General features: G+C 44.7%; 2 long non-coding RNA genes across 3 annotated transcripts; one reads left to right on the top strand and one right to left on the bottom strand.

The window, feature by feature from the left end:
* Nucleotides 1-32,709: 32,709 nt before the first annotated feature.
* Nucleotides 32,710-66,281, bottom strand: LOC135407149 (uncharacterized). The gene is made up of 3 exons (XR_010426729.1): nucleotides 65,676-66,281; nucleotides 36,591-36,732; nucleotides 32,710-35,500 (listed from the first exon to the last, which is right to left on the bottom strand). It is a non-coding gene; the product is annotated as an uncharacterized LOC135407149 (long non-coding RNA).
* On the top strand, nucleotides 52,237-64,483 carry LOC135407140 (uncharacterized). Of its 2 annotated transcripts, none has more exons than XR_010426725.1 (6): nucleotides 52,237-52,398; nucleotides 59,939-60,108; nucleotides 60,810-60,931; nucleotides 61,021-61,541; nucleotides 62,375-62,714; nucleotides 64,252-64,483. It is a non-coding gene; the product is annotated as an uncharacterized LOC135407140 (long non-coding RNA). The 2 variants fall into 2 exon arrangements; XR_010426724.1 differs by having other exon boundaries at nucleotides 64,198-64,483.
* Nucleotides 66,282-72,089: the final 5,808 nt, after the last annotated feature.

Genomic DNA, 72,089 nt, shown 5'->3' with positions numbered 1-72,089 from the left:
CTGTGAGCACCACGTGATCAGTTGTGTCTCGGTGCAGCTGCACGAGCCATCAGGAGTTCGACCCTACACAAACAAACACTTGCCTCATCACTGCTCACACGGGCCCAGCTGTTGGCAGGCCAAGGATGCTCCACTGCCAGGCTCAGGGCAGACCTCCAGCCTTCACCCTGAGTGAACACACCTCTGAGGGAGCATCTGTGGGAAAGGGAGAGGGAGGGAAAGGGATGTAACAGTGTGCTGAGGGTAGTGCCTTGCTGTGCAGGCTTTCCACAGAAGAGAATGGTGGCATGTTTCTGCAGGGATTTAGTTTGGCCCATGTGACATCCTGCCCAGGCAACTTTTTCTTACCATCAGCAGGAATTCAGGATTACAAGTGATCCCCACTGCTGGCTGGGCTGAGGTGGATATGAGAGCCCTGTGGCTATGAGGGGAGAAGGCTGCTCTACATCTCCTGCTTATCAGCCTCATCCCTAGTAAAGGGCATGGACAAATTAGTCAACTTTAAGGGCTATTCTAATTTATAGCAGCAAAGAATAGGCCTCTGGGAGCCATTATACCAGGCAAGGGTAATTGGAGAGCTAACACCCTTTAGCTACATGTCCTTCTCTGAACACTCTGTACAGGGAAACTGCTAAGAAGCAGTGAAATGGCACCAGTTTGGATGAAATCCCTGCTGGGCATGGTAGCATTACATTCCTTAGCTGGTGCTGGCATTGCCCCCTGGCATAGTTTGGGTCTGTTCTAAGGCTGCTGATCACCTACGCCTCTCTCCTGTTACACAAAGTACTTTCTTGTGAAGAATCGTGGCTTCAGCTCACTTTATACATAACCACCTGGCTCCTGAGTTTCCCACAGCCACTCCTGCTCTTGGTGCTTGCAGTTGCTGACTTAGGCTCTTGTGTTTGATCTCAAGCACCTCTTCCACTGTTTTGCAATGGTCTCAGCCCTACGGAACATAAATTGACCAGAGTACATCACCCCATCTACCCACTCTGTTCCCAGGATAAAGTTGCAGGAAAAGTGTGCAAGGGAAGGGATTATAGAACACATGAAGAGCTTTTCCAAGGCTTTATGGTGGAAGCTGATCACTATTTGAAGGGTAAATGCTTGCTAACTTAGCCACACCTTTGCTTCGGGTACTATTGCAACAACTGGCAGTTTTACCTGTCCCTGTAAACCTGATGCCTGATTCAATACATGCCAGTAACTATTTTCTAGCCAAAGTCAGCTCAGTGTCCAGCCAATTGAATATGTGATGCTCAAAAGTATCAGAATACAGCGCATCATACAGAAGTAAATGCTGTGATATGAAATACGTTGACTTGGATAATTTTTTACAACTATAGGCATTTCCATGCATCTGTTTTAAGAAGCACAAAGACCAGGTTATACTAGAAACATGGTAGCTTAAATCTAAAGTAAATTTCACTGGAATTGATTTCCACTGATACCAGAGAGAAGAAGGTAGGAATTATACTCTTATTCCAGATTTATACCAGAAGAACTAACCGAAGAATATACAATTTTCTTCCAGTAATAGCTAATGATTAAATAAAGCAAAAATGAAATTTGACAAGCAGCTGGTTTGATAAAATTTATAGGCACAGAATCAGATCCTATGCCTCTTTCAATTTACATAGTCATTCAGACCAACACTAAGTGACTTTAACTCTCTACAGTTCTAAGCCAAGGGTGTCTCCCACCCAGCACAGTAAAAGTAAAAATAATTGTATATGCATGGGGCAGTATAGAACCAGGTTCCGTAGAAATACATTGAATACTTCCTTGTGAAAATTTACATCCATGAAAAGTTCTTATGTTTCCGTCATGGCAGTGTGCAAAAATGAAAGCTCTTAGAGTTACTCTGGAAAAAATGAACTGTAAAAAAGGGGTATTTTGGAAAATCATTTCACCACAATAATTTTTTGGGTATAAGACCATATGTTCAGCTTCTGTAAACTGACTTTAACCCAAAAAACATTCGAGAATATGAAAGGGTGGCACCGTAGTGTATTTTTTAATGCTCCTAAAGTAAAGGATAACTTGGCTTCTAATATTCCTGGTAAGAACCTCGACGGGAGATTCTGAAGAGGCACGAGATTATGCCACTGCAAAATTCTGGCACACAAAAAGGAGGCGACCATGATCCCTGGGAAAAGCAGAGCTCTGTGTTCTCATGTCTAGAAAGCGTGCAAGCAGGAGCAAAATAAATGAAGAGTGGGCTTGCCACTTCAGACCAAGCAGCGTTAAAAGCGAGAAGGACCAAGAAGCTGGCTCAGACACCATAGTCAGGTGTACATCTGACAGGGAGACTTCAGTAGGCCTGTATACTAGAAAATTTTGCCATCTGTGTTTGCTCTGAATAGACAGGACAGCTAACTTGTCAGGAAGGGGGAAGGATAAGTGGCGAGAAGGTCTGCAACAGGCAGCAGGCACACAACATAAAGCAGCACAATGCTGCTTTCTACACTACATCACCTGGTTTCTAGCACTGTAACTATCCTAATTCATCCAACAGTCTGATTACAAGCAAAAGTATTAACTGAAAAGTATACACAAGTTACTGAAAAAGAAGATGGAGCAGGACATACAGGATCTTACCTCGTTTGTGGCTGATCTTATACACCTTCACTAACTTCAAGGCAGTTTAACACACTTTTATTGTGGAGAAATACTTTGCACTTGCCATAGAATTGAAATACAAATGTAGGACTAAACATAACCTAAATGAAACACTGCAAATTAACATGCAGCTTTCCCATGGAGATAGGCCTTCAAGAGTCCCCTGAAATACAAGTTTAACTTTTATCCCTTTATTACTTCTAGGAGCCTTTTTTGCTTGTAATTCTTCCATAATGAGACATATATATTGCAGTGAATTGCATTATACATCACATTACATCACACGTACCTAAAAAAAAAAGAATATAAATTAAAAGGTAGAAAATAAAAAAATGAAGTAATTAATTAAAACTAGAAAGTACAATAACCTTATGATCTTTTATCTATGGCACTGAAGTCTCAGCCTAGGGTCCCCAAGCCCCTGGCGTGACTGTCCTGCATTTCTCTTAATATTTAAACCACGTGCTTGTTGACCTACAGCCTTCATGTTTTAGTTTACTGCCAGAGGAAATGGCAAGAATGACACAGTGGTCACACTGAAAGCAATGGCTGAAGCTTGGTATCCACAGAGCTGTGCAACGAGAGAACATTTAATTATATTGCCATGGAAGTTCAGTTTTCTTCAATTTGTGCCAAACACCACCCAGAGGCACAGAGCATGACGTCTTCCTGAGGACCACTCTCTGATATTAAGTAAAAGAAGGGAAATGCAGGGAAACAAACTGACCGTGATGTTCAAAGAGAAGATGGAAAAAAAGCACATCCTCCTTTATGTTATGCTTTTCTTGATTCAGAAGGGACCAGTCCATCCTCCCCCAGGATCATCTTTGTGATGAGTGAACAGGTGCCAAGATGTTCTTCATCCAGTTGTGGAATATGCACACCACGATGAGCCTTTTGGGGGACAGCTATAGGCAGCATTAAGCTCCTTTTTCCACTTAAAAGGGCTGGGATAGGGCAACTTGTCATCCTACTACATATACCACTTCAATTCTGTTAAAAGCAATAGGAAAAATCCAGTTAAGAAGCCCAGTTTCCCTAGGAAACAGCTTGAGATCATTTTATCAGACATGTTCTGGGAAGCTGTTACTCCAGACTATCAGGAAACTTATAAAGAAAAACACTTAAATAGTGGGCCAACTGTCCACAGCACAACTATTTTACATACCTTTGAACTCAAAAGCACAATTTGAACTAGTCATTACTGAATTAGTTTACAATATAAACAAACAGGCTTCGCCTTAGAGTTAAGCAGGGGTAACTTCCACAGCAGTGCTGCATTAAAACTCATTTCTGTCTCTGCTAAAAGAAACTGAACTGCCTGAAACAAGCATCTCCCAGCCCCATTGCAGACACAGCCTTCACCTACTGTCCTGTGTTCAGAGGCCCTGTGAAGACAAAGTGTCTTATGCAAACAAAACCCTAACTCTCCTGACAGTCAGATGAAATACCAGACAGAACAGAAAACAAAACAAAGCCAACACTCTGCCAGCTTTTTCTGAAGTTTTCTCTTGCTTCTGCTACCACACTGAGGCAGGTGCTAATGTGTGCGACCGCCCGCTGCTGAGCCTGGATTTAAGCCATAAACTGTAGCTTAAATGCTCTGAATAGTCCTGTGACTGGTGGAGTTTGAACTTTCCCTAACACAACAGAGGTCTCCTGAGTACCTGATCTGGCTGCACAGTACAGCCTGGAGACAGGACCTGGGAAGCCAGGTGAGGGCAATTGTGCTTCTGAGGTGGGGGCAGTATCAAGGGAAAAGGCACCAGCCTGGGCAAATCCCTCTCTGCAGCAGACCAGATATTATGCTGGAGTTGCCACAGTGTGCCAGCTCTGGAAGCTGATGCTAAGCCTGTCATCAAGTCTTCTGGATTCTTTTAAATGAGCTATTAACAAGTTTGCCTAGAGGAAAGAGATGTGGCCACAACTTGAAGAGGTGGTCACCCTGCTGGTGAGCTGCCCATCAGCTCCCACAACCCACACTCACTGTCACAGAGCGTTGTAGCCTGCACTTACACATCAGGAACCTTGTGACAACCCCTCAAGATGGCCCAGCCAGCACCAAGGCAGGTTGATACCTCGGGCCATGTCCTTCAGTCCTGCCCTGCATTTTCTGACAAGGCTCTGGATATTCTAGTCAGACATCCCCCTGTCTAAATTATGCCAGGAAAAGAACCATGAGTATGACACAGGTTGGTAATGGAAAAAAACCCATCAGACAAAAGCTGGGGAAGGTTTTGTTGGAGTTTACTTAATAAAAGGAGAAGTTGGTTATCACAAGGAATAAAATATCATGTGAATAAAAAGAACTCATTTCAGCTGTCTGTTCAAACTTTTCTATGCACCTTTTCCTCTGTAAAAACCTTGAAATACGCCTGCCTCCATTTACAATGCACAATGTTGCAGTTTACATCCAGTCCTCTGAGGCACTTGGATGTTACTGGGTATTGCCAGGCAACTAGGGCTCTCAGTGACATAAAAGAAATTGGGGATCTTCAGTAGAAGATAATTAGTATCTAGATGGATGCTCTGAGAACCTGATTCAAAGAGTGTTGCGTGACTTTTCTCTACTTACACACCTGTACCCCTTGGAAGAGTGACACCTAAGTGCCTGCTAACTTTCCTGGTAAAAGCATTAACATTTTTTTTTTGTGATCAGGCCCCTTCTGACACAAGCTGCAAGTCAAACAGAGAATTTCAAGAGTGAAAGCAAAGAATCCATACAAAGCTCTGTCTTTAGCCTGAAACAGCAATGAGCTCATGTCCTGATAAAAGGCTAAACACTGAGCAGAGCTAGCAAGATCAGAGGATTTCCTCACAACACAGTCTCAGCCAGCTTCTATATTTTGCTTCGTTTCACACTGCAGTAAAAACATCCACTAAGCAGGAATAGAACAACTTGCTTCGGTGTCAGGCACCAGCCCACCCCCCTGCCAGCTGGCAGGGCAGCTTGTGAGGCCCTGCCCTGCCCTGTTTGCATGTTATATAGGCCCCCAGCACCCTGGGAGGGTAGAAGTCAAGCAGCATGGCCAGTCCAGCCAGCGGCAGGTGTCAGCCACTCCTTTCACTCATACATGCAGAGATGATTTGAGTCACCACCCTCCCAAGCAAGCCAGACAGAAAAAAATTACCAAACCCAGGTTTTCTGATGAGGCTGAGATGTTGCACAGAGTTTCAGCATTAGAGCAGCATTTGGCAGTGGGAAAGGGTTTCCCTGGCAATAAGGTGGGGAGGAAGCATAGTGGCACTAGGTTCAAGGGAGGACAGAAGAGTGTGCTTTTTGTCTGAGAAGTCATCCTCTTCCTCTTTGTATCTATGCCAGGAGATCCTTCCCGCAAAGGGTTTTTGAGCACCACATGTGAACTCTTTTCCTCATGCAAGCAAGCCAGGACAGGTCTGGCATGAGTGGGATGGAGGTTTTCGGGCCACACCTAGCACACAGAAACTTGTGTTGGAGCCAGCTGTGGCAAGTGCCAATAAAATCTGCAATCAGAGGCCACTTTCACACTAAATGTGTCCAGGTTGACTTTCCTTTCAAAACAATAGAGGATGAGGCTGCGAGGTAGGTAAACAGGTCAATTTTTACAGGACATTTTAGAGCACAGGCCTGTCTTTTGTTGATGTGAGACAGCCCAGGACAGGGAGAAACTCCCTGACGGACAAGGTGCAGCCCAGAGGATGACCAAACATGCCCTCCCCACCAAAGAGCAGCATTTGGGATAAGGACTGAGGGGGAGGGTGCACACCCTGTGTGCACTGCATCCATCTCTTTTACTTGCTAATGACTGAAACTGGTGGCAGAATCCTATCCCTGATACAATCACATGACTCAGGCTGGAAATGGCTGTTGCAAGAGAGCTGGGTGAAACACTGTGACTCCACTGTTTACTCACTAGAAGCTACAAGTTTCAGGTTGGCCACCAAAATTAGATCTCTAATTTACCCAGATCTTTAGGGAAAATAAACATCCATCATAGCACCATAGCCAGACAATTCAAAATAAAATCCAAACCTGAAAGTCCTCCAAAGCCTGGATTATGAAAATAGGCAAAAGCAACATTCGTATCCCCAGAGAGATACAACTGTGTAGTGAAAAGAAGAATTTGGCCACATTCTGTGCTTTCACAGATCTGTCAATATTTATTTGTTGTGACTTGCACTCTCATGACTCTAAGCACAGTAGAAACTGTTCACTGAACATGTCTAAAATCAATTGACCTTGACTTCAATCCTGGATGAGAATTAAGCAAACTGCATATTTTTAAATTGCAGGTTTCACTGGTATTAAGTTGTATGCAAAAAAAAATCTAAATGTAATTTGATAATAAAAAGTTTATTTTATGCTTTTTCTTAGAAACTTGATCAACAGTTTTCTCTCCAAAACAACAAACTTGCTGTCAAGCAAAGGCCAGGCATTGAAAATTAAATCCAGAGAAATAATTTTTTCAGGAAATTGTAAGCAACAGGAAACAAACTGTTGTAAGACAAGCACAACTGTAGACTTAAATAGAACTTTCACTATCAACTAAGGCTTTAGTAAATGCTCTGTAACACTTATGGCTTTGATTCTTATTCCACAGACTTTAAGGTGAATTGCCATTCTACTGGAAAACAGTCCCATGTAAACCCAATTAATAGTAAACAATCGTGAGATTTCTTATGGGTTGCATGCAGAACAAAATGCCCTATTTGAGATTCTTCTCTGTATTTCTTCTTTGTTATTTGTTCACCCTCTTCTAATTTTGCAGCAGCCAGAAAGCAAGATCCCTTCACTGCATGAGGGAAGGACTCAATGGCTGTTAATCTGATTTGATGCTACTGTTCATGCATGCTTTGCTATGGCAAGGAACTGGTACTGAGGGCTTCAGAGAGGTCTGTGGGCAAAAGTGCTGTGAGTATTCTGCAAAAGTCTTCCCTGAACCGCATCTGACAGGACAAGTTAGCTTGTGAAAACCCTCACAGGTTTTTTCTTGGTCAAAGTACCACCACTCCTATGTTTCTACTCTGCACCACTTTGCTGGGCAATAGTGTTTTTCCAACACTGCCTTAACAGGGAGGCAGAGACACATGCTCAGTGTTCAGGGAGAGCTGGGAGCCCCACTCCTCTCTGGAGGAGCCAATGGCAAGCTCAGCGTGCTGCTGCTGACCCAGCCTGCCTGGATGCTGAACTGCTGTGCCACAGAGAGAATTCTAATTTGTTCTAACAGGATGGGCGTACGTGGGGCCGCGTCCCCAGCCGGTGTAAATCACAGTAGCCCTCCTGAAATCAATGCAATTATGCCAATTTTCATAGATTCATAGATTTTTCTAGTCAGGAGGGAGCATTGTGATTTACATGTTGGCTATAGCTGTGATCTATGTTGCAAATGAGGATTTATACCAGCTGGGAGGATCCAGCCCTCCAATGCATTTCAGGAAGTCTAATCTTTTAGTCAGATAAATTCTATGGAGCAGCTGCTTTGCTGCAGAAATTTTTTTAGCCCTGCAGGAGAATAGCAGAGCCCTGCAGATTCACGTGCAGTGGGAAGGGCTAAATAGCCCTTACATACACCTTTATGAAAGGCTGAGGGAGGTAAAAAAGAAACAGTACAAAGTACTGTCTGGAGCAGAGGACTGGTTTAGGGAACAACAGAGCTGTTGGTCAAGGAGGGAATGACAGCTAGATGAAAGGCACCTAGGTGTGTTGTTTTACAAGGGGCTACAAATCAGAAGAGCCTTCAGTACACTGACTGCCTCACATAGGATTTGCACTAATCATTTAGGGGGGGTTACTGATTAATAGGTTCATACCACTTATCCCATTTTTTCCTATTTACCCCTTCCTATCAGGCAGGGTCGATACTTGAAGGTTAAGTTAACACTCATTTGGGGAACACTGCACTGAGATTTGAACTAATGTTTTCCAGTGCCTTTTCCTTTCACCACGACAGCTATGAAAACCTTGTTTTCGTATTGCCAAAGCATCCCTACGTGCTGCTTTGTGAGACAACATAAATCTGGGGAAAAGGACCTGGCAAGCCAGTGATCTCTGCACAGCAGCCTGACAGCACTCAAGGACTGGCAGTGGTATCCTGAAGCACAGGATTAGTATGGGAGGGGAAAATGAGGAGGCCTTGAGGAACCTTTTAGAAGCTCCATCCTTCCTCAAAGAAAGAAAAGAATTAAAAGTGATGGGTCCAGCCCACTCGGGGTAACTGGCACTGGTTGGGTTTGGCTTTACTGAGAAAACATGTCAAAGCAATGAATCTAGAGCCACTCAAATAAGCTGTGGTCATTTTTTTTTTTTTGTCTCACAGAACAAAATGGGCCTGGCTTGAAAAGAGTAGTCCCTCTTGCACTGCCCAGAAGATGTTTATATCATGAAGTCTTCATAGGGAGGAAGAGAGTTAGCTCAGTCTACCTGCAGCCAGATGAAGAGCATCAGAGCGCTGGTTGACTCTCTTACTATGCCAGTCTCTCAGCTTAATCTTCTCACCCATCTCAAACCAATGTAAACGACACAAAAGTTCTGTAGGCTTAAGTAGGGCGGGGAAATTTGTGAGGTCTTAGTGAGAGAAAGGGCATGTGGGTTGATGTGAGTAAGCCTGGCTTCAGGTACACTGATGACAACTGGAAATTTTTGAGGACTTCTCATGTTCATTAAGGCTGCATTTTTGGGATGTTGCAGCTGGATCTGGGATTTCCTGTGCTTAATTTCAGTAAATAAATTGGTTCCCCAAGTAGGCAGAGACATTTAACTTAAGCATTCCTAGAAGCTGAGATAAAACAGCTCTTTCCATTTCTGCACAGTAAATATGGAATGCAGGCTAAAATTTCTCAAGTCATGCAAAATATATTGAACTGCCTTTAAATCTGGGCCACAAACACGGCAGTTGGAGAACGAGGCCCAGACTCTCCCATATTTCCTAACCCAGACTTAAATGCAGAGCAGAACATACAAAATCTCTCTGGAACTGCACCAAGAATATGAACACAGAGTGCTTCTCTTTCCGTGATTAATTCAATTCACAATGCTTAAAGAAGAGTCTATAAACACACACACAGGCAGCAACAGTCTACCAAATTATGCAAAGCGTTTGCTTCATTTTTAGTTTTGCAATCAACCCCCAATTTGATTAGCGGCACACTGACACTCACCTGGGAAATTTTTTAAAACTGACTTTTGCTGCTCTGTATGCATGTTTCAGGCATCCTCCATCAATGCAGCAGCAACCTCCCAAGGCCCCAGTGGGGGAGTAAAAACAATGTGGTAGCAGGGAAAGGCACTGCTCCTCTTGGTGTTCTGGTTTACATGTGCATTAAATCCCACTTGACTTCTTTGCCAGGTCGGCTTGGACGGAAGGAGCAGAGAGGGGACAATTAGCACTCATCCCCTCTACACACACATACCCTCTTGGGAAAAGCATCTCAGTCTCTGGAAACTCTTTTGTTCTTTCCTTGATTACAGACTGATGCTGAAGGATTTTCAAGCAAGACACAGGAACTGCTACTCCAACTAGTTATTTCCTATAACACATTGATTTCTGATCACTGTGTAATTTCTCCCAATGTCACTGTTAACAATTATATTTTAAATGCCAACCCAAAACATGAGGCAATGGTGCAGAGAATCCAAAGAAAAGCATTGCAAGCTCAGAAAGCAGGCACATGCTCAGCACACTGGCCTCCCTTGGAAGAAGGAGAAAGTGATGAAACAATAAGAAAGGTAATTGGAGACTTTCTGCTCTTTCTATGAAGTGTATTTCCATGGGGATTGTGACTTGACTGCATGGTGGAATGGAGAGTGGCACCTTCAGGGTGAGAGAGGAGGGACTCTCAAAGACAGTATGGAAAGTGGCTGAAAATAATTTAAATTGCTTTAAAATGCATTAAGAAGACAGGTATTATTCACAAATTTGTTACTATGACTTGATCACTGGAAGTTCTCAGAATCAAAACCTGAGCTCAGAACACAGACTGATCCAAAATACAAGCACCTTGGCCTCAGAAGGTTTTGCAGTGCACTCAAAATTGAGGGAAAAATTAATTTTTCTCCTTAGAAGCAGAGGCAACAGAAAAATCTGTGTGTCTGTTTTGGGGGGGGGGGTAATGTGTTTGTGGAACATCACCATTTTTAAAACAAATTAACTTAAAAAAATTATATGGAATTGTTTCTACAGAACCAAAAATTCTGTACTTCTGCAATACTGAGTCAATATAAACATGGAATATATAGAAGAGATATGTAAATACCATAACAAATGTTGCAATGGAAAAATCCAGATCTAAATGAGGAAATCAGAATGAAACTTTTTCACTTGCATAAATGAAACTATTTGACATTATCACAGTGAAATGAGAAGGTCAAAAGATAATTGTCTCTCATTTTCTCATTTTAAATTTTGATATACTTCCAAAAAATAATTGCTTTTTGACAAAAACACTTTCACCAACAGCAGACCACTCCACTGATTCTTTTTTTTCATTCTGCTCTCCTAAAAGCTTCCCACAACAATGTCATATAAGGCAAATCTTTGCCTTCTTCTTCTGCACCTGGGCACTTCCCTGGGATCTACTCCTTGTCTTGAATTCCTAGTCTGCCTCTGTAACACTAACTCTTCCCTGCTCATCTGTTTCAAGTCAGAAAAGAACCCCATACAACTGAAGTCATCAGCCTACCAGGGATTATGATAGATCTCATATTTTCTAATCTAAAAATTTGACTGCAGCAGTTAAAACTAAAGCTAGTGGATGCAACCCACTGGTGCTCTGCCTGGCAATGATAGCACAGGCAGAGCTTCCACAGCTTCTGGGATTTACCAAACTTCCCACACTGGAGAGATGACAAGGAAGTCTCCACAACAATCTGAGCTCATTACAATCCCTGAAGCTACTTATGCAACCTTTACCCTGAAAGCTGAAGGAAGCACATGAACCCAGAAGCTGGAGCTGTAGAAAACACAGCTAATAAAAAATGGACCTGACAATACTCACAACCTACAGGTGCTGTTTAATCTTTGGGTTGCTTGGCATATATGGTGAGAAGGACTCAAAGGGCAGAGGAAGCTTGCAAGCTGAAATAGGTCTGGAAATCTGGGTTGCTTTAACAGTAGTTTCTCTGCTTTCTCATTATGGTTTTAGAAAGAAAGGAATGTACCACACAATCTAAAAATCTTAATTGAAAGAGCTCTGTGCCCCTCTTCTCATTTTCCTTCTCCTTTCTTTTTGGGTGTATAATACATGCAGCACTAAATTTTGCATTGATGTACATAGTATGAAATTGGTTACTTGAACACACAGTGTAAACAAGAGCAGGGTTGGACCAGCAGATAGATTTGTAAAATCTATCATTTTTGTGCAAATGACTGTACAGTTATCTTCATATAGAGCACTGCTCTTTGACATAGTATCCTTTGTCTAGTGCAGAAAAAACCAACGACAACCAATGTGATGTACAGCATATACTTTTTCAGACTATTACTGGCATGTTCTTTCATTTTGCAAAGCATACGACGTTAGGCTGTATTACATGTTGTATAGTAACAGCCAGTAACATTACCCTTTTTTCAAATGAATCTGTTTTTTATCACACAAACCCGTTAACACAGCTGTTTTGTGTGCACATGTTCCCTCAACCCCCCCCTAGCTGATCAAATAAAACATAGCAACAGTAAGATTCTGGATTGAAATTCAAGCTTTTGTCAATTCAGGATTAGTTTTTTCCCTCTAGAAACTTGTAGGATTGACTTTCCTCTTGCTCATTCCATGAAATATTATTGCAGGTTTATTACTTCATTGAAGACACTGGCAATGGATACCAGAAAACATGAGGTTGAAATCAAGTCCAAAGGCTGTGCCATTAAAATACTGACATAACCCACATGGTAGGAGTGAAAAGATGCATATGAATGTGACCAAAATTGGGGATTCAGACAGATTTGTAAAGTCAGACCAGCCAGCCTTTAGATTTCCACCAGACAACTAAGAAACCAAGTGCTGTAGTGCTAACAATGTCTGCAGTGTTGACTCTGAATGAATGGCCAGCATTAACTGCTCAGCTATGCCCAGGGATATACAAGCAGCAGATTACACTACAGAGGAATAATTAAAATGAGTCAATAAATATTGTCCAAATTTTTCCAAGACCCCACATATATGATGTTCCCCATCTTGCTGAAGGAGGTCCCTCCTTTCTTGGGGGCTATTGGAGTGCAGCTGCCCCCATTGCCATACAGACAGTAAAAAAGCACCTGGTGGGTTTAGCAGATCCGGAGCTGCAGTGGAGCAAGTGCACAGATGCCTGCTGAAGTGACCTGCATAAAATTATCCCATAAGCCTGGCAAAAGCTAGTGCACCTCCATGACACTTTCCTCCACACCTTAGCAAAAGGTCTAGAGGTCCTGAGCTGTGGGCTAGCCTCCAGTTTCATGAGGACTACACTTAGCATTTTTTCTGCTTATGTAGGATCCTTTTATAAACATCTCTCTTTTTTCTCTTTCAAAATAATCATGTCCTTCTTTAAAAACTACAAAAGAAATAAAAGAAAACACAGGGAAACATGCAAGGTTCTGCATAATGTGTACAAGAATTGTACAGTGTTTATCACTGCATGAATACCTAATTAGACCAGATATGTAGCTCAACATCAAAATAGCAAAACTATGAGTTAAAGCATGCAGCATTCCATGGTTAGTACCGCAAAGATACAGACAAGAATGTGTAATACAAACTCTGTGAAGCAAGAACCATTAAACAGATAAGTAAAAAGTCCTGCAGAGATGAAGCCATGTCTTAGCTGGACAGCTACTCTAGTCTCTCCACTGCAGTCCTTCTTGTTCTCCACTCATTTCCTGTCGTGCACTTATTCCCTGTCCTCATAGGGATGTAGGTTCCCAACCTGAAAAGACATCTGCCTGTCTTGTACTTGAACTGATTGTGTGGGAGTGAGACGTACTCAAGACAGACCTCTCGGGATAGATGCTGACCTGGTTTGTTAGCTCAGACCTGGCACCTCACCAATGTGGTTACGCTGCTTCCAGCCCCAGCTGACTTGTGCTGGTTAGTGTGGAGCTTGGGAATAGAAACCCTGTGACTGCCAGCACCTTTCCACACACCTTGGAGGCCAGGTTGCTCTGCCCAGAGGCTCTCTGTGTGCCTTTGGTTTTGGACAGAACTTAGAGCGGCACATGGCAGAACACTCACAAAACCTGTTCTTCTCACTGACCATGGGATTGTACTCTATGTGTCTTGTGATTTATTCTTCCAGCCAATGAGAACAAGAGCCTCTGTCCAAGACCAAGCACCAGATTAGCCTTAAAAGCATTACCTGAGAGAACATGAGGGTAACAGAGATCTCATGGGGTAGTAAAGAGTGTCACTATGTAAGAAAATGTGTATAACCTTAATACAGCACATACTTTGTATGGCATTGTATTCATAGGAAGGCTTCAACTGGCAAAAACATCCAAAATTTTCTGTCTCCGGGAAGTCCTGTTCCTAATGGTCACTATTTGAGCTCCATTGCTTTTATAGCACTCCACCAACAGATAAAAGTTAATGAGCTAGATTTCAGAAGAGGTCCCATAATCCTTACCCTGTCCTTAGTTTTTTTCCTCTGAAAACCTTCCCTTCTTACCTGCCTTGAATTTCAGGTGTCCATTTCTTCTCTCCAGTCCAGGAAAAATGGCAAAGCACTCCATCAGTATCTTCTTGCAATATGCTTTCCTTCTTTGGTGCAAAAACTTGCTCTTTCTTCCACATCCTACTTTCTACCATTCACTTCAAACTCAGTTGATCCCTTCCAAACTCAGCTGATCCCTTCCTGGGCTTCTGGAGTATCCCTCATCCCAGATAAAACTGCAGTTTATTCCTCTGTCGTGAAGCCTGGGATCTGACTCATCATTTTTGTGATTGTTTCTTTGCATCAAAGCCTCATCTAATGCTTGGTCTTTCCACATGAAGAAGTGTGGTTAGAAGAGATATGACTATCTAGCAAGCCCTGGAGATAACAAAAGAAAAGGAGACAGATTAAGGCCATTCTTTCACTGCTTTTACCTTTCTTTTTTTTTTTCTTCTTTTTTGACTGACCTGAGATGGTCTATCCTGGGCAAGAACAGCAGCTCAGAACAGAACCTGCCTTACATTAAGAGGTGCTGCAGTCTGCTCCAGGTTTTTCAGCTGGTGGGGTGCATGCCATGCATTATCCGATGCCTCCTCAACAGTGACAGGGACACACACCTTTTTCTCTGCCTTCTGCCATTCTGCACTTGGTCTGAAACCCCTCCTGAGCAGTAGCCACCTGAACCATCCCACCACAGAGATGGCTCAAACAAAGAACAAAACAGACGTGAGAAATGCTGGCAGGAGCCTCTCAGCTCTTACACCAATTCACTGGTGGTTGCGCTGTGTGCATGTCAGTAGGAGATTAGCTGCCTCAGTCCACAATCCATTTCAGTGCCTCTCAGGTAAGCATATTCTTACATTCACCTCTTTTAAAGACCAATCCGGGCACATGCTGGATGTGGGTGCCCCCCTCCCCACGTTTAATTCTGCTTTCTGAACTGTGCATTTTGAATGTTTCTGCAGCACGCCGCGTGCAATTAGAGACAGTCCCACAGGGCAGAGGTGCAGGCTGCATCCTGAGATATTCCTCTGCTGTGGAAAATAAACAACAGCCTCTGAGACTATTCCTCTGCCAAAATAATTTTAGCATTTCACTGTCACACAGCAGGTGGGCAGGGTGGGGAGGGAACACCACAAGGGGTGCCGCTGCGCCAACCTCAGGAGGTTGGTTATTTTAAAACGCACCAGACAATTAATTAATTTTCCTTTAAAAAATGTTTCAAAAATGTAGTTGGAGGTATTACACCTTCATGACAAAGTCTCTATTATAAATGAGCCTCTCATTTTGAGACAGGGCTGTAATTAGATTGCCTGTGGTGATGATGAATGGCCAAGGTGAATTCATTTCGGGGGAAGTGCGCAGCAACAACCCACGTCCAAAAGGCAGGAAGGGATACCTGCAGCCACCCCTCAGGCACCCACCAACACAGCAGGGAGGGCAGCTGTCCCCCTCGCTCGGGGAGTCACACATCCCCCACTATGGAAAAGCCGTGGATGCCCACTTCCCCTCCTCACTCGGACCAGCCTTGCAGCAGCATGGGGCTTCATGTGGCCTCTGGGGCACCACGACCACCTGGGCATGGAACTGTGGGCTGAGGCACAGGACCCCCCATTCCTCTCCCAACAGCCCTCAGCTCTCCCAGCCCGAGATCTGCTTCAGTGCTGTGAGGCCAGGGCCACCAGGAGACTCTGGCAAGGGTCTAAGGGCCACAGCACAGACCTCCCTGCCTTCGTGACAAGTGCCAGCCCCGAGCATCTCTGGGCAGCTTTATTATTGTGATTAATGTTAGTATGATGAGTCTGCCCCTCCTCATCCTTCTCTGCCTGCTGCACAGTAAATGCCGTTTCAGAGGCAGGGCTGTGGGAGAGCACTGCATGCCCCAATGGCCCGGGAATGCTCTCTGTAAGGTCTGGCTTTAAACACATTTGCTGTCAAGAAGGAGAAGCTTGCTGGTGTGTCGCAGTGCTCATGGCTGCGTTTCAAAGGGAACATTTTTCAGGATGCAGCAGGTATCTGGGGAGACATAGGTCACACTGGGCTCAGTCCCAGCCAGGAATCACCCCCTATTTACAGATGTTTGCTGTTCATAAAGGCCATCAGCATTTGGCTCACCAAGCCTAACAGCTTGAGCCTTGCACTATTTCAGAAGTTTCTGCTTTCTCTAAATCATGACTTATTTTTTTCCTCTCCCTCAACTTTCCTGTCAGTCATTATGCAACAGACCATGCCTGAAAATGAAGAGCTCCATCCAGAAGTAAAAGCTGCTATAAAAAGAAGAAACTGTCCCCAGGACAGATCCATTTCAGTAAATAGTGAGGGTGATGTAAAATGAAAGTTGTGCTGAAATCATTAGCTCCGACAACATTGAAAGGACTGAAGAGGTATAAGCTGAAACGTAAGAATTATAAGCAGCATTGTCATTTACAGTTAAAAAGACTCTCCCCTGGACAAAATCATTGGCAGAATGAGGCAGGTGATGGCTGTAGCAGCAGCACATTTCTGCTCTGTGGACTTTTTCCTGGCATTAATAAAAATAGTCTACTTGGAGGATGAGGCAGCTGCTTGCCAAAGGGTCTCTGGCTCCCCACACAGCACTGTTTGGTGAGATGTGAATGGTAAACCCTAGGAAGGAGCAGTTGATTGGGAAATTGCAGGCCTCACTAACGCACAGTCTGATCCTCTTTAACCCACACATTTTCCTGGGTCTCCCATTCCTTCTTCGGCCCTGAACACTTACTGAACAACCCTAAAACTCTCAGCATCAGCTAATGCAAATGTGACAGGCTTCTCTGATACGTAGGGTAAGGAGTCTTTCAGCCTCATTAGAGAAGGGAAGGGCTTTCCATCCATCTCTTGATTTTGATGGGAATGGTATACAACATGTTTTATCTCTGTGAAACAATAAGAGCAAAGGGGCTGTGAGCCAGGGCCGCCAGCTAAGAGTTGAAGATGAAATTTAATTGGTTAGTAACAAAATTTTACTGCTGAGACAGCTTGTTTACATCTATTTAATGTCATTGCTTCTTGAATTTGTCTATCAGGGAGTGCTGCCTGACTGCTTCAGCCAGATAACAAACTGGTTCATGCCGCTTCAGATTTATCTTCTCTTCTGGCCACCAACAGCCTCTTTCCAGTCTTTCAGTCTCTTTCTGGTAGTGTCCTTTGTCATTGAACTGCACTGGGGTGTATTCTGTACCTGCTTATACTGTGGCCTTTCACCTGTTGGTACTGCTGTTTTAATCTCTTATCTCAGTCCTGGCTCTGTCCCTTTTGTCTGCCATCTCATAACCCTTTTCCAGTTAGCACTTCTGTGTTTCCGAAATCTGGTCCTTTCCTTGCTTACAAACCCTGAAAAGGGGCTTTTATTTAAGTAAGGTGCTTCAGCTCTAGTGCCAAATTGTGCAAGAACTTGGGAACTGGATCTTGGGGACGTGGAATTACTGAATGTGCTCATTACTTGGCAGGACTGGGCCCATAACCCACTCCTATTTGCCTACATTTGCTTTACTTTGAGCTGTGGCTGCCAGCTCCCCAGCATGCCTTTAAAAGGCAAGAGGATAGTAAAGTGCATTTGTCTGGCTGTGTCCGTGGCACAGTGCTGCACACTGTAGGCAGAGTCAGAGCCCACATGCAGCAGTCTCTTACCCAGCACTCTTCAGCTGATAAGTGACAGTATTTGCAAACCTGAGAGTTCAAGCATGAGAGGAAAAGGGAATGCAAGTTTAGAGGCAAACACAACATAGCTGAGAGCATAATGAACATATCTGTGTGCAGATGCCCCCGAAAAGTACCGATGAATTGTAAAGCACCGTAATTGGGCCCATTGACATTCAGATGATGTGCCAAACAAAGAGCAACTTACACATCCAAGAGGGCACACAGAGATTGGCTCCACAGTTGAAGGAGGAAAAATATGAGCCAATATCAGTGAAGGGCTCCTGTAGGAAAGCTGAAGGCAATGGTCTGCTACTTTGCCTATACAATTTTAGGGACTATGACAGTATTCTCTACAAATGGCTCTCCATTTCTGTGACATTATAAAAGCAGGAAGGCACCAGTAAGGTGTTTATTTTTAAAGTGGGAGGCAATTTTTTATAAAAAGATGCTAGAGGTACAGTCAGATGTACATGAAAAAAACTAGCATAACATGATTTTCATTTTAAAGCTCAACAAAAAGCAATGGAGTGATTCTTTAATTAGCTTTGTACCTGGGTGAATGTCAAATTTCACTGTTTGGCTCTTGTGGGGAGGATTGTTTAGCCAATGCAAGCAATCGTGAACATTTCCAAATTCTTCAGCTAAATGCTGAGAAAGTTGAATTACGACTAATAAAAGGTCTTGTTACAGAAATAGGTGCTGGCATGGAAGAGAGATTCCAGCCCTCTGAGTACTGACATATGCATGTTTGTCCTGTTCGGAGTATCTGTTTCACTTAGACCGAGTCAGACTTATCACATAAGGTTTAACTATTGCTTACGTGAACTTCTGAGGGTGATCTGCTGCCTCGTTGCAAAACAACCAGCCACGAAGAGCCCCAGAGGTTCAGTTCCTTCTCTGTGATGTCCTCAGAACCAAGCTACAAGAGGAGCAGAGTTTTGGACTCGCACAAATGGTAGTGAAAGATGTTGTTGGGAGGTATTAGTAGGCTAAAAGAAATTAAGAAAATTTTTCCTGGAAACAGAGAAAGAGGATCTCATTAAAATGGATCCCACTGAAAGGAGGGTTTTCAAAAAAGAACATACCTTTTCAGAAGGCATAAGAATACTTACAAGAGCCACATACCTTCCATATCTATCATTAACTGGTATTTAGGATTTTGAAACAGTATGGATGCACCCCTCAGAGACTCTCACAGTGATGGAGCTTTGAAAAATAGCACTGGAGAGCACCTGCTCTTGGGTAGAGAAGGTTAACAGCCTTCAGATCACCACTTCTATATGAGAAGACTAACTGGTGCACAGCTCTACCACAGAAGATATGTGGTACCATTTCTCTGGAACCACATTTTTTTGGGCAGGACCTTAGACTGGCATGTGTCAGGCCCCAGACTGCTGCAGGGCTCAGGAGAGACACTGCAATTACCTGCCTGTGAGAGAACTTCTGAAGATGACCAGTTGGTTTTGGTTTAAAGTGAATTACAGGATGTTCTTCCCCGTCCCCTGGGGCTCTCACACCTATGTGCTACCTTTACAGAATGAGGCCTTTTTCCTTAGGGGAGTAGGAAAGAGAATACCCTTCATACAATTTTACTTCGCCCATAAGGGCATCAACCAGGCATGACGTATTCATGGCAACTAACAAGGTTTGTAAATATACCATGTCTAGGAAGTCACTGGTGGCAGATGTTTTTTCTCCCTCACTGCACACAAGCCTTGTAAGCACGAGCACCCTTTCAGCATGGTAGCAGAGGAAAAATTCAGTGATGTCTTGCCATGGAGAGAGAAAAGACATTGTCTAGAGATGAGCGTTCGTGATGGTGGGGGAGCTCATTTAGAAAATTAAACATGACCTTTTAAGCAGAAAATGAATGGATGTAGAGCAGACAGCCCATCAGCTGTGCTAGACAAAAATGTTGTAATCTGGCTAAAAGCACCCTGTGCTTTTCTTGAACTCTACATACTATAAAAAGCTGTGGGCACATAATTTTGCCCAGTTCCTCTGAGTATTAATATATGCAATTGTTTGCAACAAGAGGAGCAGCATTGTCTAATAATAAACGTGATGCATTCTCAGCACTTAAAGGAGAAAATTTAACCCTGATGCAATCAATACAGTTGCACGAGTCTGACTCCCTGCAGCTTCCACTCTGCAGGTCCCTACATGCCCCTATATTTCAGTGGCTACAGCTCTGTCAGCTCTGAATGACCTCCTTGGAGCCCCAGAAGGTTCATCCCCCAGACAAAGAGCCAGGGCACGCACTGCAGAGCATGTTTCATCCCTGACAAACCTTGCCTTCTCCTCAGGTTCAGCCTGGTATGTCACAAGAGCTTGCTCTCATGTAGGAAGCTGGGAAGCACTCTCTGGCTCCCTGAGGCCAGTGCAGCCATGGAAGATGAATGAGTCCCCAGTGCCTCTTCAGAAGAGATTCTTGTAGGAGAACAAGACCAAGACCTAGGGCTAAAAGAGACCTCCATATCTGCACAGTACAAGAGCTACACAGTCATTGATGAATCCACTGAAGCACTTGAGGTGAAGAATGAACTACACAGGTCTCCTGCTGGATTGCAGAAGTCATGTCTGTCTTCTCCAAGGTCCCCATACCACACCACAACCTCTATTGATCTTTCCTTGTATGTGATACAACCTTCCCCCCAGAGGGTAGGGGCAGATAGTGAGTCAAAGCTGCCACACACTCTGTGACTTTGGACTTGTCTACTGCCCTTTAGTCCTGCTGCTGCCTCCATTTGTCAGGGCCATTCAGCTGTTGCATCTTGTCACAGTCTCGGCCACTTGGCTCTCTGAGTAAGCAGTTGCCTGGAAATGTCAAAACCCCCCAAACCTGCCTGCCCTCCTGCCTCTGCTTCTCATCCCAGACAGTCTGTGAAAGAATACAACCTTTTGGCTATGCCTGCAGAACCATGGTTACAGCTCACTGCTGTCCCTTCTGTCACAGCAAGCCACAGCAAGCCTTTGATTTCAGGCTGCCCTTGTTTTTTAATATTGTGTTTCATTCATCCAAAGTTGCCTGGCTGGAGGAGCCCATGCCCACACTGATGCTGGTTTGGAGACTTAATTTGTACATTGGGTTCTGGTTTATTGTCACTTATCACCACTTTAAAATGGAGCTAAACCATTCAAGGAATGCACAGGCTTGGTGCCCTCCTCTGTACAGCCTGTGTAACACTGGCTTCCAGGAAGAAGAGTGCAATGGAGAAGAAGGGGAGGAATGTGTCAAAGAGTCAGCCTTTTTATTTCTGTGCTTACATAAATAGGAAAAAATGTAAAATAATGTTTAAAACTCTCTTAAAAATACCAGGCATGCTCTTTCTGCTGACCTTGCACTAAAATGATAATCAAAGAGCCTTTGTAGTTTACAGCCTTTTTAGTTACAGTTCTCTCATATGGAGATAAAATATTTGTTGGTACAGTGAGTGACAGGGAGAGAAGTGTTACTAACAGGCTTCCAATGGTGTCATCCCAAGAAAAAAAAGGGAGAAAAAAAACCAGCTGAAAATTAAATACAATAATAGAAACATGTCTTTTCATATTAAAATGTTGATAAATATGGACATGTAGAGCCATATCACTGCTGGATATGTCAGCATAACCCTACTGACATCGGGAGTGCTATGTGCCAGTTCACACTATCCAAAGAGCTTTTCCTTTAACTATGTTCTGCTTTCAGCCAATGAATTCCCAAGTATAACTTCCAGCCTGCAAATGGACCGTGTGTGCAGGTTTACAGGAGTGATCAACCAAGGCATGAACCCTGGTGTGGAGTTTTTTTCTCCTGTTTGAGAAGACTGGTCAGCCATGCCTGCCTTTGTCTGTATTTCCCTTCAGTGGGTCTCAAGAAAAGAATAAAAATATTTGTCATTTCAAGTAGCAGTACATTAGCTATGAGGTGGGTGCATAAATGTTATCCTTGCCTGGCAGATAGGAAGACTGCATTCCCTCAGCATCAGGTAGCAGTCCTGCAGCAACCATGGTCAGACGTCTGGTTTTCTCTCGCTGTAGCCCAGTCCTGTGACTTCAGCTCACAGTGCTGCCAGAAACTGTCTCCAAAGAAGGAGCACTTTACCTTGAAACAGAGCAGATTGTACCAGGCAGGAGATGTTAGAAAAAACACCACGCAGCAGAATACAATCAGCGCCCCGGCAACGTCTCCACTTACACAGAGACCATTTCAAACCAGCCAAGTTAAACACGGCCCTGCACTATCCCCACACTCGGTACATTTCCCAAGGACACAGTATAAATGCTTCCATCAAGGCACAGCTTAATTTATTTGTTTGCTTCTCTCCTTGCCCAGGAGAAAGCTTTTTTGTTTAAATGGAGAGAATAAATAGTCTCCTGACCCTTCTCTCTGCAGCACGTGCTCCAACACTGCCCCGTGTTTATGAGGCTAATGGGGGAGAATGCTGTGGGAGGCACTTGTTAAAACACTGGCAGCGCCTTCCCTTTCGTAACGCGGTGATTTGGGGCTGCATTGTGTTTGTAGAAGCAGGAAAAGGAAGAGGAGGCTAATAAAAAATATCCATTATCAGAGTTTTCTGTGTGTAAGGACTGATGGGCAAAATGCACGGAAGACAACAAATACCTTGGAATAAAGAGCCCATGATGGAGATAAATAATCATGGGGCTCATTCAACAAGAGCCTGCTGTTTAGAAATCCACTGGAACAGCTGCAGCTTACACGTCATTATACTTCTGATCAGTGAGCATTAGGAGCCTTTTTGTGAGTCCCTTGTTTGTTATATCAATCATTGCAAAAGCAGACTCTACAGACATAAAACCACACAGGAAATACGGGGACTTCTCCTTACCCCAGCTTTTCTAGTCAGTGTCCATTTTAATCTTTTTTCACTCCACCTCCTTATTTTTCTTTTCTCCAGTGGTCTGGGGTAAAACGTATGTCTTCCTTATCAGACCTGTATGGCTTTGTTTGCTTTTTAAATCACCCATTAGTAGAGTTTGACATGATATCACACCTTCTGGCTTGTGAGACACTCATGGAAATCTGGAGCTGTGAAGGTAGGATCTCAGGTCTTACATATCAAGCTTTTTTCTGCATTTATTTCTGACCTTAGCAGTATCTTGGCAGTGTGTCAACATGCTGTGCAGGAAAAGATGTTTTGCCCTCCTCTAATTCTTTTGGGAATGTGATAAAGGAAAATGGCGTATCACTGAGAAGAGAGGGGAAAGAAGACACATGGATTTGACTGTGAGAAGAAAGGTGCATCACTCTTTCACAAACAAGCAGAAGAAAGGAATAAAAAAAGAGCTGGGACCCCAATTGCTCTCTTTTTGTCACAGACATCTTCTTCATGCTTTGGATATAGGGCTGTGTGAAAATCCTTTGTGTCCCTAAATGGAGCAGCCCATAGGCAGATCCATGAGGTGGGCTTGCTCCTGTTTGCCTTGTGGCAGTGGCCCATGGGCCACATCGTGGGACAAGTGACCTGCAGTTCCCTCAGTGGAGGTTGCAACGACTGAGCCTCCCCCAGCAGATGCTTTGTTGGACAGGAGAGGTCAATAAAACTGTTCCCACTCCTTTCTTTATGCCCACCCACTGAAGTTTGTAAGTTAGTGTTGCTGTAGCTCCTCTGCAGCCGTAGATCTTGTATTGAATACTTCTCTGAGGTATGTGGGGTCTTCTGTAGGCACAAACAGTTCTCAATGAATGAGCTGTGTCCAATCTTTTCTGTAAGGTTTTCTGCAGATCTCCACAAGCTCAATTGTTTAATTACAAGCTGATGCTGATGCAATTGCAGGCAGACCTGCAGTTTCTAAACTTTGTCTGTATTTCCAAATTGGTTACCAGTTCCCTGCCGCTGGCTCCAGATTTGTTCCATCACATTCTGATCCCACACCTCCCTGTCACCTCTCCACAGTGCCAGTTTCTGAACTCAAAGGAAATCAGAGTGTGCTGACTGATGGTGAGCAATGACATGGTCTGGGCAGGCACACAGGTTGGACTGCTGCAAAGGTAGGAATCTGGGATGTTCTGTGGTGTACTTTAGTGTGCTCCTGTGGATACAATCCCCATGGATTAATCACATCACTCCACAACAGAAACTGTAGGCAGGTGGGGTTGGTCTCTTCTCCCAGGCAACTATCAGTAAGACAAGAAGGCATGCTCTTAAGCTCTGCCAGGGGAGGCTTAGGTTAGATATTAGGAAGAAATTCTTTACAGAGAAGGTAATCAGACATTGGAATGGGCTTCCCAGGGAAGTGGTGGATTCTCCATCCCTGGATGTTTTTAAGATGAGACTGGATGTGGCACTTAGTCTATGTGCCACGGTCTAGTAACCACGGCAGTAGTGGACCAAGGGTTGGACTTGATGATCTCAGAGGTCCCTTCCAACCCAGCTGATTCTATGATTCTATGATTCTCAGTTGCATAATTCATCTCTCAATATGTTTCATTAGATCTGTTACTTTGTTTCCCCCAACCTTTCATTGCCCATGGCCTGCTTTGGTATAACTGTATCCCAAGTTAGGCCTTCATCCTGCCAGGATGAAGATAACTAAATGTATGCCTCCTGTGCCTAAGACTGAAGATCTCTGGAGGTACTGAAACTTTTGCCCAGGTGCACATATTAAAGCGAAAAGATGCTTAAGCAGTAGGAGGTTTAATGTACACTGGACTGAACAGTGCCTGTCACAGAGAGGACCGTATCATGGTGCACAATCTGTAGAATACATCACGCAGCACAACAGCCCAGGTGGGGCCAGAGGAAAGGATTTCCCTTTTTGCATCTTCCTTGAGACTGCTGCAGCAAAGCAAAGCACCATAGGGATACCAAACACCCAAGCTAACCTGGCGCTGTTGCTTCACTGATGGATGAGGGATCTCTCTGTTGTTTTTTTTTTTTTTTGTTAACAACTGCTCCACTTTTTTAGGAACAGATGGGAAAAAACAGTTTCTAGCACAACCAATATAGGTTTTGTGCAACCCCCACAGATCTCACCTGGCCATTCTCCTCCTCTGCCTGACCTGCCCCACACAGTTCAACCCTTCCAGTTCCCTGGGGAGGGGACATTTCTGTGGTGGCAGAACTGACTCGTCCTATCTGTGGAGGCAACCCTTTGTGCTGGCTGCTGCTCTGCTCATCCTGCTGTATGCATGTTTAGATGGAGGGGTTTTGTGACAGCTTTAATTGTGGGATTCTTTGGATGCTGAACTTATTCTTGCAGGTCTTCTCCAATTTCCTATCTCTTCTAGACTATTAACTTTCCGGCAGTGGGAGGGTGGCAACACAGCCTATCTAAGTGGGAACCTAAACACAAAGTCAGTGGTTAACTATGGCTGAGCAGGCAATCCACATGCAAAAACATAGCATAATGAGTTTCCAAGATGTTTGTTTAAAATCCTGTGAGAGATAACATAATATTATTTTGAAAAATGATGTGATATAATTAAAAAGACCTCCTACACCCCCATTGCCTGCTATTGGTTGTTCCCTGCTCTCCTTGGAGCTCCCTGGCAACATACGAACAAATAAGCAGCATCAATCACTTACATTCAGTTTGGTTTTCTTTTTCATACTTGTTGTTTAATTTAAAAATGCCCCAAAGTTGTTATTGTGTTCTCCTACTCCTAATAAATAAAAAAAAATCTTAATAAATAAAAAACCAGGAATTAGTCCTGACTTGCTTGCAACCTGCCTGACTAAATGTCACAAGCAGCAGTATTCCAGCCATCACATCCTCAGTCCCTGACACCAAAGCTATTCTCAACAACAGCACCAGAATAACTTCAGCAGGGCAGGTAGCTTCTCCTGAAATCATTCATAAAAATGATTTATTATTTAGGAGGGCAAGTAAGGCAACTGGGATCTGCTGCTTTCTGCTCAAGAAAAGCACTCTACACTCTGTGTTAACCCTCTAGACTACAGTTACATATGTACTGCTACCAATGGATTATAATTAGACTTCTCATGTACCTCATTAGAAAACTACCCCAGGGATTTTTCTGGAGTTGTTTTATTGTCATTGACTTTTGCCCTAGCCAAATGCAAAAAAACTCATAATCAAGCAAATACAGACTTTCTGAAGATAATAAATATTGCCAGATCAGGAATATTTCCTAGCATGGCTAGGAAAGTGAGTCATACCTATGCAAAAGGAGTTGTTCTCTGTGCAGTGCTGGAATAATTAAGAAACATTAAATCCATGGAAGAAAACCTCATCTGTGCTGGAGAATTAGCATTCAGTCCCACTTTCCAAAGGATCTGTAATTCATGGTAACAATGTTAGTCCAAAGTCTCAAAATAAGGGTATCCACGGAATTTCTGCCTTTGAGCTGTTTTTGTACCCTGAACACTGAGACAGAAAGACATAGGAATTGGGAAACCTGTTTTCTTTTTCCTCCTGTAAGTCTCTGTGGCCTCTCCACAGCTAACGAGGGAGGTAGCTGGTGAGGGTGGCAGGCACCACTGGCCATCCTCACTGCTGAAATTGTAGACACTTAAGGAGAATTAAAGGGCCTGATCCCAAATCAACAGATTGAAGGCTTCAAGTGAATTTGAACAGAGCCTAAAATAAAAGTGCTGGTGTTGTGGTTTAGCCTGGTGGGCAGCTCAGCCCCATACAGCCCCGACACTCAAGTGGGATAGGGGGAGAATCAGAAGTGTCAAAGTGCAAAAAATTGTGGGTTGAGACAAAGACAGTTTAATAGGTAAAGAAAAAGCTGTGCATGCCAGCAAAGCAAAACAAGGAACTCATTCACCACTCCCCATTTGCAAATGGGTGTTCCGTCATCCCCTGGAAAGCCAGGCTCCATCACATGTAATGGTGACTTGGGAATACAAGAGCCGTCACTCTGAGCATCCCCTGTTTCCTTTTCCCCCAGCTCTATATGCTTATCAAGACACCATATGGTGTGGGATATCCCTTGGGTCAGCTGGGGTCAGCTGTCCCAGCTGTGAACCCTCTGAGCTTCTTGTGCACCCCCAGTCTCCTCACTGGTGGGGTGGGGTGGGAAGCAGAAAAGGCCTTGACCCTGTGCAAGAGCTGCTCAGCAGTAACAAAAACATCGATGTGTTAACAACACTGTTTTCATCACAAACTCAAACCAGCATAGTACTGTGAAGAAATTTAACTCTGTCCTAGCCAAAACCAGTACAGCTGGGAATATTTGAGCTGTATTTAAACTTCCTACACACAGCTATTCTGATGTATAGTTCAAGACTGGGGGAGGATTCAGCCCTCTGCTCTTCAGACCTTCCTGTCAGGTTCCAGGGAGCCAAGGCATCAAAGTCAAACACTGGTAGGGTGCAGCATGAATGCTATCACTCTTCTGCACTGGGAAGCAAAGGGATCTCCTGCCCTGAGGAGCAAAGTGACCTCCTGCTCCTCCATTTCATCTTGCAGGCATTTCCCCCTGTCTGCTCCACTCAGGTGGATACTTTGGGAAGGATACATAATTCCCTGGATTTATCACTGCAGACAAAGTGATATAGCAATATTCAGAGAGGGGACAGTGTCTGTGAGGAGTGAGGATGCTTCCCTGGCTGCTTTGCATGTCACCACCACAAGAAGGGCTTTGCAGGCAGGCAGTCCATCCATACCCTGGCCTAGCTTCCATTAGCTGCTAATTGCCCTGCAAAAAGACTACCTCAGGTTTTCTCAGACTTTTCCATGCTGTGGCCCTGTGTTTGAACACAACAGAGGTTTTTTGGCCTCCACCTGCCATATCTCCCAGAAAAAAAGAAGGCATGGGGGAGTGGTTAGTTCCCTGCTCCAGGCTGTCAGCCCAGAGGCAACAGGACCTGGAACTACAACACTGGCATTACTTTATAAACAGTATTTTAGCACTGCAGCAGCAGTAGTGGTGTGTGGAAAAGTTTTGCTCTGAAAAATGCTCCACAGGGAGCAGCCTACTAGGAGACATGGCTTCTCAGCCTGTGAGTAGTAACAATCCAATAATGCACAGTAATAGCTGTGATGCTCATTCATGGAATAGTTTGGCTTGGGAGGGACCTTAAAGGTCATCTAGTCCAACCCCCAGTGGTCTCCAGGTCAACATCACTCTGTCTAATCAACATTTACACAGTGCCCTTGAGAGCCCAGTGCACCTCAGGGAGCAGCAGCACAAACCTGCTTCCTGCTGAATGCCACGGACAGGGACTGACTGCTCTCTGCAGAGCCATTTAACACCCCTATGGCTTCAGAGCCAGCAGGAAGCTGTGGGAGAAAGATAGCAAAACCAGCCTCTCCCACTACCTCTTCTCCTTACAGGTTATAGAAGAGATTCTCTAACCCCACTACCAATAAACTGACAGCAATGGACTCCTTGCCTTTTGCGTGAAAGATGTGCCAACTGCAGCCCTCTGTGTGCCCTTAACAAGGCAGCAGCACTGCCAGTCCTATCTCCCCTGCAAGGTGGAAGCATTGCTCAGAAAGCTGAGAAAGTACTCTCTGCCATGCCCAGGCAGTCTAGAAGCAGAGTTCTTACTGAGATCTTTTATCCTTGTGCCAGGAGATGGAATTAATCTGAGGATTTATTATAATTTGTCACAAAGATGAGTGGGCAAATTTTCACAGAGATGTCATGACATGAATTGAGTCACTCCCATTACATCATTCACACAACACCCTGGAAAAGCACACTTTTTTTTCTCTGTGTTTTATTTTGTATAGGCTAGACCTGGCCACCTGCTTGGCAATGCATGTGTGAGGGCAAAGCCAGGACTCACACTACAGTGAGCTGATGCTGCACCTCACATTTTGGCTTGTCTGGAACTTGGCCAAAGGAGGCCTGTTTGGGTCACATGTTTTTGTGTAGGTTCAGTTTTAGTTATACTGGAAAATTACAGAGGCAGAGTGAGGATTCATGAATGGTGTCCTCTTTTGCTTTGATGAAGTTATAAGTTATAATTAAAGCACATCTGTGTAAGAATTGTACAAGCACAAAACAGCCAATTTAAGGATACAACGATATTTTCTGTACCTCATTTCTAAGTATTTGACTTGTTTCTTAGTTTCTTCTTTTCGTAAAATGAAAACTTGTATATGTGATATAGCATTTGTTTCTCTGGTCTTTTTCCAGTCCATCCTGTTTATCCCCAAGCATTAAGTTCACGTATCTGCATCTTTCATCACTCTGTTAACTTTGTATATGAATGAGCAATATTCAAGACACAAAAGAATTGTGAAAGCTCAGTTGCAGAGTAGGTATGTTTACCTGTATGTTTAGCAACATGCCATTGAAACTGGACTGATGACAAAGGAATGCCCTTTTAATAGAACTCCTGAAAAAATTAAACAAACATTGTCAGGAGAGACTAATGCTGTTTGCCTGTTAGGAAAGCAGTTGTGTGAAATGCACCTTGGTGAAGGAGTGGTGCAAGAAGCCCAAGTTATTGCCGGAAATAAAAATTGATCAGTATTGCCCTTCTGATGTGATGCTGTATCCACCATAAAAAGTCCTGTAGATCACTAAGTAGTTACATCCCAAACCCTTCTGGGCCTGAGTGTCTGGGCGTGTGCTCAGAAGTGCAGCACCGTGCTGGTGGCAAAGCCATGCTCTCAGCCATCGCTACCTCACAATGCAGAGCCCAGCAGGAAGTCCCAGGTACTTGAAGAAAATGAACTGGAATCACCAAACGCTCCTAATACCTGGTTGTTTCCTCTGATAAACTGTATTGCTTTCTGTTTCCTCTGAGGCGCCAGAAACACAAAACTAATGCCCTGTTCACAGACAACACCAAGTTGGGTGGGAGTGTTGATCTGCTGGAGGGCAGGAAGGCTCTGCAGAGGGATCTGGACAGACTGGATTGGTGGGCCAAGGCCAACAGTATGAAGTTCAAAAAGGCCAGGTGTCGGGAACTACACTTTGGTGGCCATAATAATCCCATGTGGTGCTACAGGCTGGGGGCAGAGTGGCTGGAAAGTGGCCAAGCAGAAAAGGACCTGGGGGTGCTGGTTGACAGCAGCTGAACATGAGCCAGGAGTGTGCCCAAGTGGCCAAGAAGGCCAATAGTGTCCTGGCCTGTATCAGCAATAGTGTGGCCAGCAGGACCAGGGAAGTGATTGTCCCCCTGTACTCAGCAGTGGTGAGGCTGCACCTCAAATCCTAAGTTCAGTTTTGGGCCCTTCACTACAAGAAAGACAATGAGGTGCTGGAGAGAGTCTAGAGAAGGGCAGTGAAGCTACTGAAGGGTCTAGAGAGTAAGTCATATGAGGAACAGCTGAGGCAGCTGGGGTTGTTTAGCCTGAAGAAAATGAGTCTCAGGGAAGACCTTATTGCTCTCTACAATACCTACCTGAAAGGAGACTGTAGCGAGGTGGAAGTTGGCCTCTGCCCAGGCAACCAGTGACAGAACAAGAAGACATAGCCCCAGGTTGTGCCAGGTGAGGTTCAGGTTGGACATCAGGAAGAATTTTTTCACAGAAAGGTTTGTTGAGCATTGGAACAGACTGCCCAGGGAGCTGGGGATTCACCATTCCTGAAGGTGTTCAAGAAATGACTGGACATGGCATTTAGGGCTGTCATCTAGTCAACATTTGGTGATTGGTCAAAGATTAGACTCCTTGATCTTGGAGGTCTTTTCCAACCTAAATGATTCTGTGATCCTGTTCACCTAACCAGGACAATTCTCAGGAAAGATATGGAGAACATCACTGCCTTTCAGCACCTCCTACAGTGCAGCTTGGCAGTCACATCCTCACACACTTGATTAAACTCCTCCTCTGCCCTGATGGCTGTTTGCAAAGACTGGCTGGCTCTTACAGCAGCTGGTTAGGAATAATGGTGAGGCAAGGGAAGGTAGTTACCCTGCTTAGTTTACATGATTTCAGGCTTTCCAATCTGTCCATACAAAAAGGAGGCAGATGGAGGACAGAAAGATAAACAGAAATGTCAGTGTAGATGATAAAACTGATGGCAGTTGCAGGTTACACTGTACAATCAAAACAACTTGTGTTGTGTTAACAATCCTTGACAAATAACTGAGGGCTGTTTTAACGCTGCTGCTGGGGTCACTACGGGATCCCAACAGCCCCAGTGTAGGCTGGCAGAAGGAGAGAGATGCTGCCACTGCTTCCTCAGAGCTACTTTCCTGACTCAGCTTTTGCAAGGAAGCCACACCATGCACGAGCGTTAGCCCAGCTGGGTGGCTTCCAGTCTTGCTGCCAGTCTTTTCCCCTGAGACAGGGAAATCATCGAGTCCATTAAGGCATTTCCTCAGAAAGACGAGCCTCAGCAGTGAGAGCTGGCTCTCCTCAGCCTGGGTACCTCTGCAGTAACTCGTAGAGGTGGTGGTGGATGTGCTACCTGCTCCTCCTGCCCTGTACCTGTCAGACTAGTCAATACTAGTGAGCCTTCCAGCTGGCATAGCTACTATGACTGCACGGATGGCCCACAGGGGCTGTCATGGAGACATGCGAATCCATGCATCCCAGCACCTCCTTCCTCCTGGGACAGGCTGTGTTCCCATCATCACAGCTGACAGCCAGGACTGTCTCTCATAGGGCCTGTCATCTGACTGTAAGTGAAGATACAGCATGGCTGGATGTGTCCCACACCCTCATGCATTTTCACCCAGTTTTGTGGACATTTTGAGGGGCAGGATGTCGAGACAGGGCCTCCCCTGTGGTTATCTCTTCCTCTGGCACCCACAGCCAGTTGCCTGGCTTGCAGGAAAGTCTGTTACAGAAACAGGCATCTGCTTCACTTTGATTTTAAAAGAAGTCAAGTCCCTTTTCCGAATTACTCAGCTCTCAAATTTCAAAGGTAGGGAGCAGACCGCATGTGCAACAACCCTGCTTTATTCACTGCCTGTAATTTGTGGTGTGGCTTCTGCTCTGGGTGTCAGGGAGTAACTTTTCAAAGGGAATTAAACAGCAAGCACTGAGCGCCTCTGGGTGAACAAGCTGTTTTCTTTACACCTGAAGACATTACAAGAGAATCCCAGCCTCTATTAACACAACTGCTGAGCTTTCATGGTGGCAGAGGAAAGCTTTTGAGCATGAACTCTGACTGCTTGGGAACCAGAAGTCAATAAGAAACATGGAGAATGTTTCAATCACAGGAAGCCCATTAGTGCAAGCATGGAGGGATGCAAACACGATTGAATCCAACAGCATTCTGTTTGTAAATGTTTGTAAATACTGTTTCATATCACTTGGGTATTGCAAATCCCTAAATTTTTGCTTTCCCAGAATTCCTGCTCTCTCTGGAAAACTCATATTGGTTTCAAGCTGGCATCTCTCAAGGTCACACTGGTCTGTTATTCACTGTTAAAACCATCTCCCATGGAAGAAACCATTAAAAGCATCAGGAATCAGATCACAAGCCATTTACTGCAGAGTCTGTTTCTCCCACTGTGTTTACCGTGCTCTTAGCCAGCATAAAGGGCTCCCAGTCCTGAATGGGGCCTCTGGGTGTGATTCTAAATGTTAAACAGTAATTATTTTTTTTTTAGATTTGTTTTAAACAAAAAGTATGAAAATCAGGGCTTGCAGAACTCCCCAGACAAAAGGCAGCTTGGGTTATCAAGCTGCCCAGGTCTGTGGCAGATCATTTGCATCACCTCCTCTGGCTCATTTTGGCTCTTAAGGAGGTCAAACTTGCCTTGGCTTTGCCTAGAAAAAAATGTTATAATGTTTTGTATGACACATGTTTTTAAAGTCATTCAAAAAATAAATATGACTATCTCTATGTATAGTTTATTTTTATGAGTCTCAGAGAATTGTATTAATTGCTTAATTTATATTTCCATCAGGGTCCATCAATTAAGAGGAATCGGTGGTATTATTATCCTTGTAAAACACCACATCAGTCAAAAATGAAGCAGAGTCAGAGGTCTAACTGTTAATCAGGTCACATTTCACTTCCTGTTGACATTTTTATTTCCCTTGCAGAAAATATTTGACGTTAAGCCTCAGATTATGAGCACTATTCACCCAGTGCAAACACCGCAGAGAAGTCGTCCTGCTGGTGCAGAGGGGGAAGTAATGCACCGAGAGTCGCTGGCGAGGCACCTCTTTAGGCAGCACAGGGTGGATCGACAGCTATTCATCTTGATGATGAATGGGAAATCACTCCAAGGTGAAGGTCAGATTTCCATCTGCACCTCAGAAAGCAAGAAGCAGGACCAGCAATGGCAGCAGAGGTTGTTCTGTTGTGGCTTTGCTGCAAACCGAGCAATTTGAGGAGTTCGACCAAGGAGGCAAAAATATCATAACGTGATAAATGTGATCAAGTTGTTTACTGGCAACAAGGAGGCAACAGGCTTGGCTGATGACGTGGTAGTGGAGAGTGCAGCCGTGGTCAAGGATTCGCTTTAAAATAAGGCATCAAGCAGGGAGGACGGTTTTGTAGTCAAGGAAATTGGCTGAGAGACAGGGAGACACTCAGTTACCCAGAACTAGATATTCATATGCTTCTTGAGCAATCTTGAAAGGGGTCATTTAGTTCTGCTGGGGCAAACTGAGCCTAGGAGAGGCGGAAAACATGCCAGCCTGAACGAACTGGTGTTGGGTGACTGTTGCACCCTGAGGAATACCGGGAAACACAGAACCGCTCTCTCTGTCTTACAAGTTTCTTCCTAATGGACTTGTTAATTTACACTCCATGATAATCTTCTGATTCAATGTTCACTAATACCCAGAACGCTGCTTATTCACAGTCTATAATAAGAAACTAACAATATTTTCCCTTTGTTCACCATATCATGTGCAACTTCCCAGAAGAGAAATCCCCAGTACTGTTGGTGGAATTTGAGTAGCTAACTTATACTTTGAGAACAGCATAGGGTCTCTTCCAACAACCACGACCAGTGTAGATAGTTTAATCTATTTCTTTTCTATTCTCCCTTTGTCAGTCTCCTCCTCTCTCTTTATGCAATTTGTTTCAGTTTATAGAAATACAGAGATGCTTTACTTGTTATTGCTCCTTCCTGCTGCAAATGCCACCACCACCACTACCACCATCCCCCAGTTAATGCTTTTTCTCAGAAAGTGATGCAGAACATTGATTAGAGTTGTTTGTTAACAGTGGTAGCACTGCACTGGAAAAAAAAATTCTTTATCAAAAAGTGTTACTTGCACCAGCACCTGCAAAGGAGAATCCTCTGTTGATCTGCAGTGAGAGCTCAGCCAAAACCAGTAACTTTCTAAAACTACGTTTGCATTTTAGCATTTTATTCACAGTTTTCAAACTCAGAATACTCTAACTACCTCCCCAACAGTCTGAGCTTCAGAGACCTCAAAAGCGGAAGAAACTACGCGTGCCCTTTTTCTCAATCAAGGAAAATTTTCAACTGTCATTAGGAAACTGAGTTTTCCACCTGAAAAGTCTGTAGAGAGCTGGTAAGAGACATTTCAAAGACAACCAAAACCCTCCATTCCTGTGAGTTATGGTGGAATTAGATCCATGCTGTGGTGCAAAGTCCATTTCTATGCAGTGTAACACACCTGCTTGAGGTAATTTTTTAGTAGGTAAATCTGAGGACCTTGCCTCTCTTTCCTGCCACAAGAGGCATGTTTGAGTAATTCTCAGATAAGCAGATATTTCCTCTTTTACATGCTTGCTTTATCTGGGGTGTGTGGCACCACATTTTCTCTAGAACAGCAGTCTCAAAACTTCTTTGGATTGCTCTCTGTACTTCCAGTTTGACAGCACTGCTTTGAGACCACTGTGACTCAGAATACGTTTGGGGTTTTTTTTGGACTCTCTGCTAAATGTTTATTTGCCTGAATATTTTACATGTTAGAGTATATGTGTGAGGAGGGGATGGGAAAGAGACCTCTCACTTCTGTCTGGGGAATGCGTGTGAGAAAGTATGGCTTTGATGAGGCCATGAGAGTGCTTGAAAACACTCTGCAGTCCCACAATGCTCAGAAGTTTCCTGAAGTTTCTGGCTGACTCCCAGCCCCTCGACAGAGTCAGCAGAGAGGATCCTCTCCCGCTCATTCAGAGCAAGTCCTTTACGTGTGTGCTCCAGGTGTCAACCTTTTGACATTCCTGTGCTGAGACAAAAAGTAAACCCAAACCCAATTCCCCTTATGTATATAGTCCACCTGGTGGATATAAAGATAAATGTGGTAAATTAAAACCTCCAAGATAAATAAACCTTTTGTTCATCACCAAAGCTGATTCACTGTGGAGCAACCAGTTGGCTTCCAGTGAAGCCATAGTTCACCATGGTTATTTGGGCTGTGTGTCCTTGAGGCCCTCTTTGTTCCAACTTAAGTATTCAAAAGTCACCAACTTGAAAGCTCCTCCTCTACAGGGGAAGGTCTTGGTAAATATTGGCATCTTCCACCATAAACTTCTGTACAAAAAAAAAAAAATGTTTAACTCTGCAATCCATTGTGAAAGAGCTTGTTCCCTCTGTAATATTGCATAACTGCAGCTGAGTGTGAAGGGAAAACAAGTGCATATGTCTGTATTTTTCCTTATGCATTACCTTGAGAGAAAGGACACAGTTTCTATTACATCTCTGGTCGCAACAGATGGAGTAAGATTTTTTTTTCCCTGTGTATGACTATAATTTCTTGAAAGCTGCCTTCCCAAGTTGATCAAGCAAGTCATGAAAAATGGTCTGTTTATAAAAATGATGATTCTGATTGAGTTAAAGCATTGTAAGGCACGAAGTACTGTCCCTGAAGAGAGAAAAAGAAAGGCTTTATGGAGAAATATCTTGTTTTCCTAATAGCTTGGTTTGGAAACAAGTTTATAAAACACATTAAAATTCCCCAGGGGCATCAGGACTGCAGTGTTTCTAAACAGTTGCATTTACCTTGGCCTCACAGTTGTAGGATAAGGAAAGATTGCCTTTTTTTTAGTCCCAAGAATACTATACTTGGCATTTATGTAGCACTTGTGATCTTAACAGTTCTAGAACCACAGACCAAAAATCCTTACAGCCCAAAGGAAGCAGCAGGTTCAGGTACTTTTACTATCACTTGTCTTATACCCCTTTCCTTATCTACCCAAGTGAGAGCCAGCCCTGTGGGGTTCTTGCTTGCCAGGCTACTGTGAGACATAGGCCAGTTGAACAAAAAATGTCCCGTTTCGTGCAGGTTGCCAAGAACAACTTTGACTTTGATCATATTCAAAGTACTTTTAAGAGCTGCTGAGTGAAGGGACAGGATTTTCATTTGTTTGTTGGTTTGCCTTTTTTTTTTTTTTTCAGATTTGACCATCACATTTTGCAATCCTGTTATCTACTTTTAAAACTTAGGCAGATCTTGGTTCCCACCTCTCACTTGTTTATTATGCAAAGTACTTGGGAAAAAAACACGGAAAGGAGAGACAGGGACCAGTAAACACACAAGCCAGAGACGAGATCCTGTCAGGTTCTAACCTGGATCAACTTCTCCTCTGTTTCTTGCTGCCCTTAATAATGTCTTGGGATTTTTATTTTATTATTTTGACTCAGTGAATTACAGTGGGTGCATGTAAGATTAGCAAGAGAGATTTTGTAATATCAGTTCTGCAAAGTGAAAGTGCTTTATTTCCTTGATGACAGCATCAAGGTGGAAAGTTCCTTACAGGCTTCATGATCACTAAAGACAAATTATACAAGTGAAGACTGCATTTTGTTTGCCAGAGAGTCAGTCAATGTCCATCAAGCGCTCTAATGTTCACCCATAATATAAAATTCTCATCAAATAGAGTAAAATGTGGACATTGGTATGTTCCTGAAGCTCTCACCTTCTCCACTAGACTCATATTAGGGAAGCAGCTCACCTTCTCTCCATAAATGGCACAGCATCATGGTGGTAGGCTTCCTGGTGCATGAAAAACACACTGCCTCCAAATCTGGGGAGCCAGCTGTCTATTTGGAGGGTTTCAGAGAGGTTCATGGAGTGTTGCCTGCTCTCCAAACATTCTGTAGGTAAAGACCAGAAGAAGGGAATGAAGTTAAATGAAAGAGAGTTTGAGAGTTCACTCTGGCAGACAAAGTGGGAGATAATAGTAGTACTACTAGTAATAACAATAATAATAACTTTTTAGCATAGCCAGGAAGAATTTATCTAAAAAAACGAGTGTACAGCAATATAGACTGTGAAATATGTCTGTCATTCTACAGTCCTGGTGACTAGATCTTGCACCTCATTTTCACTCCTAGGTTTTTGCTCCTTTTTAGTTTTATACTTTTAACCATTGGTTTAGATTTATAGCAACTTAGAACACTGGGATCTCAAATCATGATGGGAATCCCTCTGATATTAACTCAAGATGGATATTAACCTTTAATTATAACACTCCGCTTCACCCAACTGAACCATTACACTGAATTTTTAAAACAAAGACTACCATCCAAAAAAAGAAAGCTTTTTTTTGTATTAACTTAATTTTTCAGATGTAAGACACCATTTTCCAAAAGCAATGTGTATAAAAATAAAAAATTGCCAGGTCATCCTATGCATTATATAGCACTTAACTGAGAAGAATAGGCATTGACTATAGATTTAAAAACTCAGTAGATCCCTGAGAGCCACTATGTAATCTTATGTATAGAATTATGATTCGAAGAAAATGTTAAAATCAATGTCTTTATGACTCATCATCAGCAACACATTCCTCAGAAGAGAAGGCTGACGATGAAGTTAACTGATGGATGCCTTTCCTGCAATGCTGCTCAGGGCAAATAATTTTACAGCACATTCCGAAGTGCTGAATGACCTGGAGAGGTGCCAAATCCCTTTGTGAATCCCCTGGGAACAGAACCAGAAAAAGGTGGAAATTGCCAGTAAAAAATTTGACTTGCTGTAAAAGTTGTTACATTTTTCTCAGCCCGATCCTCTATATCCACCAAACCCTTCCCAGATTAAATCAAACAACCGAAGAGCTGTGCCACGAAATACAGATGTGTGAGTTCATCTTGCTTTTACCTACACACAGAGGCTGAACTGTGAAAACCTCTGGACTCCATCTATAAACATGGACAGGAGCACAGCTTAATCCTTCAAGGCATTCCTTTAACTTAGTAAGCTTTTACATTCTTCTGCAGTTCTACAGGAAGTTATAGTTTGACTTTTTCCTTCCAGGGACCTTTAAAGATCATCCAATCCCCTTGCTGTGAGCAGGGACATCTTTCATTAGATCAGGTTGTTTAAAGTCCCATCCAACCCGGCCTTGGTCACTTCCAGTGATGGGGCATCCACAACTTCTCTGGGCTGATCGTGCCCCCTGCTCTCACCTTTCTCTGCTGCTTCTGCAACCATCTCTCTTCTCTGCCACTCCCAGATGATGCTGATCTGGGAACTCTTGTTCCCAAGCATTTTTATCATGAGAGAGCCTCAAAACTCTGAACTGTGGGCCAGCTTCCAGGGTCCCTGTATTTTTAAGGCCCAGAACGATGGACAGTGAGGTGGCTCATGACACCAGGAGGCCACTGTGAAGGTAGTGGATGTGGCCAAAGATGACAGTGCTGGGGTTTGGGGGTTGTGGCCTGAAAGATCCTCTACTGTGGGAAGAGGAGGAGGGTCAGGGGGGCAGAGGGCCTCTTTGCTGGGGATCACTTCCCTGTGCTATTCTGTTACCCCTTAGGCACAGGGACTGCCTTCCACCTTCCCTCATGTATCTCCTCTGGATCCTGTGCCTGGGGTTGATGGTGAGTGATGAGATGGTGACAACAGTGTGGGGGGGTCAGGATTCTGCAGTGACCTCCCACCATCCCAACTCCCAGCAAGTGGCACAGCCCCCTGCACCTGACAGCAGCTGTCAAGGGGTGAAGCATCCAGACATCCCACTGTAAGGAAAGTGAGACCCACCCGGCCTGCAAAAGGTCTTCCTGCACTTCATAAAAGAATTGCTTTTTACCCCTTTTCCCCAGCCCCCGTCTCTGCCTTTGGAGCATGGAGAGATGCCTTCTCCTCTGCATGGAGCGCTGAGGGAGAGGGGAGCAGAGGGCTTGGCATCCTTTGAGCTGCTGCGCTGGTGCAGCGTGAGGAATCTGTTGGTGGGCTATGGAGATCCCTGGGGCCCAGAGGTGGAGGGGTTTCTTTTCAGTCTGAGGTTCACCCTTGCTCTAGTCTCTGGTTTTAAAGGCGAACCTTCTCACTGCTTTTTTATTTAAGAAGAAGGGGCAGACATAGGTCCTGGGAAAGACCTTATTAGCGTGTACATTCTTAACACCTTGGCTTGGGGGTTGTTAGGAATTTCTAAGCAGATGCAACTACTGCCTCCCATTGCTTTGAGAGAACAGCCTGTGGGTCATAATTGCTGTGCACAGAATTTCCTCCGAAATAATCATGCTCTGGTGTTTTCAGGAATGATAAGGTGCATGCCTCTCATGCATCATCTTCTGCACTGGGCAGTTTATGAACCTCTGAGAGAATGCTGAGATGGTTTCCTGGGGCACACAGAGGAAAGGTTGACTTACCTTCACAGACTTCAGGGGAATTTCACTTGGACATCTGAGATGAAAACCTGCCTGACCCCAGCAGATAAGTCAGCATTGCTATAGGCTTCTTTACAAGTAGGTGAAGAATGAGGTAAAGATTACTGGGAACTGTTCTTCAGAGCCCATGTGGATGCTTCAATCACAGGAGGCTGGGCAGGGGACGGGGGTGACCCTGCCCACCTCCAGAGCTCACCTGGTATACCCCTGGTGTGGCAACCACCACATCAAAGGTAACATCCGCTGTGATGATTGATGCTGCCTCAGGATAAGAGTGACTGTGAGGATTTCTTAACAAGACCATGGTTGCATTTGTTTTTTGCAACAGCCTCTATTTCCCCACGTTTTCTTTCTGGCAAACAAGTAATGACAACATGAAAGAGCGTGAGGAGCAAGCTGAGCCTCCACAAGCGCTGGGCCTTGGGAACCTTGTTTTGCTGAGGAACCACCTCAGGAGCACAGCCCTGCATTTCTTTTTTATTCTCAGCATATGTGCTGCTGAGGCCTCATGCTGGTCTCCTCTTCTTGTTAGCTTTTCAGCAGCTCACCAGGCCCCAGCTGGCCATGGTTAATTGCAATCAGCAGGTGAGAAATGCAGCATCTTCAGCAACAGAATTGTCTCCAACTCTGGGACACATTCTGGGAAACAGGGAGCACCCAGAAGAAGAAAGGGAGATGCCTTAAAACGGAACTTCTGAGAAAAGCATTACTTGAGAAAGACATCAATGCATAGACAAATCACATTTGCTTTTACTAGAAGTTATAATGGAACTATTTAGTGTTAAGAGACAGGAACCTTTCAGCACTCTCCTCTGATGGTTTCTAGTTACAGTCTAGTATCACTTGAGGCCTTATTGACATGGCTCTTTTTCATTCCTTTTTTTACAAGGTTATAAGTATCCTTCTGAAGCTCAAAGGACAGTGAGGGTATAAAGAGTGTCTTGCACTTGGGCGAGCAGTTCAAATACGGCCCAGAGTCTTAGCATGTGGAAGGTGGCTGACTGACATTGATGATCATTGGTGGCCTCAGGCTGTGGGCAGTCTTCCGCTTTGCTGTGTGTGTTGTTTGGGAACCTGGGATACCAAACACAACCTATGGTGCAAGTGTGTGGTCTGTGTCTTGTAGCAGTGACTGCTTTCAGACGATTTTGTTTGAGCTAAAGATATCTCTACCATCTTGTCAGTCAGAGCCTGCAGCAGAGGAAACAGTGATTAAATCTGCAAGGAGAATTTGATGCTTTCTCGCCCTGAGAAGAAGACCCTTGGAGGTCAAGGTTGAGTCACAAAAGCTTGCCAGGCAGCAGTGTAAGCTTCTTTGTTGATAAATTCAAGAGGACTTCATGGCTAGCAATATAGTAACTTGACAGGTGCTCAGTTATCACAGCAGTGGGTATGTTGCAGGATATAGAAAGGCTATGGATGACGGATACATGTTTGAGCAGCTCCCCTTTTTAACAGGGTATTGCAAACCAAAGATTCCTCTGAGGTAGATGAGTGGGCCATTTCTAGGTGGTTGAATCAATAAGAAGATTTAAGTCCTGCAAAAGAAAGACACCACCTTCTTCCAAAAGAAATCCCATGTTACCTCCCAAGTAGTGATGGCCAGTATAGCGAATATACGATATTAGCATATGTGCTGAGCTGTTCCACATCAGTGGTGCTGCATGCAGCTGCTGAAGTGAAAAAGCATCGAACAGCCTGGGAACAATGGGAGAGATACCTGGATACTAATGCGAATGGCATGTCTGTGTTTATTTGTTTGCAGTGGTGCTGACATTCTAGGATCATCAAGGGCAAATTCTGCCAGATATAGATCAGTGCACGGGCAAAAAAAGCAATTAACATTTTATTATCATCCCGTTCATGTGCAATTAAAATAGAGTCGATTCCCCTTCAGATAAAAATGCATAAATAAGTAGAGACTGGCTCTGGGTCCTAAAGCAGACAAAGGTAAACTGAAAGTCGTAAAAGATCACCTGTCAGTTCAGTGGCTCAGACTGAGATGCTGCAGGAAAAGGAGAAAAGCAGAGCACATGGGAAATGGCATGCTGAACTGTGAGATAGGATGCATACAGCTTTTTGCTGTTGTTGTTTCAAACCCCAATTTTAATTGCTGTGGGTTTACAGATTAATAAAACACATTTCTTCCAAAGAAACAGCTGTTTGGTGGATAATTTTAATCACAAACTGGTGATAACCTCCCATGGGAGTTCATCTGAGCTGCCAAGTAACTTTTTTAACAAAGAGTAAAGATGGTCCCGAGTCTGAAGCTGGAGAGCTGAACAAGTGGAAACAATTGTGCAAATTGAAGCACTGATCTCTCCCTTGCATGTGTATCTGAGTAGAAAAAACTTGAGAACATAGATCACTGTCATGAGAATACAGCTCATACCAGCAAGCACACCAGCAAGCACTAGTGCTGACCATCAGCTGGTGCAAAATGGCACAGCACATCTGATGCCAGATGGTTGCACCCCAGCACACCACCCATTAAGAAGTTTATTGAAGTGCTCAGTTTAGATAGGCTGCTTAGAGGCAGCCTCCACTGCTGAAATTGCTGTAAAATCCCTGGAATCAGGCACTTCTTGGGTCAGACTAGATATTGGTCACTTACTCTGACATTAATTGTTCCAGCAGCCACGCACTGTAAAAACAGGCTTCTGCCTGTCTAGGGTAAACAGCGCTAGTGACACTCCCTAAAAATCAGACAACCTGTCTGGTGAAAGCTTTTAGAGCCTTTCACAAGCTGCAAAAGAGCCCATAAGTGATTGAAGGCGGTAGGGTGGGTGCATTATTGTTCTCATTAGAGCATCATCTGCCAATTTATTGCAGCGAGAAGCCAGGAAATGCAAAGCTGTCTCTTTGTAAAAAAACCCCTCTGTGCTCTTTACATAACATTTAAGATATTCAGGGTGTGGGCACAGGGGGTGTGCTGTGGATGTGACCCTCACTGCAGCCTGACTATCTGTCAGAGCAAAGAGAGGTAGGGGAGAGAAGGCAGAGAGGTGACTGTAACAAAGATCTCAGCCTGTGGCCACAGTGAAGGATCCTCAGGGCACCGCAGGCAGCAGCTTTGGGCCTGGACTCTCTGATAATAGGCAGCACATGTGCTCCCCAGGACTTCATCATAATGAAAAAATACTGATTCTCACCAGACTGTTAATTTTTATGCATGCAAAGAACACATCACTATCTTAAGCACGTGCTTCCAGACACAAGTTTATTTGACAAGGTGGATTGATTTTTTCCCATCTTCGCTTCCTTATGGCCTAGATCCTGTTGCCTTTGAAGTATGTGGTTTCTGTAGTATAAGATCAAACATCTCAGCAGCTCTTGAGTAAGAAGAATCCCACACTGCTCCTCTAACAACTGTCCATCCACAGACAGCCATCTGTCCTGTCATTCTAATGGACAGGCTAATGGTTTCACTTAGGATATGCTGGTGGAAGAAATCCTATTACCTGAGGAGCATTGGGGATTTGACCATTCATTTACTACAAAATTTGTTCTATAATGAGCAGTTCATCCCATGACTGATAGAGACTGGAACTTTGATAGACTCTGTGCACTATCAACAGGTAACCCTCGTTTTGTTCCTTAATGTACAAGCTAAATAGGGACTACAAGTCACAGTGGTGTGAGCAGCTCTGGGCTTCTCAGCTCAGTCCCTACTGGCATCAGCATCTGGTTCCAGAAACATTAAAGGTATCACTCCCAGGCTGTTGAGAGCAGCTGGAAGACTTGGAACCATCACCAACCCCTCTAGGGCCGGGTTTGACTGCAGTCCAGCATCTGCACAGTGAGGCCTGGGGAACTCATTGGGAACTCTGCACACTACTGTAACATAGGTGCAAAGAATTAATAAAGCCCTGGGATGCTCCAAAGAGCTGTGTGTGCTACACACGAGGCTCTTTGCTCCTGCTAGGGAGGCTGCAGGATTTATACAAGCAGAAGCACGTATTCCAATTCTAAAAAAACCCTAAAGTTTGGAAGTTTAGTGAAGTGGTGCACATTTGCCTTGCCCTCAGACAGACCTTGAGGTGTCTTGAGATGGACCTGAATCCTTTCAACTCTTTGCTTTCTCAGCTATAGCAGCCCACCTCCATGGAGAGAAGGAAGCTGAGGGGAGCAGAAGAACAGTGGCCAGTCTGTCCTGGTGAGCTGAGGATCCCCTGGCTCTGACTGTGCTGTTGTGAGCTCAGTTGAATCTACCCAGTGAAACCCAGCCATTTTTAATGGACAGTGACACACAGCAGCTCCTTCCCTGCAGAGCAACCCAGGGAAAGGGAAATCCAAATACACTCAATGCCTTCCCACTGTTACACTTAGAAACACAAAGCAGTGCAGGGGACTACTCAGTGGTACAGCACTGACCTAACAGCATCTCATTTCCCAGCAGTGCAATTGTGGGATGATGGGGAGGGATGGATTACCTGGACCTCTGCAAAAGAGAAGGGTAAGAGGGCACTTGTGTGAGAGATTGCAAATGCTTTACCAACACTGCAGTCCTGAAGTAGGTTTAAGAGTGCTGCTGGCACTGGAAAGTGTGCTGATCATCAAAACCTGGAAAGGAGCTTCTGAAGCAACCTCTGTTTCCATTCAGCCCGCCCCTAGCAGTGCATCATGCCTAGTTTTCAGAGCAAAGAAACTGCCTGGCTGGCTACAAAAGGATCTTCTCCTTGTGAACACACTGGAGAGCTCTGATATAGCCACCACTTCCCAGGGGATGCTGGGATCCCAGGCACCTCAGCAAATCCAGGCTGAAATGTTTCTCGGTGTTTGAAGTTTTGCTGACCATCCCTTTTCCTTTGTCACTGTAGATCAGAGAGAGTGAGAGAGAGCAGAGAAAGCAGATGGTTTGTCTAAACAAAGGTCAGACTTGCTGTTCAAGAGGCAGCAGACCAGTGTTGTTCTGCAATGAGCCATGTAACGCTGTCAGGTCACACAGCCAGAGAGTCCCCTTGGGAAGGTGAAAGCATTACTCCTCTGATGCCGTTCCTATCTTTTATGAAAGCATGCACAGCACACACAGTTTGTGCAATTAGCTAATACTCAGACAGCTGGTACCTTCTAAGTGGCTCAGATAAGATCAGGCAGTAAAAGTAGCAGAACCTCCTGCTTAAAACATCCTACGGACGCAAAACCATGTCCCAAACAAGAAAACCTAGTTTTCAGCCATGTACCTGAGCCTATTGCCAAATGAAGTCAGCAAACATACATAAGAGAGAGACACGTAGGTAACTAGCCCTGACTACTCCAGCAGCTGGATCTATGAGGGCAAAGGAAAGCTAAAATTCATTGCTTGCATTGAATCAAAGACAGAACTAAAATAAAACATGAGCAAGCTGCATAATGAGGTTATTCAAAGTTGTCTTTTACTTCTCGTTCTTTAAGAAAGAAGCATTGTTTTCTATCTAACAGTGGCTATATCCAAACTATAATGCTCTTGGGGGAATAAGTGAAATACCATATTCTTTCAGTAGAGCAGGCACCACTAATTATCTTCTTACCTTGTAGAATGTCAAATTAGTTGGAAAAAATAGATCAAGCTACTCTTAAGTACAGTGATTAAAGTGATCAAAAGCTCATAACAGCACAGAGAGTGCAGTGAGGTTGTAGTTGTGCTCTAACACCTGCACCTCATGATGGAAGATAACAACAAGAGGCAAGGAGAAATGTAAACATGAACATTTTGCAAATGCTCACATTGAATTTCACAAATCATCCCAAATGTGGACTTTGGGATTTAATCTCAAGCTTCAATCTTAAGCTCTGTTTTTATGAACCAAGGCAAGGCTTGTAGAAAAAGGTAATATTCTCTCTTCTGACCTTCAATCTTCTTGGCTACAAAACTCAGTTATGCCATTATTCTACAGGCTTATTAATATTCTGAAACCTAAGGAGATCCTGTGCAGATTTAAAAGATCCAGGTCAACTTCTGTGTCATTTTTCAAACCAACCTTCAGATTTTCCTCTAGAGCCTACATACCCATCCACCTCTCTATCAGGAATAGAAGGATGGATCTCATTACTTCACTATATTTAATATTTTTCTTGGCAGTGCTATTGTGTGGACTAAATGCTAAGTATCTCTGCACATCTAAAAAAACCCCATGCAAAGGTCAAAGCCTAGACTATTCCTGGGTTTCTTTAAGCACTTAGCAGAATTATCTAAGCTGGCAGACTAAATCTTTTGCATAGTCTGTGGAGAAACACAGGCAACAAAGAAGGGTAATTTATTCAGACTCCCAGCTCCCTTCACTGGCCTCCAAGGTAAAACAGTTTCCTAAGGTAGACCCTGCTCCTTTCATAGGGACTTCCAGTGATATAGCAAGAATTAGCTGCAATAGACCCAGACCTAAGAGACTTATCTAGTGCCATACTGGGAGCCTGAGGCAGATCAAAATTTAAAATCGTGTTTCCCTGGGTCCTAAAATATTCCATTATAATCAAATGATTTTGTTTTTTTGACTCTTGCATCGGCAAGGTAGCAGATAAGTTTCTTTTGGAGATTTAGGTTTGTCCAAGTTAAAAATCTGAAAGAAAGAAGCAGGTGAATACTGTGACAAATGACAGTCACAGTGTCCATAAGAGTCCTCTTGCATAGCCCATGGAAATGAGATTGTTAAGTGCAATAGATTTGGAGTTAAACCTATGAAGCCCATATGAAATATAATTGGCTGCTTTTATGAAGAAATTGCCCAAATGAATAATATTATTTTTCCTGAGGTCATTTATGTAAGCAAACAGAGACAAATAGATATTCATCAATGGATGTAAGCCAGACTCCTCTAAACGTTGTTGCATTAGTTTACAGCAGGACTAAATTTGACCCAGCATATCTAACAGGATGTTTGATGGTCAGGATTAGGCTGCTTTGAGGGATTTGGAATGATTACTTCTGCTCTTGGCCTTGCATTTCTTCATCAGACAAGGGGGGCAATTCTACAAAGTTTTCACCTGCTTCTTTCTTGCAGATTTTAACTTGGACAAACCTAAATCTCCAAAAGGAACTTATCTGTCACCTTGCTGAAGTAAGAGTCAAAAAAACAAAATCATTTGATTATAATGGAATACTTTAGGACCCAGGGAAACATGATTTTAGATTTTAATCTGCCACAGGATCTCAGTATGACACTAGATAAGTCTCTTAGGTCTGGGTCTATTGCAGCTAATTCTTGCTATATCACTGGAAGTCCCTATGAAAGGAGCAGGATCTACCTTAGGAAGTTGTGTTGCCTTGGAGGCCAGTGAAGGGAGCTGGGAGTCTAAATAAATCACCCTTCTTTGATGCCTGTGTTTCTCCACAGACTATGCAAAAGATTTAGTCTGCCAGCTTAGACACTTCTGCTAAGTGCCTGGAGAAGATAAGATTAAGACTGATGAAATAAGTACAAGTATTGTCTTTGGCGTCCTCATAAAGTGTTGCAAGGTAGACACTAATTTTCTCTTTGAAACTGACCAAAATTGAACTCCAAGGTGTGGGGACATTACAATTTGCACAGAAAGGGAGATTGCAAAGAAATCAGGAATGAGAAATTTTAAAATCAGTGTGTTAACCAAAAGAACTGTTTTGCCAAGTTGCATTTTCCATCCTGCAAAATGTAATTTGGCAAGAAAGAACCCTCCTGTCCTTTATTTCTTATCTAGAAATGATTTTTAATAAAAGGTAGGCAACGTTCCTGCCATACTTCTGTTCATTAGTAAATCATCTGGAATCACTGCTGATGTTCCTGAACATCTTCAGGAAGCAGGCAGCAGTGTCGGGTGGAGCACTGTTGACTGCTCGCTGCAGAGTGCCCCGGGAGCTTCAGGCTCTCTGTGAGACACAGAGGCGCTGGAACTGTCTGAAAACTGCTGAGGCTGTGAGGCTCCACCATGGTTAATATTTTAGGTGCAGAGGAGAGGATGGGGGAGGGAAGTGTTTATCAACAGCTATCAACTCTCTATCAAATGTGCAGCTTGGCAAGCAATTCAAATTTAAGAGAATTCAGCCTTTCCTTTGGTCACTGTTGCAAGCATGGACACATGTAGGCACATGACTGAAGACATGCATGTTCTCAGTATTTACAACAAAGCATCTCCATTGCTGCTGCTACTGAGAAAGGGAGGGCAATTTTATTTTTCCTGTGTGTGCAGCTAACAATTCCTGGAACCCCAGTTCTCCTCCCACTTCCCTTTTACCCTTTCCTGGCTCCTTTCCTCTGGGATTTGACAACATCAGCCTGAGGCTCTGGGTTACCCATAATATTGCTTCTCTCCTCTTCCTTCCAAACCTTGCCAAAGAATAAAACCTTGAGATTTTTGAGTTGATTTTGCATAGAACAAAACATAGGAAAAACAGAGATAGCACAGCTCTCCTGCAGTTTCAGCTTTGGGTTATCTGTGCAGTGCTGGGCAGTGAGGTGCAGCACACCTTCAGGACCCATGATAGCCCAGGATACCCACTGTGCTGCTTGGGTACAACCTCCTTTCTATATTTCTGCCACTTTCCTTAAGGCCTGGCCTCAGTAATCAAAATTTTGAGATAATTCTGACCCTAGTTTAATCCTTGTGGCAGTCACCCCACTGGCACAGCCTTATGCCAGCGACAAAAGTAGGAAAGAGTCTGATCCCACAGGAGACCCAGAAGACACCTGAGGGGATGCAGCTGTACTTAAGAGGCTCATTACTTAATACATCTTCCAGGCATTAAAATCCCAGCATGCACTGAATGGCTTCAAGAAAGATAAACACAAAATCTGGATACAAAATTAGAAATGGAAATGATGGAGTAAGGGAAACAGTGGGTGTCACAAGAATTCTTCATGTCTCTTTGTATGCAGCTGGATTAAATGCTGGACCTCATTTTATATTACAGCACTACATCCCTTTTGGAGGGCAGAAAGGGGTAGTGCAGGAGTAAGAATGGCAGGACCTGGCTTTGCTTGGGTATTTTTTACAGCCCTGGTCTGTGTTAGGGGGAAGGTTCTCTTCTGCATGACTGTGAAGCAGGGAGATGTTTCCCTCTCACATAAGGAGTTTATGGTTGATCTCCAAAGGCAACCAATTCCTCTTATTTCTTGTCTCATGCTCTGATCCTAAAGTTGTCTGTCCTTCCTGAATGTCTTCTGCATGCATGCTGCAAGGAGGGCTGGGAGCACAGCCTAGTTTGAGGCCATAATAATGTAGATCAAGGCCTTTTTATTACTGCTCACCATGCCAAACAGACCGTGGCATGTGGGCCACTGCCATGTGCTGGGGCATACCTGTCACCGTGGGATCACTGTACTTGGAGAGAAGCCAAGTCCCTGCACTGGGGCCATGTCACATGCCACTTACAAGACCTTCTTTGGGCAGGGGTCCTGACACAGTGTGCAGCCTGGCTGGAGATCCTGTCCCCCGGCCTCACAGGTCACTAATGATGTGCAAGCCACAGCCTGGCACGGCCAACAGCAGACCCCTACACACTGAGCAGTGTGTCTGCTTGGGAAGTGATTTGCTTTTATCATTCTTTTACAAAGAGTAGTCTGCATGATTTGCCAACTTGGAAAGCCATGATGTGACATTTCTTAAGACAGGGACTTTAGAAAAGATTTTAAAGTTCTGTTTGAAACATTTTTTTTCGTATTGAAGTAGTGGTGTGTTCTCTTTCTTTCTCTGACCAACCTCAGAAGCTAAAAAAACACATTTTCAGTGTTTAAATATGATGCTGACTGTTTAATGCCATAATGGTGTTGGCTGGAAAGCCCCACAATGTCAAAAGACTTTTGACCCATGCTACAAGGAAAGTTTCGGGTGAGGCAGGCAACAGTGAAAGTAGTGCAGCTGTAATAACTCTATTTGGCGATGCATAGACACAGTTCAGTGTCCAACAGGGGACTATTTTAAGTGTTTATGTCCTGTCCATTGCAGCTAGGGCTCTTGGTCCAAATGAAGTACAGGCAGCTGCACCCACACTGATTCTTAGATGATTCCTCTGATTCTCCTTGGCCCTACACCAGCAATAGCTTTTTATCCCCCCCAGTCCTCATGCACACAAGCAGTGGCAGCAGCTAGTGTAGTGCTATTGTCCCAGTGAAGTTGCACTGGGCTCTCCCCACTCAGGATGTGGCCTTTGGTACCTTACTCTAGAAAATGGGCAAAAGAAGGCAAAAGAGCAGGATTTTTCCAGCTGTCTTTGGCTTGGTCGCAATTCTTTTTCGGTTCATTTTTGCTCTCTGGATGAGAGGAGTTGTTACCCGTCTCACTAGACAGGGTGTTTCAGGTCTGTAGGGTGCAGCTTTGGCATGCAGTGATGGCAGCTATTTGCTCAATTTCCCATTGCTCAGGGCCAGCGTGGGGTAAGCAGCACCTTCTCATTCCCACTGATCCCTGCTGGAACAGCGTCAGCCCTACCTGGCCTTACAAGTCAGTTCCACTTTCCTTTTCATTTAAAGCTATAAATTAGCAGGCAGGAAAACACCTGGGTGTCAACCCCTGGCAGTCCTCAATTTCCCAGCAAGGGACAATGGAAAACTGAGAAATGGAGAGAAGCGCTAGAAGAAAAACAAACAGCAAAACAGAATATCCTATAAGATGGGTCCTAGCTCCCTTACATTGTAATATTACTTAGGTCCCCATAGCTTCATAGTCCTATGGTTATGACAAGAGGTATATATATACATATGTACACACAGAAGGTAGATAAGATTGCAGGCCACAGATCAGGTCAGGTAGCCAGTACTACCAGAAATGTTTATATAGGTTTCATAGGGGAAATTCACTGAGTATGGAATAGGAATGTGGTATTCAGGAGTACAAGCAATTACAGAAAGATTCAGCATTCTGGAAGTTTCTGCAAGAAGGTTTTGTCAGAGGTAATTTAATCCAGATCTCCCACATACCTCCCCAGTGCTTAATCTGCAAGAATATACTTGTTCCCTAATTACAAAAGAGCACCAAGGATCTGTAAGTATTTCTGCCAGTGGGATTGATGAGTACTGGCATAATCAGAGAAACCCTTGACTGCAGGCTTTCAAGTGTCCAGATCAGCTCTGGAGTTTGGAGAGCAAGAGCATACAAGGACAAAAAAGACTGGTGAAAAAACAAAGCGGTAGGTCAGAGTGCTTGTTGCCATGCTAAGTGGCATTTTTTAATTCTCCACCCAAAAGAGATCATTTAGGAGATGTGGTCCAGATTAAGCTTATGACATCCTGATTGCCTTGTACCAGTTCTTAAAAGGGTGAAATTTCCATTGCCCTCTAGTAAGGTCTCAGTATCACCTTGGAACTTATCCTGACTGGGTTGTGCAACCTTTGCTCACACTGCTGCCCTCAGTTCATCAGCCCCTCTGCAAAAGCCAGTTCTTGTACTGCCGAACCAGTTTTGTGTATATTTGCACCTTTGATGTAGATGTCCCCTTTGCAGTACCTCTCAGGTAGGGATCTCCAAGACCCATACAAATGTTAGTTATGAAACTCTAATGCAAGCCTGTGAAGTGGTTCATGACTTTTCTTTGTCACATGAAGAGGAATAAACAGAGGTGCCGAGCTGGTAAGTGGTTTGTCCAAGATTAGAGTTGTAGGTGGATCACAGTTGGAGATAAGGGTATCAGTGGAAATATAGGGTCCTGCTTTCAAATCCTTGCCTTTTACTGACAGAGCTGCAATTTTGAGACCTCACTGCCTTTAAAACACCACCAGAGTTCATTTGGCCTTGGCCAAGCCTCCTGATTCCCTGCCATTTCATTTATTTGCCTTTGAATACATGTGATTAAAGGAAAAATGGGTTTGTTCCCAGGTTAGCTTTGCCCTCCTAACATCTCAGGAGCTGCCCATAGTAGGAGAAGGTTTACTAGGACAGCGGGCAGTGGAAGGGGAAGGGAATGCTTGAGGACTGCCTGGTGGGTGTGATGGTGGGTGTCTGCAGCCACACAGAGGGGCTGTGCCCCTCCTTGGGTGTGACCACCCGGGTGTGAGGATGGCCCCTACCTCAGAGCCATGCTGTTGCATATACTATGTATTCTACGCCAGCTGGTGTGGTTCCTGTATGTCAGAGTGCAAACACAGACAGGGAGGTACCCAGGGACAAAGGGTGAAGGTGTAAAAAAGTGAGTAAAGTCCTTTCATGCAGCATGACCAGAGACCCGATTATCTACAGACACATAAGGCTCCTTTACCTCTCACTCCTCCTCATTGTCACCTTGATGGCCACATTCCCATGCATCTGCCTGGGAAACGAGGGCTGAAGGTGCCCCCCCAGCAGGCAGCTTGCCACAGCTATCGGATGATCTCCCTCGGCAGCGCACCGCCACCTCCGGGAAGCCTTCACCTGTTGTCTGCTGGGCTCCCTCATCATCACTGATAACATCGCCACCATGACCTTGAAATCCTTCTCACAAGTGCCACCCTGTCTCTTGGCAGTGGGAAATCAGATTTTTCCTTCCCTCGGCATGACTCCCTGCATTCTCATTTCTGAAGAAGGAGCCAGGGAGGGAATGAAGCTTTTCCCTGTGCAGCAGTGACTCTATTTTCAGCTGTAGCCCAACAGATTGCTTCGCTCTTCTGCCTTATCATCCAATACCACCTTAATGCATGCAGCTACGCAAGGTTACTATTAGTGACTGATATTGCTGGTGCTGCGGGCTGGAGGTTTTAACCCTAAACGAACCAAAATCTCTACACTAGATCCTTAGCTCTCCCCAGGTTTTCAGATTGTATCAGTTATTATTTTTGAGCTTTTTTTTTTTTTTTGTAAACCAGAAAATGCGGTTTGCTTGTTATGCCAGAGGACGATAAAGAGAAAAGTCAGCCGTTCTCTAGGACCGAATCAATCAGAGGTTTACCTTGCAGGGAGTGACTGACAGGTCTGGCCCTCTGGCACCGTAATTTATTTTCCAGGCTCAACTCTTCGTAAGTATCGCATGTCACGCTTTTAAAGATGCACACATATATATATATATATATAGAACCAGCCAGGTGGTTATATTTAGTGCAACTGTAGGTACAGAAGCACTTCTTTTTTTAGCTTCTGTTGGTGCAAATATAGAGATAGGAGGGAATCAAACAGCCTCTCTTAACCTCTCTCCTGTGCTCCTGTGAAAGCGTCCCTTCCATTTGGCAATGTGCCCAGAGGAGTCTGCAAAGCTGCTATTAAGGAAGGGCTGTGGAAGGAACTGGTCGAGGAATGGTGAGTTTACAAGACGTTCCCAAATTTCAGCCAAAGATGCAAAATACTCTCATTCCACTGTGGAACAAAAATGGGGTGCAAAATAGAAGTAACAGTTTCTCCCCCACAAGCTGGAAGGTCAAAACAATTTATTTTGACCTTTTAAAACCTATATTGACATTTTCAAACCTATTTTGAGGCTATGCGGATCACAGGAGGTGCACCAGGAAACCCCAAAGGGTGAACATCCCTGAGTTAAACACTAACTTCAAGATCAGTATCCTGTCCTGTATCAGCAATAGTGTGGCCAGCAGGAGCAGAGCAGTGATCATCCCCCTGTACGTGACACTGCTGAGGCTGCACCTCAAATCCTGTGTTCTGTTTTGGGCCCTTCACAACAACAAAGACATTGAGGTGCTGGAGAAGAGAAGGACAACGGAGCTGGGGAAATGTGTAGAGAGTAAGTCATATGAGCAGCAGCTGAGGCAGCTGGGGTTGTTTAGCCTGAAGAAAAGGAGGGTCAGGGGGGACCTTATTGCTCTCTACAACTACCTGAAGGGAGGTTGTAGACAGGTGGGCGTCAGTCTCTTCTCCCAAGTAACAAAGGAGAGTATGAAAAGAAATGGCCTCAAGTTGCTGCAGGGGAGGTTTATATTGGATATTAGAAAAATATCTTCTCTGAAAGGGTTGCCAAACATTGGAACAGGAGTCCCAGAGAGGCGGTGAAGTAACCAGCTGGAGCTGTCTAAAAGATGTGCAGATGTGGCACTTAGGGACATGGTCCAGGGGTGGACTTGAAGAGCTGGATTAATGGTTGGACTCAATGACCTTAGAGGTCTCGTTCAAGCTAAATGATTCCATTCTGTTCTATTCTATCCTCCAGTTCAGGATCCCCCAAATGCACCTTTCTTAGCAGATTGGTCTGGGTCCAACCACAGGAAGTGCTACAAACTCTGTGAAACCCTCAAGGCTCCCAACCCTTCTTGACCACTTCCATCCTGGTAAACTGGGCAAAGTAGGGAAACTGGACATCTCCAGAATGTAGGTCCAAGCTCTGGGAGGCAAATGGAGTCTGAGGAGTCTGCTGGAGTCCATTGATGTCCTGGCTATACCCCTGTGGAGCATGTTAAACAACACAAATACACATTTTCCATGGAAAAGATGTTCCAGGCAGCCCTGGTTTCAGACTGTGCATCAGAGAGACCCTTGGCAAGGAGCTGCTGGCTGAAGGAGTGAGTAGTGCAGCAGGGGAGGAGAGCACAGCATGCAGGGATCCCTGGGGATGCAGAGTCCCTTGCCAGCTCCCAGCTGTTCCTGACAGCTGCATCCCTTGGCCTGACAGCAACTGCAACCACCGAAAGTCATGAAAAACAGACAAGTTTAACAGATACATGGGCTTTCTGTCAGATCTTAAGAGAAACCTCTGCTCTGGCCTGAGCAAGTGTTTGTGTGTCCCAGTATATACGATTTTTTCAGGCTGTTTTCAGCTGGTCTGATAAAAGGTGTTACTTCTCCCTGCAGATCTCATTTTGCTTTAACACACAGGGGTACGTACTTCTGCATAGCCTGTTATAAATGCACCATAAAAACAAAGGCTTGCATTTTTGAAATGCCATTGTCCATTTGTATTTCAGCTTTCCCTTTCTTGTTTGTTTGGTATCTACTGGTCTGTCCATCTATGGACACGCTCATTTGTACATGCACAAATCAATTAACACGCACCCTCTCCTGTGCAAATAAGTTTGTCCCTCGGGTAGTTGTATGTCACAGGTCAGTGACACCTCCATAGCTTCTTTTAGGAGCTGGAGGTAAGTTTTTCACACGTTGACCTTGACCCCCTCTCTACACCAAGAAAAAGAAAAAATCTTTGCTCCTAAAATCTCAGACCTTGTTTTTCACACTTCTCAGAAGGAGAGGAGCATAAAGCACGTGCAGACCTAAGAGTGTATTTTATAACCGTTGAGAAAGTAATAAAATCTTCTGCTTCAAAGCAGAGATACATAATCCATGTGTATCTGCCTGGAGCTGGTCTGAGCAGAGCTCCCACAGGGCTGAGATATGACAGATGCAAGGTGATGGACGCAGTGTCACAGGCTGTTTGGAAGTGGCAGTGTTCATATCCTGAGTATTGGTAAGCGCTTGGAAGTTATTACATCCCTTGCTCAATGGGTGAGAAAGGTAAGGAGCACTTTCAGTAAGGTCTAAACACATGGGGCAGTGATAAATGCAAATCCCTCAGGCTCTGCACAACAGGGGTAATGGGTCTTCAGCTTCAGCAGAAAGAGAGTTACAGTCTGACTGGCCTCGTCCAGGAGCACAGAAGACAAAAAGACAAGAAACTGCAGGAAGCAGTAGCTATGACAGAAAGAGGAAGAGGTGTTTGGGTTCCAGGATCTTAGAGACATGGGACTGCCCTGGCCATAGTCATCATGGGGGGAAGACAGGCCACACTGCCTGACAGCAATTTGGCCAAAAGCATGCTAGTGGCAGACTGCACATTTTTCTTGGTTGAAATAACATTTTTTGGGGTTCATTGAAGCCAGCTGAGCATCAGCGCTCACCCCGGGTACCTCCAAAACAGAAGTCAGCCCTGGGATGTGCATCTCAGCACCCCTGGGGTGTTAATGTGCCTGCAGGTGAGGACAATTGTAGGGGCAGCTTCTCACTGGGGCTGCAATTGCTAAAGGCACAGCCAGCAAACCTGCCGAAGTCATCAGGACCAGGGACAAATGCCCTTGGGACACAATGAGACACTGACAGTTCAGGAACTGACAGCCTGGGACTAGCCCTGCCAGGATCCTTCTTTGCAGAGAGGTCTGAATGCCTGTGGTGCGCTGGTTAAAGAAAGACATCTTTCCCTTGCCATTTTTCAACCTTGAATGATGTATAATCACCAATATTTGCTGAAGCTGCTTGTTAATGATGTTTACTGAAAGGTATTTCCCCCTGTGTCTACCCAAAAGGCATGATGCTGTCCCACAGTACACAGCACAGCTCTAAACTGCCAGGAAGGTAAAGCAAAAATATCACCTTTTCCAAGGTGTTAAATGACTAGCATGGACTTGCATACTTAGTGTACTCTGTTCCCCTTTCTGTCACAATCAATACCACTCTGATTTCTTTATCACGGATGATGGGGGATGGAGATGAGCGATCCTGTTCATACCTCAGCTTTGGCATTTTGATTCCCAAACAGCCCATTCACTAGTAGCATAAAAATAATGTAAAAACAAATAGATCAAATAAATGTAGCTTGAAGACATTCTCTATTACAACCCTGCTCTGTATTCTATAAGCGAAATATGTACTGAGCATACAAACACTGGGGGAATGGAGGGTTGCAGGTATTAACACTGACATATCAAGAGGTTCCTTCATGAGACCGTATTATCTATGCAATCACCTACAAGTATTTACATTTCACGAATGACGTTTTCCAAACATCACCTCCAGCTGTGCTGCCTCGTGCTGTTCTCGTGAAGTTCAGGCAGAGAACGAGGCCAAATCAAGGCTTTCAGGGGGTGTTTTTGTGAATGACCCGGCTGTAGGGGGAAGCAGTGAGTGTTGGTGACCTTGGGTAGGGGTGATTCTGTGGCAGGATAGAATTGGAGTGATTCTGATTCCCTGTGCTGCTGGAGGTAAAGCATCATGTTTCTAGAAGACATCAGTCAACGGCCAAGACAGGCAAATCCACAGGAGTAAAAAGGGAGTGCAAATCCCTAGTTGGATTCTTCCTCTAACCTTCCACATGGTTAGGTGGGGTTTTCTTCTCATATTTTGACACTGGTTTCTTTGGACAAAGTTTAGCATAGGCAGGCCTTGCAAACTATTTCCTAGGACTCATCAGTGGGGCAGTTGTGGCAAATTTGCCACTCGCAGAGTGTGGCTGAACTCACATGGCATTTTTAGAACTTCACTGGATAAAAAATGTGTTAATGAGGAGGAAAGTTTAAAAGAGTCACCCATTCTGCAAACAGCCTCTCTGCAGATATGCTGGGTGAACACAACAGTGCTGGCAGTTCAGAAAGTTTGAAAAACACCATAATCAATTAATGAATTTTTTTCGATATCAACCCACTCCTAAATCCTGACCACTAGTTCAGATAGGGCATTTTATGACTCTAATAAAACAAATTGTGGTGTTAATTGTCCCAGATTCAGTTCAGCAGGTTGCCTGCAAGTACCAGACTGATTCCAGGTCTGCATCATGTCCTGATTCCAACACAAGTTATCCATTTTACTTACTTAAATTCCCTTTGCAGTTCCAATGAGACATGTGACTCTTCTCTACTTCCTCTCCTAAGTCATTGTGATTACCTCTGCTGATAAAAAGCGCCTGTTTCACTTAGTACAGTTTACAGGGTAAACAAAAAACCACACACACCCTTTTACAAAAAGTGAAGTATCTTGGAACAGAAGGTGTTAATATCTTAAAAATTATTAACCTGTGCCCTTCCTGCTCAAAGCAGGAATCCAAATTAGGAGCAAGGCCAATTTATATGACACTGTATGAATATGTGGCTTGTATTTTTATAATCTTTCTTTTTTATGTGCCAACGAGCAGAGCAGGAGGTGACTGAGATGTGGGAGACCAGGGCTAAACTTCCACTCTGCCCAAGGGAATGTGATCCACTGCTCTTGCCTTTTACTAGGAGAGTCTCTTTATCCTCTGCTTTCCAGCTGTCCTGGGCAGCGGGTGCTCCCAGCCAGCTGTTGCTAAACATTCTACTATTTGTTGGCAGTGGGAAAAGAAAACAAGGGAGTGCCCATGGGAGGCTGGAGAGACACACAGTATTGTAAATAGATAAATAGGTAAGCAGAGTCCAATCAGAGAAATAAATTAATTTAGCATTCAGCTGTAGGTCCCTCCAAGTACACCCCAATTGCTGCAGTAATTGTGCTGAAGCCAAGGGAGCTTCAGGATTTTCTCTCCAACTGCAAAACCTGCTGTGGCACCTCTGAGATCACTTGTCCAGCGCTTTATCTCAACTTCATGACCACTGGTCAGGGAAATATAGCTGCTGCCTGAGGGCAGGTCATGAGAGTTCAGGTCATGCCTCTCTGACCTTCCTCAGTCTTTTTGTGGGATGCTTAGGGCACAGACACTTTTCATAGATCCCATGTTGGCAATGGAGTCCCATGTGAACCTATACCATTGGTATCCAGCTTCTTCACTATCCCAGAGCAAACTGAGCTGTCCACTGTCCAGCTGTCTGGGCATTACCCAAATCTTGGTGAGTCGCTCCATTGCATTTTGGTGGCTTTTCGAACAGACCCTTCCTGAATTTTGTCTTCAGAGCACCATTGTGAGTTTTGCATTTACAGATGAAACTTAAAGTGGCTGCAAATTAGGACAAATAAAGTTCAGCTTAGAAAGAAGTCCTTGCTACAAAAAAAAAGTCTTTGAGGACACCAGTCTGCCATGTAACAGGCTCATCTACAGCCATACCTCCTGTTTTGTGGATTCTCCAAATATCACAGTTCCTCCAAGAGAATAGTAGACCTAAATCCATCATACTTAAGACATACAAATAGATTAACCCTCATCATATAATTGTGCCTCTGTAAGTAAAGTATCTGTAGATGAACTCCTGTCCATTATAGGAACTGTTTCTTCTGGCATCAGTCATTTGTACTTCCACAACAGGTGCTGCTAAGTATTTCTCAACTAAAGAAAGCCAGATGAATGGGTAAAGTTATGTCATAAGGGATGCTGTTATATTTGAAAAACTCTGAGGCAAACAAGATCACCTTGTAGTAAGTTAGAAGTGCTTCCCCATAGCGAGGTGAGAATTTGCAGTAGCTCAGGTAAACAGCAGGGATAAGTTATGGCAGAGATGATCTGTGGGCACTATAGGGCCTGATCCAAACCCCTTTCATGCTCTAGGAGGTTCTTTCTTGCCTTCCACAGGCACAGAAGGAACCAAGCAGATGGGAATTACCATTGTGTCAGTCAGTGCCAAGATCTGCCATGAAAAGCTCAAAAAAAAAATCTTTTCCAAAAGCCCTGCTACCAAGACAGATAATGAAGAAGATGAAAGCTTACTCATTTTACATTCCTGTGGGTTCCTTCTCTTTACCCACCTCAGACCTGTGAGACCTTCTGATCTGTCTCCTAGACTGTTGTTTTCCATTTTGACTCTCAGGCTAGCATGAAAAAACTTCTCATGGCAGAGCAGTACAACAGATCTGCTGTTCCCACCATCCTTCTGTCTAAATTGCATCACAACTTCTGAAGCAAGGCCTAGCAGGGTGGATTTTACCCACTGCAGGTAGTTTGTGGAGAACCACTGCATTTAGTCTGCAATTCATATCTCCTTTACACAGCCAGAGTGTGGAAAGGGGTCTGAGCAGAAATTGAAATCAGCCTCCTGGGTGCCACGGGAAACAGGCAAAGTCAGCACACCCCCAGTGACACCCTTGGGATGTAGGCACCTATAGAGAAAATAAAAGCCTTAATCACTTAGAGTCTGTCCACAGTATTTATGGAAAGCTGATACCTACAAGCGTTTACAGAATTGCATGAATGGGAAAATGTTTGAACAAGATATTGCTGTGCAGGCAGCCACCGTGTGGGACCCAGTCAGCCAGCCTCCTGTATCAGGATAATAGTACTTTGTTAGCAGTCTTGTCATCTCCACCTCTGCAAGTGTTCCTCTGCAAGTCTTGCACCTTGGTGAACCACAGGGTCATTTCCAGTCCCTGGCAGTATACTCCCTGCTGAAGAATGAACAAGGGAATGATTGCATGTGGGAAAATAGTATCCTGAAAGGAGGAACGGGGGGGAAACCCACACCCCTAGCTTTCTCTGGAAGAGCTGGAAAATAGCTGTTTCCTGAGTCCCAGGGTGGGTGCATTAGGGAAAGGAGAAGTCTGAGAGCACTCACTGTGTCAGGCCCACCGAAGATGGAGGGCTGAACTCTGACCTGGCATCTTTGGTAGTGATGCTAGTGAAAACATTATGTACTATGGAGCCATGTGTTGAATACAAGACAGAACTGGGCTGGTTCTTTACATCTACCTGGTATATGGGTCACACAAGCGCTTCCTCAAACAAAGATTTGCAGTCAGATTGTGTTCAGGTCAGTTGAAAGCAGATCACAGCTTCCCAAAGGACATCAAAGATAAGATAACAAGCACACACAAAAAAATGCAGTCTGCCTTGAATTCCTCTAGAGGGTCACTGGGGCACTGCAAAGCCAGCTGTGGGTTGAATGAGCTGGTTTGCCTATTCTCCTTCCAGGAAAATATGGTTTTCTCTCCACAAACCTCAGTAATTAGAAAAGGAGAGATGTGTAGAACAGTCTTGTCTCTGGAGCAAGGGTGCAAACATCAGCTCTGGATTGACTGTTTATGCATGTGATCTGTTGTGCTGGGGATCACATGGCTTGACCTGCACCACATTGCAACACAGAAACCGAGAGCAGTGCACAGGGTCAGACCAAAGTTTTTGGGTCGTCCTGGTAGTGCATTCCCAAAAGCAGCCAAGGGTGAATGGGGAGTAAGAGAAACCTGGTGAGAAGATAATCCATCTCATCGCCACGTTCTCATCTTCTGGCAGACGTGAGGCTTGAAGGACTGCCTGAGCTGGAGCTTGCAGCCAAACCTCTGTGCCCTGCAGCACCAGCTAGTCCATCTCCCCAACTCTGGCTGAGTCCTGTTGAAACCTGTTTGTACTGGAGGCCTCCACATTATCTGGTGCCAATGAGTTCCCCGGTTCAATTACGTATGGTATGGAAAAGCATTCTTTTGCGTACATTTTGAATCATTTGCCTGGTAATTTCAAAGGAGCTCCCATTCTGTCCTATCTAATTTTGAGGATGTGTGCCCAGTAGCTAGACCATAGGACTGAATCTCTGAATTAATTCTATTTTCATCTCTGTCATTCTTCTTAAAGAGCAGGTATTATTATTCATTGGGGTGAGTTTCACCTTCAGCCAGCTCAATTAAAATTACCTCAAGCAAATAGTGATCTGGAATTTGGACTGAAATGACATAGTTGAGACTAATGTTCTCTATATACCTGCACAGAACAGGTAAAAACTAAACTAGGCAATAAAGGTAAAAATTCTGTTTTAAATTTCCAATGCCTGCATTGATTTGTGCAACTGAAACTGCTGCCAACATGTTACAAGATAACTTGTCATACAGCACTAGACCCTATTATATAGCAGAATGCCCATAATTACAGAAAGATAAGATGAGATCCCACATGCAAAGCAAAAATGTGTAATTTCTAAAAATAGTTATTACCTGAGGACTGGCTATCTATCTATCTGTCTGTCTATCTATCTATCTATCTATCTATCTATCTATCTATCTATCTATCTATCTATCTATCATCTATCTATCTATCTATCTATCTATCCATCCATCCATTGTAATTGTGCTATTTCCATTGATGTGTCTCCATTTCACTTGTCATTTGCCAGTGAAACAGCACAAAAATCTTGAAAAAAATCAGCCAGACGAAAGAGTGCTTAACAACCTGCGTTAGCAGCTGAGAGGGGTTCACAGATATAAAGGTGTTGGTTATATCTCAAGATGAGAAGTGGTAAGTGTCCGCATTAATTATAGTCTTGGGCACACACTTGTACCGTGCTCACAGCCCAGCGTTAATGGGATTTTTCCCCATTCTTTCAGAGGCAAAATCCACAAGGAAAGCCAGGCAGCCTTTCTTCAAGAGGTCGTTTGCATCCAGGACGTGTACAAATCTCTTTACATTTATTTAGAAACTAAGGCAATTAAAACACCCCAGGCCCCTCCTATTAACTCAGAAACATCATTATGAAGATGCTTATGCCACAGCGGCTTACTACGCTCGGTTTACTGGAAAACTGGAAAGCTGCATTTTCAGCCATTTGATCAACAATTTCCCGAGGTTGTTAATGACTTGCAAAAATCTACCCAACAGTAACAACCTCAGGGAGACCCCGCGTTGTCTCCTCTGAGAACCCTTTTTGTTTTCAGAATGAGAAATTTAATTAGGCAAGGTTTTTTTTGGCAGAGGAGTTCATGCCTTGCGCCCTCAACAAGCAAACCCTGTGTGGCTGCCCAGCGCCACCCGGGAGCCTGAGCCTTGGCAGAGCCGAGGACCTACTGGGGCAAAGGAAATTAATCGATTTTAAAGTAGTTCCCACCGCGTTTTCCCCTTGTTGGGCAAGGTAAGCAGCTGAGCTCGTTCCCCTCCTTTTGGAGTTTACCCCTGTGGCACGCACGGGCTCGTACAGGGGTTTCACGGGTGGGAGGGGGGCGAGGCGGGGGCAACAGCCAAGAGGTTCGCTGGGGCTGCTCTGGGGTTGGCCAGGAAAGCCGGGTGGAATTCCCCCCGGCGGGGCGATGTCTGGGAAGGGCGCACGCAAACAAACCCATCCGGGCAGGCACAGAGATAAGGGACTGCCAGGTGCCATCAGCATTCCCCAGGGCTTTCTCAACTTCCAGCGTCCTAAAAAACCCACGCTCACGAGGCACGCTTAGGAATCCCCAAAGACTCTCCATTAAGTCACTAATTGCTGCTAATTATCGTGAGAATGATTTGTGAGTGCCGGTAATGTGCTTGGTGCTAAGGAGAGTGGAGCCAGTCCCCAGCCGGTGGCACTGGCGACTGATGGATGCAAAGATCACAAGCAGCAGCTTTAGCAGCAGGCAGCATTCCCTCGCTGTGGAGCCGTCCCAGGGGTGCTGAGCAGGATGTGGGCTCCCTGGGGATCACAGAGTGGGCACCTCCCAATAGGTGAAGTCAGATGGGGAGAGGGTGTACAGGTCACCCAAGTGTCCCCTCATCCGTGCTGGAAAGGGTTGTGCTCCAGCTCTTGGAAAAACTACCTTTTCCACCACGGCCTTGAGGTGTTTTTTTCAGCAGAAACAGAGGAATGTCATGTTTATCTGAAAAATATTAACAGTCTTTCCTCCATGTATGGTCTCATCACAGGAGATTCAAGTGTACAGACAAGTGTAACATTTCTATGATGATTGTGCCTTTTTTTTTTTTTTACAGTTGCTACTTCTTCTACATGAAGACCTTTGCTTCATTTTACTCCGAGTAGAAAACAAGAGTCTCTGCCTGACTGGTTGCACTGCACTCCTCCCTTTCCCTCCTTTGCCAAGATGTGTCTGTAGGCATGCTCCCCAAGTTATTTTAAAGACAGGCTGGCAGTAAGGCACTCACAGTCAAAGGAGAGGAAAAAGATGAAGACAGATATTTGCTCTTTGCTGGCAGGGGACAGCAAGCCACTGGAAAAGTGCCCCTTTGGAGGATAAGAGAGACTCTTCCTCTTTGGCTGGCAGAGTAACACACACAGCTCCCAGCTCTCCAAAGGGAAAACAACTGCCTGTAGGTAAGTGCTCCCAGGCTTAGGCACTCCTCAGTCAGCAACTGCCTACCAGTCTCCACCTCCCTAGCTGCTGTTCTTTGGAGAGAGATTTTTCTTAAAGCAAGTGTTCCCCTGGTCCTTCTCAGCTAAACAAAATGGGCTAAATCTGTGATGGCATCTCCTACAGAGCCCCTTATTTAGTTTGCTGTCAAAATCATTGCATGTTATTTTTTTTTGCACAATTTTATTTCACAGCATAAAATTAATAGAGAAGGAGAGTGGAGCTTTAAAAATCAGTTGCAAACAGCATGTTCTGATGTAAATGAACACTCTCCAGCAGCATTTGCAAATCTGTAGTGGAGCCTTGTGCATCAGACTGAAAAGGAAAACAAACCAGGGGCCTGGCTACAGAGGGAAGCCTAGGTTTTCCTGTCTTTTTCTCTCTTTTACAATTCAGACTGAAAGGGGGGAAACAGGCTAATAACATGCAGCTGAAAGCTAAATTAGATATTTAAATTTCAGTCTGTTAAGTTAGGGAAGTAATTGGTGAACCCTCCAAAAAGAATATGCTCAAGGTCCATGGTTCTGAACCCCTCTGTGAGATGCTGGGCTCTGCCCTGTCTCCATCTCCTGTGCAAAACAAGTGCAAGCCAGAGACAGGCATTTCCCACTCAACTTGTGTGGCTGTCAGCACCTGATCAGCAAAAGGGAAACAAGCCAAGATTGTTTTTAGCCTTACAACATCCCTTTAAAGTTTTAACTCCACAACAGATTGATAAATGATGAATGTGCACCTGAACGAAATCCAATACAAAATTCCTTTTAAAAATTACATTGAAGTGAATGCAAAACATATATGGGAGTTGGAAGCTGGGTCTCCAGGCTGCTGCCTGTCTGTCAGGGCAGTCCTCTGAGCCATAGAGATTCATCACTCCCTATAGGAAGTCATTCAGAAGGAGAGCTGTGCCTTGCTAGACAACCCCTAATTTTCATATCTGTTATCTGGCCATCACAGCAACAGCCAGAATGAGATTAGACAGACACATGGATGGATTAGATGGATGCTTTACATTCCTTCTGATGACAAAAAAAGGGCTCTGGGCAGAACACATCACTTGCCCCAAGGGAGGACAGAAAAGGTGACATTTCTGTAATAAGAGAGTAGCTCCATGGAAAAAAAATTAAGTCACCCTCATGAGTAACTCAGCTGGTAGCTTCTCCTTGCCCACTTTGACTCAGTATTTGTGGAAATTTTGCTTTCAATAGCAAAATATTACAAACCACAAGGCTACAAAATCAAAATGCTCTGTTTATACATAAAGCTTTTCACTTATGTGTCTTAATAATTTAAACAGATGCTGTAAAGCAACTTGTTGAAGTGTCTCCTAAGCTTACTGTTGAAAGCCCATCAGACCGTATAGAGGACACAAATATTGGGATTGCAGATGACCTGGTGGGGCTTTTCCTACCACTGCCAATGTGGTAGGTTGGCTCTGCCTTTTTGCAGGTGCAATATTCTGTTCATGGGGGAAACAGAGAAGCTTTGCCCTGAATCTTGCAGGACAATTTGTTGCCTGAAAGGATCCACCGAGATGCAAGAAGCTCTGTTTAGAAACGGACATATCCAGCCTGGAGCATGGGGAGACAGTAAAGCATCTGTTTGACTTCCTCAACGGGTTTGCTGTGTGTAAATCATTTATCCCTGCTCCTGGTCCCCTTCCTTGACTCTCACAATTTGTATTTTTGTGTTAAAAAAAGCGATGCTTGCCTTTCTGTTGGCGAGCAGCTTGGGACACATTGCCTGGAGTCTGACCTCAAAGTAGGGTGGGATTTGAATCTGAAATCCACTCGGTTTGATCTCACAAGAACTGCTGCGCTGCACAGCTTGTACATCTTTAGTAAAAGGCAAGCCTTCAAATCCATCCTTTTCAGAGGCCTGTCTCTGTTGTCAGCTGCCATCTTTTGAGAGAAAGATCTAAAATTAGAGAAAAGCTGCCCTCCACTGCTGGAGAATACCGCTGCTGTGACATATGAAAGCAGAAATAAGCTTCAAATAAAGGTCTTCTGCTTAGGCTCACGTAACGAGCAAGAAAGGCTTTGGGTCTTTCCTGTCCAGACCGGCATTTGTGGGGATCTGATTTAAATAGGCAGCCACAGCACCAACGCTTATCTTTGTCTGCCTAAGCGTTTATACTTTGCCTGTCATCATGGGTGCCGTTATTTTGATGGAAACCTACAGATCCATGGGTTTTTCTTTTAAATACCTTTCCTAGAAATCCTGAGGGATGCCAGGAGACCCTACTCTTTTCAATAAATCAGTGAAAAAGAAAGAAACCCTCCGTATGGAAACAGCAGCTTGAGACCTTTCAAATGTGGTGGCTGGGATGAGGTGTGGACACTGAGCAGGGACTGAGCTGTGGCTGCAGCCCTGGAGGCCTCGGGTTAAAATCTGTGTCCTTCAGCTCGGCCCGGGGTATCCTCAGGACCCCCAGAAACGAACACCTGGGGACTCGGAGTCTGGGGTACCTCTGGTAAGCACTGCCATATCCCCACTGACTCCCACTGTTGCCCCTGACACCGTGGTTTCTGTGCTCCACAGCCTCTGCGCTCCGCTGCATCCCTCCCGTTAAACAGCGTTTTCCTGCCCTGGAGGGATTAGTGGAGTTTACAGGGTTAGATCTGCTCTAATGTACCGTGGCACAACAGCCCAGGCGCGGTGCCCAGAGGCGGAGAGCCCCGGGGAGACTCCCTCCTGGTGCCGGAGGGGAGAGGAGCTGGTGCCGCACCAGGGCATGCGAATTAAGATGAGACGTGAGTTCAAGCCTCCCACTACCTACGATAAAGCAGGATTTGACTGGGAGTAAGGCAGTGTTATTGTTTCCCTTTTAGTCTGCGCATTTTACAGTGTCCCGAAAGCAGAGACGCCGCTCTAACACAGCAAGGGTGTATTGCTGAGACTTGCAGCAAAGAAAACAGAAAACAAACCTCCTTCTCTTTCTATTCTTCTCTTTTTCTTCCTGCTCCCTCTCCACCCTGGGCATCCAAGGTCCCCGGTCCCCGCTGTGTCATCGCTCAAGCCTGCGCTGCGCTGGTGATGTCATGCCTTAAACTACACACCGATGGCTCCAGCAAGGGTCAGGGGCCCTTCCTGCAGCCCAGGGTGGCCGTGCTCAGTCACTCCGGCAGCACTGGCATGCTGTGTCCCGCAGAAGCAGGCAGCAGGGGGGAACAAGCAGCTTGCTGTCAAAGAGACATCCTGGGCATTTGGAGAAAGAAAAACTGAGAAACGGCCTCAGCAGTCACCCGGCTGAACAATAGGTTGTTCAGTAGCTGATTTTAAAAAACACTGGCTGAAGGTGAGGCCAAGCCCTCACCTGCCAGATGGAGTTCAAGGGGAAGGAATCAATATCGGCACCAAGAAAGAGGGAGAAAAATGGGACCAAGGGAAAGGTGCATGTGTGAGGAGGCTTTGCTTTTGCAGGATTAGAGCAGATACCTTCAAAGCTCCTTTCCCACATTGCAAATGCAAGAGAGACTTCTCCCTGTTTTCATCCTCCAGGCTCTCCCTCCAACGGGGCCCCAGCAGCTCCGGTCCTGTGCACTGGCACCAGAGGCTGTCTGCGGAAGAGGTTCTTATTCAGATCCTCTTCACCACAATGACACGATGGCCAACTTTGTCATGTGCCTGGCAAAAACAGAGGCTTCAGCACAGTGTAAGTGGCTTGCATCCAGGGGCTGAAGAGCCAGCATGTTTTCCAGACCCTTTCAGCTCATGAGAGAGATCGTGACAGGGGAAAAACAAAATTAATAGCTGGGCTGCAAGTGCAGGTAATGCAGACACACAGTACAGGGATTGTGGAAGGTAGGATCTTGTGGGAGAAGGTACCCGGCAGCTTATGGGGGAGCGGGATTTGGTCACTGGAGTGAAAAGGAACCCATTTTTCTTAGGCAGGAGTGGTAGAAGTTTGACTCCCTGAACAACTAAAGTGTAACCAGGGTGGCTCATCAACCCCCAGCATCACCCCAACACTGGTGTTATTGTTGGTACTGCAAAGGGATTGGATCAGGTTATTAAAGGGCATGTCTAATTGTGTGCAGCCAAAAGTGCATATACTTTTAGTATCAACAACACTTTAGGCCTGATTCGAAAGCCAATGAAACCACTGGGAAAAATCCAGTTATTCCCTTGAGTTTTCTCCTCTGAGACTGGCCTTATGGGAATAGTCCCACAAGAACCCAAGCTGCCAGTGGAACTTGGCTACTTGCATGCTACATAGATGGAAAACCAGGACATATTGCTTAAACATGAGTATTAGTGAGTCCCTGTTGCTTGGTACAATATTACTGCCATGCATGACCACGGAGGATTTGCTCCAGAGCCTTGCTTCATCCCTCTCTCACCTCTCCTCTCCTCTGTTCATGGAGCTCTGTGTGTCAGAAGCAAAACCTGATTGAAAATAGGTTATTTATTTTAAGCCAAGACATTCGGATCAAGTTCTTATGATGTCCACTGGCTAAAATACCTGATCCTTAATCTCTGCTTAGCCTCTGACTTTGCACTTGACTTAGGAAGAGGGTGTGATCCTGTGCTGCTGGGATGAGTGCTGATGCAGCCCCAGGAGACCACGAGCAAGAAGGTTGGCAGAGCAGGAATAAATAGGGAAATGAGCAGCTACCTGAAACCCATGGGGCCAAGGCATGTCCTGCCTGTTCTCAGGCAGGACCCAGCTGCTGAAGGCAAAGTGTCTCTGTGTGGGCAGTGGGTGTTGGCCTCGCTTGCCGGGCAGCCCATGGGCTTTATGGCATGGGGGTTGCCCTAGATATTGGCCAGCACAGCTGGCTCTCTCCAGGGTTACATTGCCATTTTCAAGTGCTCCTCCAGTTTATGAGTAGAGAAATATGCGTTTTGGTGAAGACCTTTGGGCAGAATTGGGCCACCCTCAAGTGCTGTAGAAAGCTCACTTCCAGGACACCTGCCTCCTGGTTACACCCAAGCCACATGCAGAGCAATGCATCCCACTGGCTTGGTGTCAGTGTCTTTTGATGGCCCCTTTCAACAGCAGCCTGTCTTATCGTGCTGTGCATCCCTCCCATGTCCCTGAACTTGCCCTGGCTTCCCAGACTTCTTTCCAGCCTGCACAGGGGGATTGAGCTCCGGCAGATTCCTTGGGTGAAGGAGACAGGCAACCCAGCAGAGATTCCCCTACTGCCCCATATGTGTGATTGCTCCCAAGCCATCCCAAAGCACACCCTAGTGAGGAACTGACACCAAAAAGAGAGGCAGAGCTGGCATTACCCTAAAAGCTTGCTTCTGCTGCTTGGAGGGCAGCTCCCTGCCTGGCTCCTCATGTCCATCAGCAGGTTGCCTGGCCTGGGAGCAGCTGAGCCAGGCCTGGGGTGGACGAAGTGTTGTTGCATCCAGGGACTTGCTTCTCCCAGCAGCCCTGCACCTTGAAAGAAAGACTGGACCCTCTGCTGTGCAGCTCCCAAGGAGAAAGCAGGAAAGTGGTCAGTGCAGAGTCAAGCATGTTTTTAAGCTGTTAAAATGCTCCTCTTCTACTTCTATTGTCAGTAAAGAGAAATGGGAAAGTCAAACTCCTCCACATTTGGGGATAGTGGGTCTCTTGGTGCTCATGAACAGCAGGATCAGCAGAAATGAGGTGCCTTTGCTGTGAGGCTGCAGAGCTGGAGCAGTGCCATGGTGGGGTGGGGAGCTCTGGGCATTCAAACAAAAGAAGTGGACACAGTTAAAAGGATTTTCTGATATTTGTTTAGCTTGGCTGCTACACTTTGCTGAAGAAAAGGAAGGTTTTTGCTAAAGTTGAAACAAACAGTAGATCAGAACATTAAATAAAGGGTTAGCAAACCTGCCAGTAGTGCTAAGTCAGGTATGCTGATGAGGTCAAAATTTAATTCCACACTGAAATTGGAAATTTCAAGTACAAGTGTTCACAGCAAGCCAGATTACATTACCTATCAAACGTCCAGGTGCTCTGAGGAGTCTCCTCCATTGTCATTTGTCCGATCAGTATTTATAATAGTAAAATCCACTGTGGAAACAGAGACAGAAGGAGATCAACTTTTTAGTCTGTATAGGGCAGACACAGACTGGAAAGCTGGAAGCTGTCCAGCCTAATGTGGGGCCTCTTGTAGACTGACAAGACCCGCAGTGCCATTTAAGCATCTTCCTCTGATCTTCCTCCCAGTCCCTGTCCACCCCCTCAGCTCCCCCATTAAATTGTACTAAGAGTAATTGAAAAGTGCTAGTTCAGTGAGATCAAGAGAAGAGGGCTGGAAAGATAAGGAGAGTGCACCTAGGATTGTGGCTCATGGAGGGAGGGTCAGCAGGTAGGTTGATTGGGGTGCTGGCAGGGAGATGCACAAAACTGCCAGTGCTGTGATATCAGGCCTCTGCTCATTGCACCATATTAGCTCAGGCCAAAAAAATAAGCAGTTGTCATGGTTTGAGAGCCCCAAAAATCCAATTCCCTAGTCCAAGCCCCCCCAACCATGACAGCAGTATAATAGAGTAATGTTGCTTCTGCTCCAACAACATCCTGTGGATCCACCTGAGGATCTCCTGAGCATTTGGTGGAAACAGAGGTGTTCATCTTCTCATTACTCCTGTGGCAAAATGAGCAGCACGAGTAACTCCTTGCAGGGGTGAGTAAGAGGTGCACAGCCTAGGTTGTGTGTTCCTTGCTCAACATTGTACTGTCCATCTGCAGAAAAGCCAGGAGCAGATCTGGTGATACACAACATCCGAGTTTGTGACTTAAGAGTAGTAATTATCATAATTAAGCAGTGGTCTCAAAATACTCCCTGGGTTACGAATGCTTCTGTGCTCAAGTAAACTCCCATTTACCTAACGGAGCAAGGGCACAGCAATTTTGCCCCAGAAGGCTTTGTATGGCATATTAAATTTGTATCCTCAAATTACACATCTAGTTAAAGCACTCATAAGTAATTTTCCTAACTGTTTGCAGAATAAACCTATTACCAAGTTAAAATTAAATGAGCAATTATCATATAGCATAATATAATATAAAAATTCACTCCTTACAATCCGATCTAAAATTCACCAAATAGAACAGCAATGCTGTGCAACTAAGCAAACAGGATAGGTGTGAAATTAAACAGGATATAGATGCATTGTGTGAGAGAGATTTGGTGGTGGAAATGAGTCACCTCTTTGTCAACAGCACTGCTACCAACTGCAGCGTGCTGTGTAGAGGGGAAGCTGTGTAGAGGGCATCTAGGACAGCAGTGGCTGTGCAAAAATGACACCAGTGCCATCCCAGTCTGCACTTGGACACCTTTAACAGGCAGGAAGTGCCACAAGTGAAGCTTAGAGTGCCCAGGCTAGAGAGCTATGCAGGGTGAGGGTCCCCATCCCTTCTCCATCCACTGGCACAGCTCCAATCCACTGCCGTGGGAGATGCCTCCACCTAGAAAGGATGACTGAAAGCTTATGGGCAATATTGAATCCATACAGTGCCTCTGGTAAATAAAGTCAGATAGTGTGGTGTTAGAGCTGTTCTAGTGCCCAGTTGAATTCACAAATGAGCTCCCTTTGACGACCTTGCTTCAACATGCCCAAAAAGGGTGGCAGTACTGTGGCCCATGCAGCCCAGGTCCTGCCCTGCAGCCATCCTCAGGCTTCACTCTCAGCTGCCAGCACAGTCCAGTGGGTGCAATCCTGCTTTCAGGTGCACTAGCACAAACCCAGGACTGGGCTGTGGTCCCAAATTCATCCCAGAGGTGCTCTGTTTCCAGCCCCTCTTGCTGCAAGAGGCTCATGTGTCCTGATGGTGGCCTTCTCTGAAGGACAGCACTGCTGGGAGCAATGGACCAACACACCAGGCTGCCTGACTCCGTCCAGACATCACATGGACCACAGCTCCTTTCATGTGAAGTTCCATGCCAGCCTGCCATGGGGGCATCCCACTCCCTAGAGGGCAGGAAATGGGTGCCCTGATTTAAAAAGCAAGGAAAACTGACTTTGTTCCACACTATTTTGCACATTAATTGTTGCATAAATGCATTCAAATATTTGTAAGGTTGATTGAAAATGTTGCTAAATCAGACTGCTCAGATTTAACCACCAGAAATTAAATCAGATAATAAACAATCAGCATTTCATTCCTACAAAAGGATGATAATTTTGTAGGACGTTGAGTTTATATTGTCTATGCACCTGCATGTGGAATGCTAGTGATAGAGTGAGATTTGATAGCAAATTGGACTGGCAGACAGTTTTTGAACATAATTACTCAAAAGAAACCACCCGGAATCAATTTAATCATAGTGCAACCGATTTTTAATTTCCAATGATATGAAAAAGTACCATTCACACGAGGGAGTTACTGACTTTCATTTGTAATCGTGGAACGTCTGTATTATAGCCAAGATAATTAAATAAATGCTAAGTATTTCTTACTTTGTAATACAGAATAAATAAATAAAGAAATAAATAAAGGTGCCTCCTAAACAGCAAAATGAACAAAAGGGAACCTGGTAGCCCACTCAATCCACGGTTAGACACAATCTATACTTGTTTCAGTTGTGAAATTCTGGGAATACAATCAGCAGTTTCTGTTGAGGCTCTCCAGACAATTAGCAGTGGCATTAAGAGACGGTGGAGACACAAAGCCCAAGTGCCGGAAAGGAAGCATTGCTGCAAAATTCCATCTGAAATTTGGTGTGTGATGCTGAACTCTGTCCTGCAGGAAAAGGGACTGCCCTGGCAAAGAGGGAGGTGCCCGGGGACTCAGTCTGCCCTCTCTGCTCTTGTCTTTCGAGGTAGGAAAATGCTGTACAGCCATCAAAAGGAGTGAGACAGAAGTACGAGGGCCCTTTTCATCTCCTCTGGTTGTGGAGGCACTCGGTGAGGGTGTGGCAGAGGAAGCAGCTGCTCACAGCTGCCTGTGCATCAGAGGGGAAAGCAGCCATCAGGTCATGTGGTGACTGGAGAATGAGTCCAAAAAACACATGGTATGTGTTAGGAGGAGCAAAACAAACTGCCCCGTAGCAAATTGGTCTTGAGAGGAAAAGGCTGAAGCAATTACGTTAATTTCATCTGGGATGGGAAGTCATCCCCAACCTGCTTTTATTCTCTAAGCAATCTTTTTAACCAGTTTTGGTGTTTGTTCTGGATGTCATTCTCTTAGCTGGAAGCTGCCGAGGCACAATGGTCTTAAAGCCCTGTATCCTGAAACAGATATCTGAGATGAGACAAAACTGGATTCTCGCCTTCTCATCCTGCTTTTTGTTCGGGGAGGCCAGAATTAGATCCTGCCTTCTCATGGGGGGAAACATTAAGAATAATTTCTCCCTCTGATCCTGTTGGGCATCATGGACAAAAGAACATAGACCCCGTGCATCTGCAGAAAAATGAGG

The sequence above is a fragment of the Pseudopipra pipra genome, chromosome 2 (assembly GCF_036250125.1).
Source record: "Pseudopipra pipra isolate bDixPip1 chromosome 2, bDixPip1.hap1, whole genome shotgun sequence".
In the NCBI taxonomy this organism is placed as follows: domain Eukaryota; kingdom Metazoa; phylum Chordata; class Aves; order Passeriformes; family Pipridae; genus Pseudopipra; species Pseudopipra pipra.
This window is presented reverse-complemented; position numbering and strand designations above follow the sequence as displayed.